This window comes from Pan paniscus, chromosome 21, assembly GCF_029289425.2.
Source record: "Pan paniscus chromosome 21, NHGRI_mPanPan1-v2.0_pri, whole genome shotgun sequence".
NCBI lineage: Eukaryota > Metazoa > Chordata > Mammalia > Primates > Hominidae > Pan > Pan paniscus.
The window spans coordinates 68,228,851-68,297,992 of NC_073270.2; the positions used below are offsets into that span (position 1 = coordinate 68,228,851).

Sequence of the window (69,142 nt, forward strand, 5' to 3'; positions counted from 1 at the left end):
GGGTGCATTCTCTAATTTTTGAATTTCACGCTATCATTTTTAAAGCTGCCTAAAGTCGCATGGGATCAATGAGCTGCTCTGGTTGGGCACTGGGCTGTTTTCCCTTTTATCTGGGGGTCTCATAAACAACCCGGAATGAACATCTTCGTATGGACATCTCTAGGCACATCTCATCCGAGGTTATGTCTTGGGAATGCTCCCCAGAAGTCGAACCTGTGGGGGCTATGCCACATCCATTTCTTTCTTCTTAAATGAGACCTTGACTCCCTGGTGATGCTGTGCCCATTTCTAAGGCTGTTTACACACCGACATTTGCCCTGCGGGAGTCCTCCCCTCGACCCCCGTAGCAGACCCGAGATGATCTATTTCTACACATTCTCACCAATGCGGGCATCACATCTTTTTCAACTTTGCCAATTGCTGGGTAAAACAGTATCTTATTTTAATTTGGGTTTCTTTTCTTTTTTGAGACAGGGTTTTGCTCTTGTTGCCCAGGCTGGAGTGCAGTGGCGCAGTCTCTGCTCACCACAACCTCCGCCTCCCAGGTTCAAGCGATTCTCCTGCCTCAGCCTCCCGAGTAGCTGGGATTACAGGCATGCACCACCACGCCCAGCTAATTTATATTATTAGTAGAGACAGGGTTTCTCCATGTTGGTCAGGCTGGTCACAAATTCCTGACCTCAGGTGATCCGCCCACCTCAGCCTCCCCAAAGTATTGGGATTACAGGTGTGAACCACGGCACCCGGCCCTTAATTTGGGTTTCTTAGATTACTTGTGAAGCCGACAACTTGTCATATTTATCAGTCACTTATATTTCTTTTTGGGTGAACTGCCTTCACATTGTCTGGTGTCTTTTTTCATGATGAGGCTTTCATCTTTTTCTTATTGATTTCTAAGAGCTCTTTATATTTTAAGGCTAATAATACTTTATCATATATGTTGCAAATGTTGTAGACCATTGATGTTTTCCTTCTCATTTGTTTGTAGTGTTGTGGACATGAGGGTAAACCTGGATGTAGACATGCCTGTCAATCTTCCCTTCCTCTGACCTCCAAACCGACCCTGGGACTCATGCTGGGGCAAGCTGGGAGTCCTTTGGGATTCCACATTGAGGCCAGTTCTTGAACAGTGCAGAGAAATCTGAGTGGGATATTGCTGGTCAACTCAAGGCAGGGCTGGGGCCCAGGGATGAACAGAGGTGGTGCCGGGTGTACAGCAGGTGTTTACACCATCCTTGTTGAATTAAAACACAGCTGGTAGGTGACCAGGAAGGGAGGCTAAAAAGGAAGAGCAATGAGGGAGGTGAGGAGCAATGGCCCATGACCACAGGGCTCAGGCTGGGGCGGCTGGGGGCTCAGCCCTGCCTGGGCATAGATCTCAATGTCCAATCTCACCATCTCGACTCAGCATTCTTTTTCCATCTGGTGAACTCCTACACATCCCTCAGAACCCTGAGTGCTCGCTTGTCCCTATTCTTGCAGTGCTTCACCTGTGCAGGCCCCTACTGGAGTGGCCCCACTCAGTGATGAAACCGTTGCTCATAGCTGGGTGGTCCTGGGATGCCTCATCTGTGCAGCGGGGAAGGGGATGAACCAGCCCCTTCATCTCAGGGTTGGGATGAGGATTCAGGAGCTAACCGTGCAAAGGGCTTGGTGCCTCAGGGGGATCGGAGAAGCCACTCCCATACCTGCCAGCCACCATTCCCCAGGCTGGGCCTCGTCCCCCATGCCTGGGGCAGGAGAAGGAGGGTGGGGGAAGGGAGCAGCCTGGCCAGCTTCTGGGGCTGTAGGGCTGGGGCTGATCAGTAGACCCGTCACTCAGAGTTTGATATTACTCATGGCTGTAAAAGTGATCCCCAGCATGGCTCGGGGGTTTCAGAGAGAATGTCCCACTAAGTGTAGCCCCTTCTCCAGCCTCTTGGCAACTGTGGCTGCTGGCACTGAGGAAGGAAGCTTGGGGTCATCCCGGGCCACATGTGCCCATCCTGCTGTCTACAGCTGTAGCTGCGGCCACACGTGCACACCACCGTGCCCAGATCATTCTTTTGTATTTTTTTGTAGAGATGGGGTTCTGCCACGTTGCCCAGGCTGCTCTTGAACGCCTGAGCTCAAGCAATCCGTCTGCCTCGGCCTCCCAAAGTGCTGTGGTTACAGGCATGAGCCACGGCGCCTGGGCTCCTAAACTGATTTTTAATGACACGAGTAATACAGGAACACATTCTCCTTCTAAATAGAATTCTAATAGCGGGGGCCCTCGAGCCGCGGCATCATCCCAGCACCCCCAGCCTCACCGCGAGGGCCCTCGAGCCGCGGCATCATCCCAGCACCCCCAGCCTCACCGCGAGGGCCCTCGAGCCGCGGCATCATCCCAGCACCCCCAGCGTCACCGCGAGGGCCCTCGAGCTGTGGCATCATCCCAGCGCCCGCAGCTTCACCGCGAGGTGGCTGAGGTTCCCAGCAGGACATCTGTCCTTCCGGCCTGAGAGTCCACTGTTGGGTGCCGGTCTCACCTGGCAGCAGGTTTCTCTATGGAGCAGTGAGACAGGGGGTTTCCTCAGCAGATCACCCAGAAACGGGGCTCTGCCATGGAGCACCCAGACTGATGGGCTTGGGGGGCTTTCATTCTCTGCAGTGACAGGCAGGGCCGCGGGATCCTGCTCCACGCCTCTTCTACTCACGCCTTACGCTGAGCTGCCCAGGACACTCCCAGGGCTGTTTTACCCACACGAGGCACAGAGAAGGTAGCGGCCTGCTCAAGGCCACACAGCAAGGCTGTTAGAGCTGCTGCTTGAGCCAGCGTGGCCTGGCCTGGGCTCCAAACGGCCTACACCTGCCCTTCCCTGAGGACGGTGTTAGATGTAGGCATGTGACTCACCCATCCAGGTCTCACCTCCTGGTGTTTGGAGGACCCTAGGTGGGGTGGGGCCCGGGGGCCTGTGTTCACACTGCCCAGCAGCAGGGGAGGCACACAGTGGGCTCTGGACTGTGGGCACTTGCCAGCTATACTTGGGGACAGAGTGGGTCCTTCTCGGCACCCTCCGTCATGTATTCACACACGGTTCATTCGCTCGTTCACACGCTGCCTCCTCTGCCCAGCATGTGCCATTTGCTCAGCTCAGTGTGGGCGGCAGAGGGGCACAGGTGGTGAGGGCAGGGCGGGGGCCGGGGCCACAGGTGTGAGGGCAGGGCGGCAGAGGGGCACAGGTGGTGAGGGCAGGGTGGCAGAGGGGCACAGGTGGTGAGGGCAGGGCGGCAGAGGGGCACAGGTGGTGAGGGCAGGGCGGGGGCCCGGGGCCACAGGTGGTGAGGACAGGGCGGGGGCGGCAGAGGGGCCACAAGTGGTGAGGGCAGGGCGGGGGCCCGGGGCCACAGGTGGTGAGGGCAGGGCAGGGGCCCGGGGCCTGCTCTCCAGAGCCGCACAAACCTGGCCAGACGGCTCCTGACTGGGGCCTCCCAGGGCACATCCTCCTGTCCCTCCTTCTCTGTGCTCGCTGCCAACCACCACCCAAAGCAGCAGCCCCAGGGCCCCCTCTTATCAGCAGCCTCCCCCAGGCCTGGCCGCAGCATTCTCCCTGGAAAACCTGAGTCTCCACTCCCTGCTGCTGGCTCCCACCAGGCCCCTTCCTCACCAGGGGCATCAGCATACGCCTCCGCCTGGCAGCAGACACTGGCACGACCCTCACCCCGCCTGGGTGGCCAAGCTGCTCTGGGGAGCTGGCTGGAAGACTACGTGGAAACCCCACCCCATCTATCACTGAGCCGGGGTCTGCCTGTGGGCCTGGGGGTTCTGACGGGGAAGGCTCAGCTTCTCTGCATGCTGACTCAGCCCTTCATCTGTGGGGCTGGAACGACAGCCACAGGGGGGTGGCTGGCCAGGGTTGAGATGGGGAGCAAAGCCCCTGTCCCCATTCCCTATCGGTTTCATGGAGGAGACTGAGGGTGTGGTGTCCCAGACCCTCCCCTCCCCTCCTCCTGTCCCCTGGGGAGGTCACCAGGGGCAGCGTCCTGCCCCTGCACCCAGCTCTCTGTTCCCACCCATACCTTGGAGCCATGTGCAGCCTCCTGCCCACCCATGAAGATGTAGCCGTGGCTTCAACCCAGCCCGGGTCACCGCACATTTGTCCGTGTGGTCGTTCATTCGTATAGCAACTACGAATAATCCTCTATAGCCTGGCGCGCCCTCGCCTGTGGGCGTGGAAATGGGGAATCAGGGTCCCGTGGAGCCATCTCCTCCGGCTCAGTGGCCCCAAGTCAGGCTGGCTGGTCCCTGCTGAGCTGTGGGGCCGGCGTAAAGCTCACGTGGACTGTGAAGACCTGGGACAAACGGAAGAACCACTCGCCACGTGTTATGCTGATAACGTGCTGAGCTGATGACATTTCCAACGCGCTGGGTTAGCGTACATCGTTAAAATAATCTGTTTCTGTTTCCTTTTCTTAGCACGGCCACTAGCACGTTTGAAGTCACATACAGGGTAGCGCCGGCCTGGACAGAGGTGGACATCTGACAAGCAGGGCAATGAGGATGACATCTCGGACGGTAGTCACGGCTACGACGAAAGTCAGTGCCCCACCTTGCCCAGCCGCAGGGTGGACCCTAAGCGGCTCGCCCCACCCAGCCCGTCCTGCCTGCTCTGTCCCTCCCAACCCTGCAATGGGCAGATTTCTGGGGGGTAGTCTCTGACCCACTGTGGCCCAGGTACAGAACCCCGCCTTCAAGTCTCTGGGCCTCAGTTTTCTCATCTGTGTGTTGGGGACAAAGACGCCGCCCGGCCATCTCACCAGGCTGCCGAGCAGCGCGGAAGAGCTCTGGCTGTGAGGTCAGAGGCCCTTTGTTTGAAAGGTCCAGGCCCATAGGGGTGCATGGGTTGTGGTCTTGGGTGATATTAGAAAAGCTAAGTCCTCTCTCCTGGGCAGATGACACCAGAGGGAGGGTGGGAAGGTGGTGGAGAGGCCGGTGGCCTGGTGTGGGCTGTCATAGCAAAGTGCCGCAGACCAGGTGGCCAAAACAGTGGAAATCCGTTGTCACTGGGCTGTGCGGGTGAAGGAGCCACGTGGAGGTGTGCAGGAGGTGGAACACTTAGGACCCTTTCCCATGGGCAGAGACCCAGTGCCCGGGGAGGCCTGGCTGGGTCGTACCCCCAGGCTCACCCTGGCTCAGGACACCGGCACCCAGAATCCTTGGGCCACTCCGAGCCCAGAGGCACCCAGGCCCTCCTTGAGCTACATGCAGCTTTAAAACACACATGTCCTTTGACCTCCTCCCACCCAGGGGGTTTCTCTGCTCTCTCCCCTTGAATCTGGCGGCCTCCACCCCGCCCCGACCCCACACAAATGAATGAGCGTCCCCAGCCTTCTCAGCCCTGAGCACCATCGCGGATGGCATTGCGGGCGCTTCTCCACTGTCTGCGTCAGCCCCTGACAGACGGTCCCAGTGGGACTGTGTCCCTATTACCTGTGTGTCCCCATCCCCTGAGTGGACCCGGCCGACTCAGTGCCATGTGTACGATGGGTGAAGGATGAATTTGAGAAACATTTCAGATACATTACACTTGACGCCATGTTAGCTCCACTTTCACCTTTTTTGGTTCTTAATATTCCAGAAGCCCCAGTAAGATAGAAAAGTCTTGGGCCCCGGGTCTGGGGAGGCACCCAGAGCCCTTCACGGTTTCTTGTCTGTCCTCGGAGAGGCGCTGAGCTCCGGGGGCGCATCCAGCTCCCAGTGAATTCTGGCGGCCACTGAGGAAGCTTCTGCTGAGAGAATTAGGGAAAGGACCCCCCCAGGAGGGTCTTTGCTGGAGCAGAGGCCCCGCATCACCACCTGCTGCCCATCCATCCTGGCCAGCGGCTCCCATACCCACTCCTGCCGCTGGGGGCTGACTGTGGCCCCAACCCTTTTTTCCATGGAAGCTGCCCTTTGGTTTATGGTTGCTTCTTGTTTCTGGAACCTTTGTACCAGGATCCCTGCCCCTGTGTGTGGCAGAAGTCTCCAAGGTCATTCACCCCGGCCATGCTGCCTGGGGCTCCGGGACCGGCCACTCTTTCCTGACCATGTGGCTGTTCTTCACCATCCTGCCTGGCGGCTTGTCCCGCGAGGGCTGGCAGGGTCTTCAGGATAAGGCTGTGGCCCCCTGGGGTAGTTCCTCAGGCCATGGGGCGGACGCTCAGCAGGAGAGAGCTGTGAGCTGGATGGTGTGGACCTGACTGTGAGCAGCCACTCTCTGGGTGGGCAGACATTCCAGGGTGCTGGGCTGTAGCTTCTCCCTCATCACTAGCGGAGGGCGGCCTGCGGCGGAGGGTCCGGCCTGTGTGGTCTGGGCCCTGCAGTCCCCATGGCTTCCCAGGCAGCCCCCAACCTCACTCTGGGTGAGACACTGGGGACTGTGCCGAGGGGGCAGGCGGCCTCTAAGTGCACAAGGTGATGTGCCCCTCCCACTTCCAATGTCCCAGGAGGGCGGAGTGTGCCCGCCTTGTGCTGGGCAGCAGTATGCAGGGGTGGCCGTGCAGGGCCAGGCAGGCACCAGGTGGACAGTCCTGCAGCGGAACAGGACGTCCCTGCCCATGAACATGTACTCCCTCTTCGTCCCAGGACCCCCTCCATCCTCCTCCCAGGAGCCCCTCTATTGCCCTTCCAGGTCCCCCCACCCCTCCCAGAACCCCCTCCCTTTCCCTCCCAGGATGCCCTTACCCCTCCCAGGCCCTCTTCCTTCCTCCCCCAGGTCCCCTCCCAGAACCCCTTCCCTCCCCACCAGGCCTCCCTCTACCTCCTAGCACACCCTCCCTCCCCTCCTCTCACCTCTGTCAGACCAACGTCCTGGAGATAGGAATAGCCACCATCCCCTGACTCTGAGGAGACGGCTCCCCATGACCATCGTGGTGGGGGGTCAAGGGGACAGAGTGCCTTGGCAAGGACCTGGAGACCCCTCGGGTCAGCCCTGAGCCCAGCTGACCTAGAGCAGCCACCAAGGGAGCTGAAGCCAATGCCTTCCCCCAGGTCAGACGGGGTCCCGCTCCGAGCCTCAGCTGTGGCTCTTCAGCACCCCAGGCCCACCTGCTCCCCACCCCAGCCCCTCCTCCACCTGGGGGAGGCCTGGTGGGGCCCAGGCCTGTGGGGTCCTATTTGGCCGGTGCCATCTTGGCATCATCCCCCAACACACGGTGGAATCAGGGGTCACCCCTGGGCCATGGGGGCCTGGGTGGTGACATTCTGATCAGAGCAGGTGGAGGGAGTGCAGGCTGTCCTAGGCCCCCCACCCCGCCCGGGCCTCACAGCCTCCTGAAGGATGAGCGCATGCATCTGGGGAGGGTGGGCCTTTGTGAGGGGAGAGAGAAGGAGAGAGGGAGAGAGGGAGAGAGAGGGAGAGAGGGAGGGAAACACAGAGGGAGGGAAAAGGAGGGCAAGAGAGACAGAGAGGCAGGGAGGGGGGAGGGAGAGAGGGAGGGAGGATGACAGGAAGGGAGAGAAGGAGGAGAGGGAAAGAGAGGGAAAGAGAGAGGGAGGGGGAAGAAGAGGGAAAGTGGGGAGGGAGAGAGAGGGAAGGGGAAGAAGAGGGAAAGTGGGGAGGGAGAGAGAGGGAGAGGAAGAGAGAGGGGGAGAGGAGGGAGAGAGAGAGGGAGGGATGGAGAAGAGAGAGGGAGAGGGAGAGAGAAGGAGGGAAAGGGGGAGGGAGAGAGAAAGAGAAAGAGGGAGAGGAGGGAGAAGTGGGGGAGAGAGATGGGGGAGGGAGAGAGAGGGAGAGAGGGGAGAGAGGGAGGGTGAGAGTGGGGAGAGGGAGGGGGAAGAAAGAGAGAGGGAGAGCGGGGAGAGAGAGGGAGAAGGGGGAGGAAGAGAGAAGGAGAAGGAGAGAGAGAAGGAGGGAGAGAGGGAGAGGGAGAGAAAGAGAAAGGGAAGGAGAGAGGGAGGGAAGGAAAGAGGGAGGGAGAGAAGGAAGCAGAGAGGGAAGGAGAGAGGGAAAGAGAGGGAGGGAGAGGGAGAGAGAAAGAGATGGAGAGAGAGAGAGACAGAGAAAGATACACGGAGAGACAAAGAGCGGAGGAGGGCAGAGGAGAGCGGCCTGCCTACCTTGAGGAGGGCAGAGGGTGGAGACTAATTTGCACCTTAGTCGTGCCCTCAGGCTGTCCCTGTGAGAATGCCAGGGTGGTCCTAGCACCCAACACCCCAGCATGGCAGGCCCAGGTGTCTCTCGGGCTCAGGTTTGCCTCAGGCCCCCCTGGCTCTAGGAAGCCCCCAGCCCTCCTCAGTCCTTCTCCTCAGCCTTCGCTGTGCCCAGGTTGTGTGCCTGGGAGGTGGGTGTCCGTGTTATTCTAGGGATGCTGCTGTCCTTTGGGGGTGACTTCTTACTGCCTCCACTTTTCAAAGCAGGAAACCGAGGTTCAGAGAGGTTCAGGGCCTGCCTGAGGCCACACAGCAATTACCAGCAGACTGGTGCAGGCTCTGGAGCCTCTTTGGATCTCCACCCAGATCACCCTCTGGGGCCTCGGGTGGGCGGGGCTCCTCCGCAGGTCCCTGTGATGCAAACCCCTGGGGAGGAAACCGGACCATTTTCCAGGCAGGGGTCAGGGTGCCGGGGAGGCAGGCTGGGCGGGATGTGCTGGGAGGTGGGAAGGCCCCGGGTCGGGTCGGAGTCAGGGCAGATCTGGGTGTGACTGGGGCTGCGGAGGAAGTCTAAGGGGGCAGGGAGCCCTTTATTGCACTGCCTCGGTGACATTTCACCTGCCCTGTGCTAAGTGGGGATAACTGGTCACCTGCCTGGCTGTGCTCACACCCTCAGGCCAGCCCACAGCAGCCCCATGTGGTCCCTGGCCCACGGACTGGCTGCTCTTCCCTGGGGCTTGGCCACTGAGGCCCTTGCAGGAGCCCTTGAACAGGACCCCCAGTGGGGACTGTGTGGTCCCAACTGCCCAATGGGGCTCTATGGAGCACCTGCTATATGCCAGGCCCCGTACAGGCCCCTTCGTGTGGTAACGAACATGGTCTGCACGGGACTCATCCTCCTGGGGCTGGGATTCAGTGACAACGGCAAACTGCCAGTGACACCAATAACTAAGGAGTTGTGAGGGTGGCTGAGCTCCGGGAGGGGCGCTGAGGGCCACGCGGACCCACGTTGGCCTGGAAGGATGATGGGACCCACGGGGTGGGGGACACAGCCAGGCAGAGGGCACCCAGGTGGGAGAAGTGTGGAGCCCTGGCCTGGGCATGTGAGGGTGGGGAGGTGGGGGGTGAGCTCGGGGGGTCTGTGTGAAGCAGGTGGGCAGAGCCTCGAGGGCCACTGGGGCAGGAGTCTTGGAGGCCCTGAGGAGCCCTGGGGACTTTGTGGGAAGGGAGTGGGCAGATGGCAGCGTGGAATTGGTGGGGAGAGAAGGACAACGCCAAGGTTGCCCAGACGGGTTTGCAGACCCCAGGGCGGGGGGAGGGGTGGGGTCAAGTGAAGGAACTGTCACCCTCTCTGGAGGCAGGTGCGGCTGACATTGGCTGCCTGGGGACACCAAGGACAGCCCCAAGGTTCTATGGGGTCACATAGAAGTCCTGCTGCCTGAGTGGGGAGCGAGGTGGGGGCTGATGGCAGGGACCTCCCGTGGGCCTGGGGGCCAGGACAGAGGCTGCCCTGTAATGATTCCTGACCTTCCCTGAGCACCAGCCATCAGTGGTTCCGGGGGAGACCCTGCTTTTTTTATTTTTCCTTTTTTTTGGGTCTGTAGCTGGATTTAACTGTAAAGAGCAATAAATTACAAATCTGGAAAAACATCCCTTGTCCCCACAAAGGACACAGCTGTCCCCAAATGACAAATGGCTCTGAATTAACATTATTTAGTATTTATAACTTCCGCCGGACAGAACTTACAGATGTTACTGGCAAATCCTGCCTGCCTTTGGGGTATTTTTAGAGCCTATTGTCCATCCTTACGAGGTTCCTCTAACCTTGTCTCTACCAAGGAGGCAGCGTGCACTGTCTGGGCCCAGAGGATGGGCCTGGGGTGCCCCCAGGTCCTCTGCAGAGCTGGAGCAGTCCTGGCATTTGTGGGCACATTCATCCATCTGCAAGGAGACAGAGTGCGGGGAGAGGGCAGGACCCCCAGTCTTGCTCTGGGGCAGGCTGAAGGAGGGCTGAGCAGAGCTGAGGCCAAGTGACAGCCCCACCTGTGGAAGGGGATTCAGGAGTAAAGGCAGCAAGGATGTCTCAGGGACTGGACGAGTGGCCAACACTGACCATCAGGCGGGCACATGGTTGGGAATCTTCGCTGGCTCTGCAGACATGGAGGCTGAGGCACAGAGAGCTTACCCTGGGCCCTCCACATTCAGCAGAAGCTGGGACTTGAACCCTGGCCCGAGCCATTTCCCAGCCGACTGCACTCTGCCAGACATCCGAGGTGCCGGGCCTGCCAGCGGACCTCCAGACTCTGTCCTGGACCTGGACTCAAGGGCCTCCGACCCGGCCCTGAGTTTTGGGCTTGGGGGCAAGGCTTGAGCTGTGACCAAACCTCCCTCACGGCCGCCCCTGGGGTTCAGCTGGGAATTCTTGTGGGCCCCCACAAGAGCTGGGGGGTCTAAGTGTCTCTTGGGCTTCCAGTGCGTGGATGTACAACTTTATTTGAGTATTTAATTTCCCCTCTCATCCACAAAATAAACAAGGGAGATTTATCTGAAAGTGACTGAACACTTCCAGGCTCTCTGCGGAGTCCGGGCCCACAGCGCCGTGCGCCGCTCACAACTCAACCCAAGTGTCTGCATGCAAGGGAGGCGCGGGCGGGAAGCGTCGGACCTGGTGTTTTCGTTAGGGAGGTTAACGGGCTGGAATGGAGGGCCTTAAATCTTTCACTAGAAAATCCCGGTGAAGCTTCGGAGGAGGCCTGGGGGAGAGCCGGGCCACGGAGCAGCCATCTGTCAGCAGAGGCACCCGCTCGAAAGTGCTGTTGATTTAAGGAGGCCAAGGTATTGAGGGTTTTCTGTGTTTACTTTAAAATCTTCAGAAAAACTCATTAGCGCTCTCCCTAACTGTTTCTGGAAGCGGTGATCTGGGCTCAGGCTGAGGGCTCAGAAAAGGCCGTTGGACATGGAGGCTCACGGAGGGACCAACCGTTCCCCCAGATCCTTCTGGAGCCTGGGCCAGGGTCACTGAGGGGACGGGCCCTCAGCGCCGTTCATCTCGGCTGATCCTATTTCAGCCGAGGCCGGGATGGGCTTTCGTGGCCCAGCCAAGGAAGTGACACCCTGTGTGACGGCGGATGAATTCCTGAAGCCGCCCCGCCTCCCAGGCCCCTTCTCTGCACCCTGTCAGCTCTCCCTGAGGCGGGGAGATGGGCCAGAGGGCACCACATTGAGGCTGACGACTGTCACCCATCCTCGGAGGGGATGCCACCCCCAAATCATCCAAGCTGAGGGCCCCAAAGTCTCTCAGCTAATTCACGCTGGTGCCCCATCTCAGGCTGGCAGGACCATCGCCCCGGCCTCATGCTGGCCAGTGCCTTCGGCTGACCTCTGAGCTTTGCTTGGGGGAGAGTGCCCAGTGGGAGGCACGGAGGCTCCTGGTGGTGGCCTCCAGCCCCTGTGGGGGCTCCTCCCCAGACTCCATCTGCCCCCAGCACCTCCCTTTGGAAAGGCCGTTAGGAGACGCCCATGGGAGGAATCTGACGGGGTCCTGGCGTGGGGCTGGGGGTCCTGACCACGCTGCTGGGAAGGGTTTTCTGTGTTTCCTTCAAAGCCCCCAGAAGAGCTGCTCTGCTGCCTTCCACACCCCTGGGATTGTTGCTTGAGAGCTGGCCGGGCGGCCTCCGCGGGGCGGCTCTGGCTGAGCAGCTGCCCAGCTCGGCCCAGGTCCTCCTCGCCCCTCCCTGACCCTCCAGGGCCGACAGGGACAGGCTTGTCAATGTTCCCCCTGGGACCTGCGGGGCCCTTGTGCAGCAGGAGGCTGGTTGGAGGGAATGCAATCCCCAGGAGGCCGTGGTTACCAGACCGGGGTCGGTGGGCCTGGTTCACTGGTCTCTCTCCCTTTTTGTCTCTCCGTCTTTGTCTCTGTCTCCATGTCTCTGCCTCGGGAGTCCTCCATCCTGGCCCCATTCCTTGCTCCCTGCAGAGGGGCAGCCTTGCCCTCCCTCCCGTGCACACGGCGTGCCATAGACTCAACTGGACCCATCCCTGTCACCAGGGCCTCTAGGAGGTCAAGATCAAGGGCCCTGCATGTCCCAGGATTCTGCAGATTACGAAATGAAGGGGTGCAGAACGAGGCCTCAAAGTGGCGGACCCTCCACAGTGTTTGCAGCGAATAATCTGGCATGTTTTATACACAAGCATTACAATTTAGAAATGATGAGTTCCGAGGTCAAAGGGGAAGCCCTCGAAGCCAGCAAAGGGCTGGGTCATTGGGGCCTCCTCCCCACAACCTCACATTGTTTCCACATTTCTGGGACCCAGAATCCAGCAGACCGGGCCGGGCCAGCGTCCACAGGCTTCTCAGAAGGGTGTGCGGCCTGTGCGGCGGCTCCCACCTGGGCTAGGGCCAGGGCTGCCGTTCCCCTGGACGGGCTTCTGGGAGCAGCCTCAGAGTGGCTGCCTGGGAAGGGCCTCTCCAGAGACCTTTCCCAGCCAGGCTTCCCTGGGCTCCTGGCAGCACGGCAGGCCCCTTACTCTCGAGCTCCTGCACAGTCCTGGGAGAGTCGGTGACTGGCAAGGATGGGTCCAGCTGAGCCTCCCCTGGCCCGGAGAGGCTGAGTGGGCTCAGAGCCTGCACCGCCTACTACACCCTGACTGCAGCCGTGGGGAGTGAGGATCCGGCTTCCCATGGGAGCAGGGCAGTCTGGAGACGACAGAGACCACTGCCCGGCACATTCTCTTCCTAGCCGTCTCCCACTTGGAGCAGTGCCCACCCTGAGGGGGCAGACAGCCCGGGACTGGCAGAGGACCCCCTGCGGGGTCCTGGAGCCCCTCCACAGTGTACCCAGGAGCACAGAGCGGCGGGTGCGAAGCAGCCTCCCCACCTGTGGCAGGACAGCACGAGCCGGCGCTTCTGGAATCCCTGCGGGCCAGGCAGGTGCTGGAAACATCACCCGGATGGAGCCCACACTGCAGCCTCCACATAGCCACCCAATCACTAACATCCCTCCTCTCAGCACCTGCTTCCGGGGAGCCTCCACACACAGGCCCCGGAGACCCTCCCCACACACAGGCCCCGGGGACCCTCCCCACACACAGGCCCCGGGGACCCCCCTCACACAGGCCTGGAGACCTTCCTCACCTGCCTCCCTCAGCTTCCCTGCTGTCCTCCTTGGAGTGTGTCCCAGGTGAGGGGACATGGCGCGGCTGCAGGGCTGGCCCAGGAGCCCATGAAGGCTGCCTTTGTCATTTTCCTCCTGGTTATCAATGCTGATTCACTGGAGAAGGTTCAGGAGAAAGAACTTAGAATAAGCTATAATTGTCGAGAGATAACCATCATTATCACGCACTCCCCTCCAGATCAAACATCATTACACACTAAGTATTTGTCCACACAGGGGATGGATGAGACCCCGTACATGGCTTGAGACCCCGTGTTTCCGTGGCGTGTCTGCATTCTTACATCTTTCCAGGGCGCTGATGGGTGAGGGCTCCTTGACACATGTGCCCTCGAGCCACCTGGGCAGCCCCTCTTGTTTGGAATTGGACCGTTGCCATTGTCCCAGGGCAGCCCAGGGGCCGGCGATGGCTCCATCTGTTGGAGACTGGGCAGCGGCATGCCCGAGGTGGGAGGTGGCCCCTGGGGCGGCACTGAAAGGAGGGCCCGACGCCGCTCATCGCAATGTCCCCACACCTGGTGCACACGCACATCCGGGTCTCAGGTGCACACACCGCCACGCAGGTTGTCCACACAGCCAGGGACCTCCTTGGAGGCCTGGGCTCCTGACCTCCAGGCAGGATGGCTCTGTGTGCCGTGACCCCTCCTGCTGCTGTGGAGGAGGGAGTGGTGGCGTCAGAGGGCCTCGACCCCTGAGGACCATGTCCCAGGCTGGACGTAGAGGAAGGAGGACCGTTGATCTGAGGAAACAGCACATGTGGAGACTCTGAGATGTGATGGGTCTTGTCCCCACACCTGAGTGGATGCAGGTGTCAGGACCGGGGTCCCGAGGCCATGGGGCAGCCAGGGCCGGGCCAGCTGTGCGGAGTTGCCACAGCAGAGCCTGGGCTGCGAGGGAGTGAGGGCTTGGATGCAAAGGAGAAATGGAACCAGATTCCCATCATGGAAATCCGAGTCGGGGCCAAGTGCAGGGGTGTGGGGGATGGGCTGTGGCTGGAGCTGGGTGCGCTGAGAGGAGGGACCTAGCTGGGGTTTTACTGGGATCAGGGAGAGCAGGTCTCGGGGGCCTCCCCACGCAGGGAGACCCCAGGCGGCTCATTCTAGGCCCACCAGCTTGCTGGGCCGTGGAGAAGGAAGGCCTGTGTGGAGGAGGGGGCGTGGGGATCCCTCAGTGCACCCGGCCCAGAGTGCAGCGTGCAGGCCCGGCTGGCTGAGGTGTGGCCACGGCTGGGCTCCTGGCTCCCCCACCCCGTCTTCCTCCTCCCCCAGGCCTGTGGCCCCAGTGTGGCCCGACGCCGTCCAGCAGTGGGGCCAAGAGCGCGTTATCAGATAATAAATAAGGCGGCTGGAGCCGTCCGTGTCAACATCTTGGCGGCCGCACAGGGCACTGTGGGGGAGGGGGCTGCCCACCAGGGCCACCCCCACCTGGGGGGAGGCTGTGGGCTTAGGCAGCCTCCGCTGCTGAGGCGCCTGTCGGTGGAGGGGTGAAGGCGCGGGCACCCTGGGGTCTATCCCCAGCCACAACCTCACAGCCTCGGGGGTGCCGGGCCCCTCAAGCATCACTTCTTCATCTCGGCCTCGTGTGGAGGCCCAGGCACGGCCCAGAGGCAGACGTGGAGGGGTTGGGCCTGGGTGCTTGTTCCCTGGGCCTCACCTTCCACCTGGTGGCTGAGCACCTGGGGGGCCACGTGGAGATGGGGCCCCAGCCTGCACAGGTGGGGTTGCTGCTGAGGGGATGCTGCGGCCGGCAGTGCTGGGCCGGGGACACTGGTGTGTCAAGAGCCCCACTCAGCCTCCCTCAGGGACCCCACCAAGTACACACCAGGCCCTTCCCCACTGTGGGCCCTCCGAGGAGGAGGCTGGGCCCCTGGGTGCCCGAGGGTCACAGTGCCAGCTGCTCCTGCCACGGGGAGCCTGGGCTGGGGTGGACACCGGGTACTGGCCAACTTCCGAAGGCAAGTCTGATGTCCCCAGAAACACGGACCCTGAGGCTGTGGACCCGGCCTCGCTCTCAGGTGAGAGCCTGGACTTGAAGGCCGTCCTGCCTCCCTCCCGCCTGGGCCCCTCCCCACCTCTCTCCTCTCTGCTCACTCGGCCGCCCTGCCCTCCCCACCTTCTCTCCTCTCTGCTCACTCAGCCGCCCTGCCCTCCCCACCTTCTCTCCTCTCTGCTCATTCAGCTGCCCTGCCCTCCCCACCTTCTCTCCTCTCTGCTCATTCAGCCGCCCTGCTCTCCCCACCTTCTCTCCTCTCTGCTCACTCGGCCGCCCTGCTCTCCCCACCTTCTCTCCTCTCTGCTCACTCGGCCGCCCTGCCCTCCCCACCTTCTCTCCTCTCTGCTCACTCAGCCGCCCTGCCCTCCCCACCGCACACCAGGCCCTGACTCAGCCCACGTCTGACTGGCTGTCCCCGAAGGCTGTCCACACACCCTGGAGGAGGCAGCCCGGAGCCCACAAACTGTGAGCCCAAGCCTGTGAGGCTGTGGCACCAGCATAGCTGGGTAAAGATGCCACCCGTGTTCCTGGTGGCAGAGTGACCTGTTTGACGATGGTGACAATAGGAACTGTTTTTTTCTGAGGGATGTCCCTATTTGGTCAAATAAGGAGGCACTTTTCGTGAACAGTGTTCCTTTTCTTTTCTTTTTTTTTCGAGACAGAGTCTTGTTCTATCACCCAGGCTAGAGTGCAGTGGCGCAGTCAGCCCTCACTGCAGCCTTGAACTCTTAGACTCACATGATCCTCCCACCTCAGACTCCTGAGCAGCTGGGACTACAGGCGGACGCCACCACACCTGGATTATTTATTTATTTACTTATTTATTTATTATTATTATTCTTTTTTGTAGAGACAGGCTCTCACTATGCTGCCCAGGCTGATCTCAAACTCCTGGGCTTGAGTGATCCTCCCACCTCAGACTCCTGAGCAGCTGGGACTACAGGCGGACGCCACCACACCTGGATTATTTATTTATTTATTTATACTTTTTTGTAGAGATGGGCTCTCATTATGCTGCCTGGGCTGGTCTCAAACTCCTGGGCTCGAGTGATCCTCCCATGTTCCCTCCTTAATGAGCACATTGCATGTTTCAGACAAACCTTAGAGGCATCATGCTCACTTAGCCATGAGCTGTCTTTTGCAACAGCAAAGGAGAGACTGACCCTCTCCCTGAGCCCACCCCTGGAAGCTGCAGTCCCAGCACAGTGGAGATGTGGTGTGTCCCCAGGACTCAGATGCCCGGTCGGGTTTATGCCTGTACAGGGCGGCTCTCGGGATCCAGTGTCCGTGTTTGGCCAAGACACACCTACGGGTGTCAAGGAGCACCCCGTTGGTTGGCCGCAGCCAGGTCCAGGAATGGTGGGAGAGTGAGGACGTGCCAGCCTCCGGGCCTGCTTTGAGGAGCGAGGGCCGCAGGCTCAGGGCCTGGGATGCTTTCAGCCTTGCTGCTCTGCTCTGAATGAAGCAATAAATTAAGGGCTTGAAGCGGGAGGGCTCTATAAATGGTTCTGGGTCAGGAAGCCCCAGCTGACGGGGCTCTGCGTCTCTCTTCTTTTTCTATGCTGCCCATGCTGTTTGGGGGCTTCACCAGGGCCTTCTCCCTCCCTCAGGGTGCCCAGGACGGAGCACCGAGGGGCTTGGTGGACACTTTCTGCAGGCTGGAGGGGCCACTGCAAGGTCTTTGGGGATTTCCAGGTGCGGCGCTCTCCTCCTGAAGGCTGCCTGGGCATCTGCTTTAGTTCAAAAGGTGATGGGAAGTCAGTATGCCCAGGTCCAGGCAGTGCAGGTAAAGTGACTTTCCTTTTAGTCCTGTCGCTCTGATAAGGGGCCGGGCCACTTTGCCTGCCAACCTCCGGCTCGTCTGGTTGTTTATGGCTGGCTAGGCAGAGCGCAGGGCGGGCTGGTGGGAAGGAGAGTGCAGGGCGCCTGGCGGCTATATTAAGGCTCTGGTCCTCATGGCTTCCGCCCTAAGAGGAGAAAGGCTTAAATTTAGCAGCAGTGACCATGCCCAGAGGTGGAGCTGTCAGCCTCCGTCATCCCGGACACATCCCTAAAAATGGAATAAAAACAGGGAAAGGGTTGCTTCCCCTTTTCCCATGGGCAAATCCCCCTGTTCCCTTTGGGGACCTCCCTTCATGGATGGGGTGTGTCCAGGGCCACAGTCGGGTCAGCACTTGGACTCCTTCCACTCTACCTATGGGGACCCTGCCTGTCCTGCACGCCCCCCACAAACACCTCCAGGAAGCCTCTCCAGGTAGGGATTGGTGCCTGGTGCCACCTCCCTATACTGGGGCCTCCTAGGGACCCGCCTTCTACACAAGTGCATGGATTACAGATATGGCCATGGATTTGTGACACCCCCTCCCCAGCAGAGGTGGGGAAACCGAGGCCGGAACGGAAGCAACGTGGCCAGCTCCATTGCACCCAGCACTGTGGTCTGGGGACGCCGTGCTGTGCCCTCTGACCCTGGCACCTTGAGTCACCTCTCTGAGCCATGGTTTTTCTCATCAGGGAAGAGGAAAACCAACGCCTGCTTCCTGGGAGTGGGGAGTGCGAGGATGAGGCTGCGCAGTGTCCACCCAGCAGCAGGCATAGGGAGGCGCTGATGTGAAAACCACGACGCAGACAGTCACCAGCTGCCTCCTGCTCCAGGTCCTCAGCCCAGGCAGCTCTGCAGCTTCCCGCTTTCTCCCCCAGGCCGTCCTCAGGCCTCCTTCCTTCTGGGTCTGTGGCCCCCTCACCCCCTCACCCAGGGTCTGGGGTGCTGACAACAGGCTGGGCTGGCCTTACCTTCCATAGAGACGTGGATTCCCAAGGTCAGCCCTTCAGGTGGTAGAGGCAGCAACCGTCCAACCTGCAGGGGGACAGACTGTCCTTCCCCAGCTGTGGCCTGGCCTGGAGAGGCCTGGGAGGTCACTGCCACTGGTGAGGCCTGGGAGGTCACTGTCACCCATTTTCCCATTCAGGGACCCAATGCCCAGCATGAGCCCTGAGGCAGATGTGCAGGAGCTGGGTTGAGGGGGCGACCCTCAGTCCCTTGTGCCTCAGTATCCTCATTGTGCATGGGCACCCGGGAAGGCAGCCTGAGGCTTCTGGGTTTGGAAACAGGACAGTAGCAAGTGATCCCCAATGGTGCCCAGTTGCCACGTGACCCTTATGGGGATACAGGTGCCACCTTGCCCCAGCCCATTTCCCCGTCCCCCATCCCCAGGCCAGATGAGCAGGGCAGGGCAGGAACTTGAACTGGATTCAGACCCTGAAGCCATCATAGTGCAGGGTTTCTCAAAGTGTGGGCCCCCAGGCACCCAGCAGGTTTGAGGGGTTCATGTTTAAAATGCTGACTCCCGTGCCCACCTCAGATCCCACGGAGCTGAAAATCTCCCAGCATGGCTCCCACTGCATGGGCTACAATGAGGGGCCTTGCCTGAGTTCTCTCTTGAGCCAGGTCCAGTGGGGGGCAGGTGGCTGAGGAAGTTACTAGAGCTACTCACAGCCCCCACCCCAGTGCCTAATAGGATGCAGGAGGTTGGGAGCAGACAGGGAAGGCTTCCAGGAGGAGGTGGGCTTGGCTAGGAGGAGGTTCTGAGCAGGGACCCAGCCTGTGGGAATGGAGGCGTTCACCAGCCCAGCCCCTCTGCTGCACCTCCGGGCCAGGCCCCAGGCCTGTTGAGCGCCACTGCCGAGCCTCACACCTGCCCTGCCCGGCACCCCTCTCCCAGCCGCTGGGGACCTGGGGGATGCTGGTGGTCCTGAGCACCATCAGGGCCTGGAGATGTCCTTGAGGGCACCTGGGGGGACGCGGGGGGACGCAGGGGACCGGGGATGTTTCAGAACGCAGAGGATAGCCGGAAATCGCTAGGAGGGTGGTGACCAGCAGGCAGGGCAGGACTTGGAGACCCCACGGGTGATGGGCAGGGGGAGATGGGAGACCCCACGGGTGATGGGCGGGGGGAGATGGGAGCACCCCCGGGTGATGGGTGGGGGGAGATGGGAGACCCCACGGGTGATGGGCGGGGGGAGATGGGAGCACCCCCGGGTGATGGGTGGGGGGAGATGGGAGACCCCTCCGGGTGATGGGCAGGGGGAGATGGGAGACCCCACGGGTGATGGGCAGGGGGAGATGGGAGCACCCCCGGGTGATGGGTAGGGGGAGATGGGAGACCCCCCCGGGTGATGGGCAGGGGGAGATGGGAGACCCCATGGGTGATGGGCGGGGGAAGGGAGAGTGAGTGAGGTTCAAGGCTTTATTTCACTTTCCCTGTGGCTTCATTTGTCTCTTTTAGAAAAGATGACATCGCATAGAAATGGGGCTGGAAGAACCTCTGGAGGGACAGTTTCAGGATGACCGGACCCGCTCCTGAAGCTGATGCCAGACAACTGTTTTTCAATATGGGGTGGTGCACTGGGGGTCTAGCTGGCTCACAATGTTAAAAATATTTTTGAATCAAATTGGAAGAGTTAAAATCCAGGTTTCTGGCATTGCTGGAAAAATCAGGGCTTGTTGTTGAAGGGCAGCAGCCGGACGGAGGCGAGGATGTGCTCCCCGCAGGGCACTGTGGCTGCCTGCCCCGCTCCTCCGCTCCCTGTGGCCTCCTGACATACATCACCGGCCATTCACAGCTGCGTCGGGTAGGGTGCCTCTCGCCAGCGTCACTCATTAAGGTATCATCCAACCCAGTGTGGAGGGGGCTTGCAAGAGAAAGAGGGGTCACTAACAATTCTCCTGGGACAAGAGACTAAACTGCGTGGCCCCAGATACGCCAGGACATGTGACCACGTCACCACCAGCCCCAACAGCGCTTGGATGGGTCAGGACAGGGCTACCAGACAATTCACTCTGCCTGTCAGAAATGGTCATGATACACAGATTCAGCTAGAACAAGGCCCTTTCCCATCCCCTCCGGAAAAACTGTCCAAACAAGTGCGTAAGTCTGTGATGACTGCAATGTGAGCGGCTTCCCCTCGGCGGAATCCTGGCACCATGCGCCGCCCGCACTCCGATCCCTGGCAGTCCTGCACCCGTTGCGGGAAAAGTTCTCTGCACCACAGCTCCGTCTATCCATGTGGGCAATGAAGGACAGCCCCGAGGCCTCAGGAGGCCCATGTCCAGCTGCTCCCCTCATTCCTCTCCCCTGCTTGGCCTCAGGTGCTTCACTGGGAATCTTGGTTTTACACTGGGAGGTTGACTGTTTTTCCCCAACTGCTACAACTTGTAAACATATTGACGGTGAGCGTTGATGACGGAATTCAAGTTGGTGGTGGTGGTGCCCTGCGTTGGCCTCCGCCGCAGGGGGCCAGTGTGGTCCGGAGCCTTGGGCCGCACCTGGGGAGTCCCTTGCTGTACATGGGGTGGGAAGCTGAGCCCTTCCCTCACCAGCCTTCTTGCTCTGGGGCCCGACTGCCGTCTGTCCAGAAGGCCTCCCCACCACTGTGTGGAGACTCCAGCAGACCCAGTCTCTGGGTTGGGGGGCCTGCTGGTCTCTGCTGTGCTGGAGCAAAGCAGGCACGCAGGTGACTCAGTGGGTGGTCTGTTCCGGGCTGCTCCCCTGACATGGGCTGGCCTGGGGACCTAGGCCAAGGCCAGCGCACACCAGGCCTCTTGGCGCAGAGCCCCCCTGAGGCCAGCCTGGGGGCTCGGGGCCGTGGAGGGGAAGGCAAAGTCCTCAGGCTCGAACTTGAACTCCAAGTGGCCGGGGGCAAGGGAGTCATCCTCCTGGCCAGAGGCCTGCAGGGACAGGAGAGCGTGAGAATGCGGGGTGGGGCGTGGGGCGTGGGGGGCTGGGGGAAGCTGCAGCCTCTTAGGAGCTCCCATGACCGGTATTTGCCCTTAGGGACCCCCTGATGCCCTGGAATGGCATGGGGGACCCCACGTGAGGCACTGGGGTTTCCCCCACATCTGGCACAGAGCCAGCTCTAGGGGACGGGCCACCATACTGATGGCCAAAGGCGGCCGGTGTGTCCTGCCCACCTGCTGGAAGAGGCTCCGAGGGGCTCTGATGGGATCTGACTTGGCCGAGGAAGCACAGGGGCCCCAGCTCTGGGCACCCCACCCCAGCCCACCCCCTTACCTGGGGGGCCATGCTGGGCCCAGGGCACACTGGGGACGCCAGGCTGGGCTTGGCTTTCGAAGTGGCTGCTGAGCTGTCAGTGTTGGCGACAGCAGATGGGGAGGCCGAGGCATTCCTTGTGGATCCTGGAAGCGAAGAGGGGGTGTTTACAGAGGGGTCAGGTGTGGCCTCACTTCCCCTTCCTGCCATGTAGCCAGGTCTCCTCTGGCCCCGGCCCAGAGAGGTTTGGAGACTCCTCACGGTCACACCGCAGGCGTGGGTGGTGGGGCCGGGCGTGGCTTCCTTGGCCCCACCTCTGCCCCTGCTGCCCACATGCTGTCGCCACCCTGGCACCCCACACCCCCCCCAGCAAGGTCACCACAGGGCAGAGCTGGGGGCATTTGGACTTCCAGAGGACTGTGCTTGAACCAAACACACAGGTCTCTCATGACGGAACTGGAGGCACCGAAGGCCACCCCGCAGGAGCGGGGCTGACTGCAGGGCCTGGCCACGCACCTGAGGAGCCCCTGGCCTTGGCGATGGTCTTTGGCTTCCGCTTCCGTGTCTGGATGCTTTCCTTCTTCATAGCCAGAGGCCGCGGCACCTGGCAGGAGTGGCGAGGGTGGAGGCTGGTCCCATCCCTGCTCACCCCGGGCCCCTTGCACAGCACCCCCTCATTCCAGCCCCCCAGAGCCAGTCACTCCTGGAGCTGGCTGTGTCCTCACAGCCCTGGTGGGTCAGCTGCCAGCTGGGCTGGGTGAGAGGGAGCCCATGGAGCTGGATTCCCATCCCCCCGTCCGACAGAGCTGCCAGGGGCCAGAAGGCACCAGGGGTGCCCAGAGGGCAGGAGCAGTGTCCTTGTCTGGCCCAGGCCGAATGGCTGTGGTGAGCCTCAGTCAGCGCGTCTGTGCCGTGAGTGTAACAGGAATAGCCCGGGCCCCCGGGGGTGGTGCTGCAGTCGGCCGGCCGGGACATGTGTGTACAACAGCCCAGGGGACAATAGCCATCCTGCCGGCTCCTCCCCAGCCTCTTGATCTGAGAGTGCGGACAGCGCTCGCTAGGAGGCTGGACAGAGGCCTCCCCGCCCTGCCCCGGGGACCACACTCACCCCATGCAGCTTCATGTAGAGGCCGCAGGCGTTGCACACGGGCTCCCCCTCCGAGTTCCGCCGCCACAGCGTGGTGTTGGTCGTGTGGCAGTTGGTGCAGCAGAGGCCGGCGCGGCGGGACGAGGACTGTGGGGGCGAGGGAGACTGGAGTGAGCCCCGGGCCGGGTGCGCGGCTGGAGCAGGGGGACGGAAGCGAGACTCAGGTCGGCCTTGCAGCCACGCAGGACCCGGTGAGAAGGTCGTGAGCTCTGCAATGGCCTCGCCTGGCAGCTCTGCCTGGACACGCTCTTGAGCCCTGGGAAAGGTAACTTTACCTTCCTGGGCCTCAGTTTCCCCCCAAGTAAAAAGGGGGTGATAACAGACCCACCACAGGCCAGTTGTGGGGTTCAGAGCCCGTGGGGGCCAGGCACCTAGACACGGCAATGGTTTTCCTATTGTCTCTTTTAGCACCAACGCTGCGCCTGGACCCCGTGGTTCTGCAGTGCAGCAGCACTCCAAGGCCACAGGGTCCCCCGGAGGCCAGGACACAACAAGCGTCAGGGCCTGTGGTCCCCCTGGACACCCGCCTCCCAGGCCGGGGGGCCCCACCGGACAGAGGCTGAGGGCTCCGGGTCCCACCTGCCTATGTCTCCCCATTGTTGTGCACTGCGCCTGGTGGTGGAGCAAGACTAGACCCATCTGGAAACTTCCAGAGGCTCCAACATTGCCTCCCTCCTTCCCGTGGCTCTCAGTAGAGACTGACCCCCAATCTGGCAGGCCCAGGTCCAATCAGAGGTCCCAAAGCTCCAGGGCCCCAGTCCGTGAGCTCAGTTGGGGCTCAGGAATCTGAACCGAGGGAGGCCTGGGAGGCTCTGAGCTGCCTGCCTGGGGAGTCCCTGTTGAAGGTGGACCAGGGGCCTCCCACCAGCTCAAGCCAGCCTTTCTCCCACTGGCCGCACAAGTTGGTGCTTGGAGGGAGGTGGTGTTTGGGAGCTCGGGAGCTCCAGCCCAGGGCCCCAGAGGCACCTCAGACTTGAAGCCCTTTCCCGAATCTCAGAGCACAGCTCTGCTGGTGGCACCACCCTTCCCAGCCACTTGTCCCCAGACCTGGTTCTCCTGGGGGGCTGCTGTTTCTACCCCCAGCCCCTACCCTGACCCCATCGGTCCCCTTCCCTCAGGTTGCACAGCCCCTGCCTGGTCCAGGTCCCCGGCCTCTCTTGCCAGGATCACAGTGGTGGCTCTGCAGGAGCTCTGTCCTGCCCTCCCGGCGGCAGCCAGGGCCAGACCATCAGTGTGCCTCAGGCACAGGACGCAGCCCATGAGAATGGGGCCCCCACACTCAAAGCCATGCCCCCAGATTCTCTAGCCAGGACAGAGCCAGAGAGCAGGCACAAGTGAGCCAGCCACACTAGGGGAAAGAATCCATCCTGGACGAGGGCTGAGTGGACCCAGCCAGCCTCAGCTTCCCCGCCTGTGTCTGTTACTTACGTGAGCAGACACAGCCAGCCTCAGTTTTCCTGTCTGTTACAGCCCACCTCGGTTTCCCCATCTGTTACAGCCCTCTATGAGCAGACACAGCCAGCCTCGGCTTCCCCGTCTGTTACAGCCTGCCTCGGTTTCCCCATCTGTTACTGCCATGAGCAGACACAGCCAGCCTCGGCTTCCCCGTCTGTTATAGCCTGCCTCGGTTTCCCTGTCTGTTACTGCCATGAGCAGACACAGCCAGCCTCGGCTTCCCCGTCTGTTATAGCCTGCCTCGGTTTCCCTGTCTGTTACTGCCATGAGCAGACACAGCCAGCCTCGGCTTCCCCGTCTGTTATAGCCTGCCTCGGTTTCCCTGTCTGTTACTGCCATGAGCAGAAACAGCCAGCCTCGGTTTTCCCATCTGTTATAGCCTGCTTCGGTTTCCCCATCTGTTACTGCCCTCTATGATCAGATGAGGGCCGGCCTTGCTGACCATCTCCTGCCTACCCTTCCCCCAGGCTGCTGCCAAGGGCACAGGCCGTCCTGTCGAAGGCCTGAGTGGGAGAGTGGGGGCCTCCCTGCAGCCCTGAGCACCAGCCAGCCCCCAGACTCAAGGCCTCCTCGACCCCCAGCCGCAGCTGCAGGCAGTTGCCAAAGGCTCTGGGAACGCTGCCCCTGCTTCATCTGGGGCCAGGCCTCCTGTCTCCAGGCAGGACCCTGCCCTGAGCTCCATGACAAAGAGGCAGAAAGGAAAGGAGGGGGCCAGGCCAATGAGGCCGGGGAGGCTTGAGAGGTGCCTCAGCTTGCAGCTCCTGGCCTGACTGCAGAGGACAATGTCTCCCACCCTGGGCCAACAGCATCCAGCCACTCAGGGTCTCCAGTGGTCTCTCTAGGGGGATGCTGGGGGTGAGATTTGTGCTCACGCTGGAGGGCCCAGCCCAGGCCCCAGCAGAGCTGGGAGGGAGATGGTGCCTGGTCCCGGCTGGATGGTGGGCACCCTTCGTGCAGGAGCAATTGGGGTCACCCAGGGCCCCCAGATGGTGTCTCTCCCCGGGATGCCCCCCGCCACACCCTGATGGGTCTAGAAGCAGCTACTGTTACTGGACAGGATTTGAGTTTGGTCCAGCCTCCCTCTCTTCTATCCTCGTCGGGTGCCAGGTGCTGTGGCTGCTTTCTTGGTGGCCTCAGGCCACTGTCCAGCATGAGGCATGGTCTCCTTCCCACCTCTCGGACACCCACCCATCCGTCTGTCTTCCTGAAGTGGAAAGAAATCTCCCCCAGGGCTGCCAGACGGATTGACCCAGCATGCCTAGGTAAATGTGAATTTCTGCCTAGGTAAATGTGAATTTCTGATACATGATGAATCCTTTGTCTCCTGCAGTATCTGGGACATGAATGCTAAAATATTTGTGTTTATCTGAAATCACATGGAACTGCGTGTGGCCTGGAGTTTATTTGCTGACTCCCTCCTTGTGCCCCAGCAGTCCCCGCCTTCAGACTGAGGGGCATCCATGGCCCAAGGCCCGTCCTCTTCCCTGAACCAGAGGGACCCTCGGGTCTGGGACCGGCCATCTCCCCTTAGCACACACAGATAGGGGTGCACACACATGAGCACACTCCACACGTCCCCCCACAGCTGCCAGCACGCCCCGACGGAGCCACGTCTGAGACACGGGTTGTGGAAAGAAACAAGGTGGGGCGCACAGGACGTGTGTGGGTTGGGACAGCCCCCAGCAGCGGGCACACCCCTCACCCCGCACCCCTGCGAGTGCCAGGGAAACACCTGGAACCCACCTTGAATGTTTTCACAGTGAGCATGTTTCATGTCTATCAAATTAAGACAATGGGAAAAACATGGACCTCACAACACTTTTCAAAGTGCGTCTCCACCTACCCTTTCCTAAATCTTCACCAGATCGCTATTGTACGAGTGGGAGACTGAGGCTCAGAGGAGCTGCGGGACCAGAGGAAACTGAGGAGGCCCGGGGTGGACAGAACCGCCCCCCTCGGCCAGGTACTTCGGGGACACGCTCCCAGCAGCTTGCCCGCACCGGGGCTCCCTGTGCCACCATACCGCGACGATGCCTTCATCTGTCCCCTCCTCACTGCCCAACAAGCAGCCCAGCCTGGCCACACTCAGCACCCTGCCCCCCAGGCCTCTCTCCCGGCTGCATTTCGTTTTTCTTTTTTATCGGTTCTTTTCAAAAGAAGTCAGACTTCAAAGCCTGCTTGCGCACAGCAGAGCCGCTCTAAGCACCAGGCTCTGTGCGCATCTGAGACATCCAAATAAATCAGGCTCTGGGCAGGGCAGGGCCCGGGCCGGTGCTGGCGGAAATTCAAGGAAGGCGGGAGAGGGAAGGAGGTTCGAGCCTGGCTTGGAGGGATGAAGCGCACATGCCGGGAAACACTTTGGAGTAAAGGTGCAGGTCACAGTGACCCGCAGTGCAGCAGCCTCCTCTGAGATGGAAGACTGGGCCGTGGACAACCAGAGGCTGCTGTGCCACAGAGTCTGAGTCTTGGGGACGGATGAGTGGCTGGAATGTCTCCAAATTCAAACAGGTCCCCTCCTGGAGGGGGGATGTAGTAAGCACTTGATACAGTGCCCATGCCCCTTGCTGGCCGAGGACAAACTGACTTGGGGACGTGGGTCTGTGAAGGGCTCGAAGGAAGGAAACCCTGGGGTTGGGTGGGTGTTAGGTGCCTGACTCCAGGTAAGGACCAGTCTTGCTCAGCGGGAAGGGATGCTTGGCTCCATGCAACACTGGGCTACTTCCTGGAGCTGGTGCCAGAGGTGGCTCAGGGCTAGGAGGTCTGCTGTCCGCACTGCCCTTGGCTGCCGGGCCCCAGGCTTCAGCCGAGGCTTCAGTGTTCTTGGGGGTGGGCTGCTTGGGGCCCAAGAGCTCCCAACCGTGTCCGAGCACAGAGCCAGACCATGGGGAGAGGGCACGGTGGTCCCTACACTCCGAGGCCTCTGGTCTTGGCAAGATGGACAGTAAACAGGGTCCTCCCCCAGGAGGCACCCCAAAGCCCACCCTGCCTACCCCAGACCAGGGAATGGAGGCCTCATCACGCCAAGGGCCCCCATCAGCCCGTCCTCAGAGCCAAGGCCCAAGCACACAACACCAGCTAATTTAATTTTTACAGCAAGGCGTGGACGGTTCCAAGTTCCTCTCCCCACTTCTCAGATGAGGAGACAAAGGCTCAAAGAGCTGGGGAACTGTCTACGAGATGCCCCAGCCCAGGAGTCTGGGATCCAACTGGACACAGGTATTGCCCGGCTGGAAGACCCAGGGCAGGGCAGGGCAGCAGGAGGGGCTCCCTCCTAGCAGCTCCTCCTGACACCAGAGTGTCCCGGTGCTCAGTTCAAGGCCTGGCAGGGGGGAGAGTGGATGCAGCCAGAGGAGGGGCAGCCCTTTGCATGGGTGAGGGTGAAGGGAGGTCTGGGCTGCAGTCTCACAGGAGCTGGGCTGAGCTCCCTGCCACTTCTCTTTTTTTAAAAAAAATTTAATTTAACTTAAAATGTAATTAAATATAAGAGAAGTTAATTTCAATTACAATTTTTTTTTTTTTTTTTTGTGAGGAGGTCTTGCTGTGTTGCCCAGGCTGGAGTGCAGTGGTGCCATCTCAGCTCATTGCAGCCTCAGTCTCTCAGCTCAAAAGATCCTCCTGCCTCAGCCTCTCAAGTAGCTGGGACCATGGGTGTGTGCCATCGTGACTGGCTAACTTTTAAATTTTTTGTAGAGACCTGGTCTCCCTATGTTGCCCAAGCTGGTTTCGAACTCCTGGGCTCAAGTGATCCTCCTGCCTTAGCCTCCCAAAGTGCTGGGATTACAGGCATGAGCCATTGCACAGGACCAATTTATTTATTTTTAGAGACAGAGTCTCCCTCTGTTGCCCAGGCTGGAGTGCATTGGTGTGATCATAGCTTACTATACCCTTGAACTCTTGGGCTCAAGTGATCATCCTGCCTCAGCCTCCTGAGTAGCTGGGACCACAGGTGTGTGCTACCATGTCTGACTAATCTCTTTTTTTTTTTTTTTTTAAATTTTTAGTGGAGATGGGTTCTTGCTATGTTGCCCAGGCTGGTCTCGAACTCCTGAGCTTAAGCAATCCTCCTGCCTCAGCCTTCCAAAATTCTGGGACTATAGGTATGAGCCACCGTGCCTGGCCCCTAACCCCTTCTTAACCTCAGTGGTTAACCCCTCAGTGAGGGCCACGTGGACGCCAGGCTGGAACAGCACACCTGGGAGCACAGGCAGAGTCACAGGAGCACACAAGCCAAGAGGGGGACGGACTCCCAGGAGCCTTCCCTCCGAGAGGCAGGCATGGGAGGAGGCTGGGCCTGCAGAGCCCCAGGCCCTAGGCCAGCTCCAAGGAAGAGAAGTGACGGCCGCCCCCGGCCTGTGGTCCTGCTTCCCACCACCTGCTCCACTGGGACCTCCCACGCTCAGGTCCTGGTCCCCCACAGCCCAGGGCCCCAGGATTTCCCCTCAGCCTGTAACTGAGGGATGTTCAGAGCTGCACCAGCACAGGGCGCGAATCCAGGCACCTAGAACAGCCACCCGGCAGGACAGCGGCAGGAGGGCTGGCCTCCACCCAGGGTGACGGCGGGAGCTGGCTGATCGACCCCGCACGGAGTCCACATCACCAGCGGAGGAGGGCTTGGTGCCCAGGAACATACCCTTGCTCAGCCTTCTGACCCAGGGGCCACTGTGGCCTCCTCAATTTTAGATAACTTGCAAACGACATCAACACCCCAAATCCTTATTTGTAAAATTACTTGAAAGTAAAGGTTTGCCTGGGGAAACGTATAGAACAAAGTAACTTTCAGCCTCTTCCAGCCTCTGGGGACTGTGCCCTGCCTGGGGCAAAAGTCCAGGCTCCGGAGTCCCCCACTCCCTGCTCAGCCACAAGCCAGGAAGAACCAAAAGTGAAAACAAGTTTAGCCCATGAGGCAGAGGACAGGCATAAACCTGGTGTCCCTGCGGTCCCTGAAATATGGGTAGAAAGTGCTCCCTGAGGGGACTACAGACCCAAAGACTCTCCAATTTCAGATTTCAAGGCCCTTTAATCAAGTATCCAGCAGCCACCTTCCCTCAAGCCTCATCCCAGGTAGGGTCACCTTGAGGCCTCCGAGACAGGGCCAGGCCACAGCCAGCCACCACCGACTTGTAGCGCTGAGCTCCTGGCTCCTGGCAGCAGCCCTTCTTGGACCCAGCACTCAGCTGAGCCTGGCTGACACCGTTGCTCCAGAGCCTGGGCTCCTGGCCCCCAGAGCGCTCCCAGGGCTGGGCGCTATGAGCTGGTGGCCCCTGGCATCCCCACTGGGATCCCCTGCCCTGCCCTGAGCGCTCTCAAAGAAGACCTGAGCCGGCCTGACCTGACCCACCGGGGCGGGCATCCAGGCTGTTTTTGGGACACTCCCTACCCCCTACCCCAGGGGCTCTGGTGTCACCTGGGTGGATTGCAAGAGGTCCCCTCGGGGGAGCACTGCGCCCAGGCGCCCCTCTGCCCAGCCCGAACTCACCAGGCGCTTCTGAGGCCGAACGAGCGGCCGGTTGACGCCGTTCATCTTGTGGTAGAGGCCGCAGGCATTGCACAGGTAGTGGCCGGTGCCGTCTCGGCGCCACAGCGGTGTGGACAGGGCCCCGCAGTTGACACACTCACGACCCTCACCCGGGAACTCCTCCAAGAAGTCGGACACTGAGGGGACAGGCAGCTGGTGGGCCCAGGCCCTCCCCTCCCCAGGATCCTCCCCAGCTCATGGGCCGGCACCCTCCCCTCCCCAGGAGCCTGGCGGCTTTCGTTAGACGAATAAATTAAAGGCACAAATTTTGTGCCTTAAATGTATTTTATTTTAAAATTTATTTGCTTACTTAATCTTATTTTTAAATTTTTAATTCACATACGATAAAATTCGCTAGGGTTGGTTTTTCAAGGATGGGGTGTTAATAAACAGAACCTGAAGACAGACACCTGGGACTCCCGGCTCCGGGACCAGGGGCCAGCACTGGCCTCTGCCTGTTTGACCTGCTGAGAAAGCAGGGTGTCTACACTGGCGGGGGAGGTGGATGAAGTGGTGTCTACACTGGCAGGGGAGGGATGAAGGGGCTTTATCTGGCAGACACTCTTGGGCGCCCCTGGGCTCTCCTGGGAACGCTAACCCCGCTGTCCTCCTGTTCTGCAAAGCGGGTCCATGACAGGGGTGGGGGGTTGGGAGGGTGGAGGAGGTGCCTTCTGTCAGCTTGGCTGTGGTCGCAACCAGTGTCCTTCCTTTAGAAGGCCAGCCCCGCCTCACAGCCCCCTGGGGCCGGGCTTCGCACACTGTGCGGCTGGGGGTGGAGGTCTTCCTGGTCCCCTCCAGGCCCGGCCCGGCGCCGGCGCGAGGGAGGCCCGGGCGCCGAGTGGGGGTGGGGCAGGGATCAATCATCGCCCCGCCGGGGGTGGGCGCCAGCAGCGGGGCTGTCCAGGGAGGCGGGGGCCAGGGGTCCTGCGGACGCCGCTGCGCCCGCTTCCTGCGCCAAAGGGCCGGCGGGGTCCCAAAGGCAGCTCCGGAGCTGGGTGTCGAGGCCTCCAAGGTCCCGGAGGGACGGGATGGGCCCCTGCGGAGCTCAGAGGCGCCGCCTTCGCCAGAAAGTGACTACGCTGCAACCGGGAAGAGCCGCTCCCCTCACAGGCCGAGAATCCGATTCTCCAAACTGATACTCGGGAAGCGACTGAAACCAGGTCTCAAATTAAAATCAGTAAACATCCTAGAACCGAGACGAATGTGGCCACTTAAATAAACCGATGTTTTGGGCTTTATAAAAATCGTTTCCAAAACTTTTCAAAAACAAAAACAAAAACGATTAAGACTTTTGAGGCTCCACATTGGCACAATCCGGAATGCTGTTTGGAAATAGATGTTCCTTCTCATTAACAGGTTAAAACAGAATTCTGGATGGGTGTTTCCCGTGCGGGGTGTTACCCAGGTTTACTCGTCTCGCCCCGGGGCTGCTGGTGTCGCTCCTGGCAGGGAGGCTCGGACCGTGGGGGAGGATGAAGGGAGCGTTTCTCAGGGTGCGGGTTTGCACCCGGATTCGGCCGCTCCTGGGCCCCGAGACTGTGGAGCCCCCGCACTCACCGAAGGTGGGCCTGCGGCCTGGGAGGCCGTGCAGGACGCTGCCATCGAAGGGCCCGGCAGTCCAGGACTGGGCCACGTCGGGGCTCACGTAGGCCGGGTAGGTGGCGGAGTACGAGGTCCCCACCGGCCGCCCAAGCGGGGCCGCGAACTGTTCTCGAGGCAACAGCGCGCCCTGGTAGGCACTGCCGTCTCGGCCCCCCGCGCTGCCGCCGCTGCCGGGCCCCGAGGGGCTGTGCGCGAAAGGGAAGGCGGTGGCCCCGGGCGGGTGCGCGGCTGGCGGGTGCGGGCTGCCCGGGCCGAAGGCCGACGAATCCGCGGTGGCTGTCTGCGCCCAGCCGGGGCGCGCAGCGAGCTCGGGGGGCTGCGGGCTCGGCTCACACCCGGACAGGTAGGACAGCATCGAGGGGACGCGCGCCGGCGGCACAAACATCGGAGAGCCGGCGCCCGGAGCGTGCAGGAAGGAGCCCGAGTCGGCGTAGGCGGCCTGGCGAGGGCTCGCGGCCAGCGCCAGGCTCTGGTACATCCTCCCAGGCGTGGTCTTGACCTGCAGGGAAGAGGGACAGGTGTGGAGGTCACGGGAGCTCTGCGCCCTCCGCCAGCGCCCGAGCTTATGCCGGGCAGGTGCCGCCGCTTCGGGCAGCGCTTCCCAGTCCCCAGCCCGGGACGTTCGCGGGGCGGGTCCCCGAACCCGAGGGAGAGGAACCGCGGGGATGGGAGAGGCCAGCGCGTCATCCCCGGGGCAGTCACAACGCCGAGCCCACCTCCTCCCCGACCGGGCTTCGGAGGTCCCCGGGGTGAGCTCGGTGGGGGCCTGGGAAGGACGGGCCTGGCGCGGCCGCAGGACGCAGGGCCTGGAGAGCGGGGCCCCGCCGCGCTGGGAGGGGCCGGGTGGGGAGGGGCGCGCGGCTGCAGCCCGGGCTGGAGCACTCACCAGCGGGCAGGGAGGGCGGCAGGGCACGGCGGTGGCGGTGGGTCGGCGACCGGCGGGCCGAAGACTGGAAGCCCGGGCCGCTGAGGCTCCGCAGCCCCCTCCGCGCCGCCCCGGCCCGCCCCCGCCGCGCCGCCCCTTCCCTCCCCGCGCCCGCCCCTTCTTCCCCGCAGGGTCAGCGCTGGGGCTCCGGCCGTAGAGCCACGTGACCCTGGCAGGCCCTGCTCGCGGGGCTTGGCGACAAGGACGCACGACACGGGGCGGCCAGCGCGGAGCCCGGACCAGTGCATCTAGACAGGCGGGCCGAGGGCTTCGTGGGCCCCGGGGAGTCGGGCGCAGAGACTTCTCTCCAAGTTGGTGCGAGTCCCGAGCCCTCTGCCTCCCTGCCCCGGCCCCCGCCGAAGGCTGGCCTAAAGACGGGCTCCGTGTCTGGTGGCTGAGTCGGTGATCCCGGCCCCGCTCACCGATGGACACGCGGCGGTGGAACCCCGTGGGCCCCCTCATTGCGTGGCCGCACCCGGGGCTCGGTGCAGGGAACCGGCTTCCATAGGGACGGCCGGCTCGGGTCGCTGGACTGGGACGGGGTGCACTGGCGGGAGCCCAGAGATTTCCTCGGTTTCTGAGCAAGCGGGGCCACAAGGCTCGGGGTCCCAGTGGGAGGTGGGCAGGGTCCAGCCTCTAAGGCCCGATCTGGGTGCCAGGCTCGAAGGCCCCAACCCCGGTGGGGCTCTCAGCCGGCTCTCGGGGACTCGGGAAGAGTTTCCTCCAGGCGCCAGAAATGCGGGTGGGTAGGAAGCGACCCAGGTCGGGGAACCGCGTCCCGCTCGCACTCCCGGTGAGGGCTGCATGGAGGCGTCGCTGCAGCGGAGCAGCTCCGCAGGTTGCGGGAAACGGAACGGCGGGCTCGGAGCACACCGGGTGGACCCAGGCTTGGCGGCCATGAAAGTTCGTTCTTTCTTTCTTTCTTTCTTTCTTTCTTTCTTTCTTTCTTTCTTCCTTCCTTTCTTTCTTTCTTTCTTTCTTTCTTTCTTTCTTTCTTTCTTCCTTCCTTCCTTCCTTCCTTCCTTCCTTCCTTCCTTTCTTCCCTCCCTCCCTCCCTCCCTCCCTCCCTCCCTTCCTTCCTTCCTTCCTTCCTTTCTTTCTTCCCTCCCTCCCTCCCTCCCTCCCTTCCTTCCTTCCTTCCTTTCCCTCCCTCCTTCCTTTCTTCCTTCCTTTTGCGGAGTCTCGCTCTGTCTCCCAGGCCGGAGTGCAGCGGCGTGATCTCAGCTCACTGCCTCCCGGGTTGAAGCGATTCTCCTGCCTCAGCTTCCTGAGTAGCTAGGACTACAGGCACCTGCCACCACACCTGGCTAATTTTTGTATTTTTAGTAGAGACGGGGTTTCACCATGTTGGTCAGGCTGGTCTCATCGAGCTCCTGACCTCAGATGATCCGCCCGCCTCAGCCTCCCAAAGTGCTGGGATTAGAGGCGGGAGCCACCGCATGAAAGTTTTTCCTTGCAGAAACGGGCCCTCAACTCCTGTCAGTCAGGGCTGGGAGAGGACGCTGGTGAAGGGTGAAGACCCGGGAAGGCAGGAAGGCGGCGATGTGGGGCCGTCGGGGTGGGTGTCACTGGATCCCCCCACGGGGGTCTGGACAGCCCGCGCTGTCCATCTGGGAAGAGCTGGGGTGCCCCACATGCGCCCTTATTCCTGGCCTTTCCTCTTCGCCCACAGCAGATAAGGATTCAGGGTGCTTGTGGAGGCGCCCAGGGTCCCTGCGTCTGGGAAGGCAGCAGGCTGAAGCCCCTGGTCTGTGGTGGACTTGGGACCCCACAGACGGTTCCGCAGCAGGCTCAGGCCTGTGCAGGAGAGGGTGCAGCGCGGCAGGCTGGGGTGGGGGTCGGCTGCCATTGGGGTAGGGAGCTAGGCGACCTTCCGTTACCCCTTTACCAGCTCCCAGCCCCTTCCTCGCTAGCTTCCCACCAGATGCTCCCTCCTTTCCTGTCCTTAGAAGCCTGGTTGCTGCCTGCCCTATGTGGACTCCCCTGCCTTCTGCTCTCCCGGCACTCTGGGTCTCCGCGAGGGTCTCTCTTTGACCCCACACGTGCAGACTTTGTCTGTGGATGGCAGTGCACTCCATGAAGGGGGGGAGAGGTGCCGGGGCCTCGGTGTGGGCGAGAGGGCGCAGTGCAGTCCAAGCGGTTGCAGAGGGCTCTAGCGCAGCAAAGCTGGTTGGACCCAAGCTCTGACCCCTCTGCCCTCAAAGCCCGGGTTACCGAGCCCTCATGAGCACCAAGAACGAAGAGAAGTAAAAAGGGACACTTGTGATCTGCTGGGGGCTGAGCCACCGCTAACCCCAAGAAAAGTCTAGAGAACAAGAAAAGAACCACAGCAAACCTGGGACCCTGCAGGACGAATCGGGGAGGGATTCGTGCTTTTTACTTGCAATAAAATCTGTAGAGTTCTTGAATAGGAAACACCAACATTGCCCGGGTGCTGTGCTTTGTCCTGACATTTCCATTTAGTCCTCACATCAGTCTTATGCAACAGATCACATTATCATTCCTATATACAGATGGAGAAACGGAGCGCAGAGAGGTGAGCTAACCTGCCCCAGGCCACACAGCTAGCAATTAAACAAGCCAATTAAAACAAAGAAGGGAGTCTCTGAGTGATAGTGGTTTGTTGCTTTCTTGAGTTAATAAATATCTACAATGGACATTTGTATTAAACCCTGGGCCTCCATGAAGGGTGGGGAAGGGAAAATTTACCCTTCGAAGGCTCCTCCGAGGCGGCGCCCCACACAAGGCAGGACAGAGCTGGGGGTCCGGGGCTGCTCTGGTCACTTGGTGCCCTGCTAGGCGAGTCACAAGCTCACCTGCTCTGCAGCAGCAGCAGAAGCCACTGGTGGCATGTTTTCCACGTGGATCCAGCTGCCTCCACAGTGACCGGTGGGGGTGGGCACCCATCCGTGGGGGTTGTCTGTGACAGTATCTGGACCCCCTCTCAGACCTGTTTCTACTTGAGCCAAAAAGTGAGGAGTCTCAGCTCAAACCTCAAAACCCAGGTGCCCCCGACCTCCTCCATCCCCACGAACCATGCTTCTGTGCAGCTCTCCACTCCCGGTGCTCTGGGCCCCTCAGGAAGGAGGTGGCCCCTGAGCCAGGTGACCCAGTCCACCAGGCTACCCCACCCAGCAGCAAGCCCTCTTCTCCCCTGGACCCTGCCCATGCTGCTTCCTGAATGGGCCCTTTGCCCTCTTCTCTTCTTGCCAAACTCCTACACATCCTTCAAGGCCCGTCTTGCAGGTCCCTTCCTGTCCCTTCCCCTACGTTGCTCTCCCCTTCCTGGTGCTCATTGTGCGGTGCGGTCAGATGGCTGTGTGCCTCCGTCTTGTCACCTTAGCAGAAGCTGAGTCAGGAGAACAGCTTCAGGAACAGCGGGTCAGGGCATCGAGCGGGCACAGTCAGAACTTTGGGACTCAGCGTTGGCATCTCCGGGCTGTGTGGCCTTGGGTGAGCTGCTTCTTCTGTAAGGTGGGGGTGATGACAGTGCCTGCCTCTCACAGTGGCTTTGGGGAGGCATTAGTGGGACTGGGTACTAAGGGCGTCTGACCTGGGATGGGCACGCAGCAGGCATTGGGCTAATGCTGTCTGAGATAAAACCCAGTGCAGGGATGGAGGCTCTGAGCTGTGTGCCCAGGGCCCCGATGCAGGGATGGAGGCTCTGAGCTGTGTGCCCAGGGCCCTGAGAGCGGGGGAGCCAGGGGAAGTGACAAAGACCAGGAAGGAATTTCTGGCCCTGCCATGGGTGACCCCTCTCTCCTGAAGGCTTCCCTGGTTCACCGGGACCCAGGGACCTGCCACGGCTGGCCTGGGAAGACACACCTCTAAGGCGGGGACCCCACCCCCAGTGAGATAAGAGGGTGGGCATGTTAACCCTCTGGTGACCATACAGAGTTAAGTTCCATGAGTCCTGGGCTGTGAGGGGCTTCTGGGGGCCTGAGTGGCCTGGGGTGCGGCTGGGGTGAGAGGGGGCAGGTGTTGGGGGATGGCTGGGGTGAGGGGGGCAGGTGTTGGGGGGTGGCTGGGGTGAGAGGGGGCAGGTGTTTGGGTGAGGCTGGGGTGACAGGGGGCAGGTGTTGGGGGGGGCTGGCATTGGGGTTGGGGGAGGAAGGCTCAAACCATCAGGCTCTGGGTTTCGTTTCCTGCTGTCACTTTCCTAGCAGTGCCCACATACCCCCCCATCCTGCCCGCCCCCAGCTTGGGAACCCTTAACTCAGACATACTTATCAAGGGAAAGAAAACAGTGTCATTGTTCAGGAGGATAAGGACCAGCTCCCAGGAGACGCCTCAGACACGGCCCCTGTGGGTGGAGTCCTGGGTACATGGCCTCCCCCAGGGGCCTTGTTCTCTGCCCAGGAACGGCCCCAGGGAGGGCCCTTCCCAGAAGCAGTCCTGGGCAGGGCCCCCTTGAGGAGCAGCCCTGGCAGGTCGGTCCCCGCCTTGTACGCTGCCTGCAGGTGCTGGATGCTCCACATGTGGGCACCGGGGATGGTCCCATTTGAGGCTTTGAGCTCCGGCGAGGCCACCCTCTGTCCAGCCAGGGGGAGGGTGCCCCTGAGAAGGGGGCTGTCAGGGTTGCCTGAGGAGGGGGCTGGGATGACCCCTATCAATCCCAGTCCTGGGGTTCCTTGGCTCTTGTCCCTCCCTGCAAGTGGGGAGGCCATGAGAAGTTGTGGGGAAAGGCCCCAGAGACCCCAGGGCAGGGAAGGAGGCCTGGGGGCTGTGCTGGGGCCTGGAAGGGGGAGGCCTTGTGCTGCTCCCTGTGGCCTGACGGGCAGGAGGTTAGAGGGAGGGGCAGGCCTGCTTCCAGCAGGGCGGTCAGTGCAGGGCAGTCAGTGCAGGGCAGTCAGCGCAGGGCGGAGGTCTGTGTTCTCCTTGGTTATTTCAGGTAAACCGCATGCCCCTGGGCCCCCAGAGTGGGAGAAAAGCCAGTTCATGGCCCTCTCCCCACCTTCAGCACTGCCCCTCCCCCTAGTCTCCACCCTGGCAGGGCTGTGGGGCATCAGCTGAGCCCACTGGGCCCACAGCACCCTCAGGACCTCGCCACCCCATGGGACCCACAGGGCAGCATTCCAGGGCTTCTCCTACACAGGGGGCTCCATTCGCCCGAAGGCCAAGGACTGCAGAGCTCATCAACGGTGAGGGGGGCCCGGGAGGTGGGTGCCTTGGGGGTGGTCCCAACTGGGTGGGGTTGGGGAGCCTGGGGGCACCATACGGGTATAAGAATTCATTTTGGACACAGTGTGTGTCCCCTTCTGCGGAACCTTTGAGCTCAATAGCCCAAGGGCAGGCTGGGCTCACCGCCCCTTTGGCTGTTGCCACTCTGGGTCAGTCTCCAGGGGCAAGGACAGGTTGGCAGTGTCCCCTCTCTGCCTGACTCCAGTCTGGGCATTTCTGGAGCATCCCGTGTGCCTGGCTCAGCCCAGCAAGCTGACATTTGAAAGCTCACAGCTGTCCTGTAAGGTGGGTGATTCCCGTGTCGTTTCATGGTGAAGAAGCCAAGGCCAGGACAGAAGTGACCTGTCCCCGGGCCACAGCTGGGCAGGGGCGGAGTTGGCATTTGAACCCAGCTGCGTGCCTCTTGAGTGCTGCTCTGTGGGCCCCGCAGCCTCCTGTCAGCTCCTTCTGGCGCCTGCTCTGTGGGTGTTCCTTCGTCTAAGGCGCCTGCAGCCCTCAGAGGGTCTGTGGGGTGGGGACAGAGCTCAGCACCCCGCATCCACCAGCACCATCTCCGACCCCTGTGCAGGCTTCATGTTAGAGGTGGCAGCCAGGTCCTGCCAATGGAAGATGCTGGGCCTTGGAAACAGCCTGCACTGTAGGTGACCCGGCCGGCCGGGCCCAAACTGGCTGCCAAGAAAAGGGAGCGGGAAAGGAAAACAGCTCTCGGCCACATCGCCTGTGTAACCGAATCTGTTTTCAAAGCCCCTCGCAATGCGGGCTCCGCATTCGGCAGGGCAGGCACTCGCCGCCAGATCCCCGAGGACTGCTCAGGGGGTCTTCTGGGAGGAGCTCAAAGCGAGTTTGTTTTCGGGGAGGAGGTCATGGCACTCAAGGTCCCCGTGACTGCAGTGTTCTCAAACGTCCTGCCATGTGCTGGGATAAACCCACCCACCGCAGGTGTGCCCTCCGCGGGGCAGAGAGGGGAAGCAGGTTTGGGCTGTTAGGGCTGCAAGCCAAGGGGCCTGCAGGGCATCTTAGTGAGCTGCTTTGGTGTCCCTGCAGTTGGCAACACCCATTGTCACACCCCCTCGGCACCCTCGGTCTCCCACATGACAGACTTACCTGGGGATGCAAACAGGGCTGGTGATGACCTTGGCCCTGTGCGGTGGGGTGGCCGTTTATGATGGGGCCTGCACTCGACTCACTTTCAGGTCTAGATGCGGGGACCGGGGGAGGTGTCAGCTGGGCTGGGCTGGGCACGACTAGACTGTGGCCCCGTCTGCGGGAGCCCGGCCACCACCTCAGCAACGCCACCTCCTTAGGATGTGGGGGCGGGATTTACTCTCGAGACTCTTAGAGCCAGAGGGTGGCTGGAGGCTCATAGCCTGGCCCAGGCAGCTGGGGGAGGGCTTTGCTGGTGCCTGGGACCCCCCACCCCCTGCATTCTCGCCTTTGCTTTCTCTTTTGCTCTCGTCTTTAACATCTCTCCACTCCTCCCGTCCCTCCCTCCTCTGGCCTGCCCGCTCCTTCATTCCTTCTCTGCTCCTAACCCCCGCATAGAGGAGCCTGGGGAGCCCGCAGCCTCCTGACCCCATGTTCCTCTTTCTCCCCTGTCTTCCTGGAGACGTCTGCCACTGACAGGCTTGGAGCCCTGTCAAGGGGACCTGTCCTGCGCTGGGCTGTCCACGGAGGAGCAGCGTGGAGGAGCTGGGAGTGCCCAGCCTGCCTGTGGGCTGCATTGCCGCTTCCTGCCCAGGAGCCCTGCAGCCGTCTGTCCGCCTCTGAGTAGGACAGTGGGGTTTCCTGGCCAGGAGCAGAGTTTGTCACATTCCAGTTATGTCTGCCCAATGTTCAGCTTTTGGTGAGTGTCAAAGAGTCAGCCCCACTCTGCGGGCGGGAGGGGACCTGAGATGTGAATCCAGGGGAGTTAAAAGGCTTTGGAAAGCATCCAAAAGTATAGAGAAAAAAAGGATAGTTGAGGGGCTGGGACGATGCAAGCCTTTTATTTTCATCCTTTAACTTTTTTTGCATTTCTGTATTTTCCACCATGAACAAAGTTCATTGATAATAGAGACTGAAATATTTCATGGATGATTCAAAGAGATAATCTGAAAAGGGAAATAACGTTTTTCTAGGGTCTGGCTGAAGCTGCCCTGGGGATTATGTAAAAACCTGTCTGAGGGAGTGAGAACGCAGAGGCACCTTAGAGCCAGCCATGGCTTCAAGCTCTGAGGATCTGCAACAGACACACATTGGCTGGGCCTGAGCAAAGAGGGAAAGCCACTCTCCTTCAGCAACGAAGGAGTGGGGATAGCAAGGGCTGAGCTTGTACATGCACACCTGTGTGCAGCCACACACATACACCTGTGCACACACATGCATATACTCATATATGTGCACACATGCAGGCCCGTGCTCACATGCATGCACACCTGTGTGCCCCCACACTTAATGCACATACATGTGCACATGCACACCTACACACATTCCTATGCACCCACCCAGTGCTCATGACAAACCTGTGTGTACTTAACGTGTATACATCCAGATGCACCCACACACTCGCACACATGCCTCTACATGTACGCCCATGGGCACGTGTGCTCACAGAGGCCTGGAAGGTGCTGTTTTTCCATACGATGATGGCTGCCGTGCTCGGTGGGAGCAGCCGCGTTGCTGCCTGTTCCCCTGCCCCAGTCTGGCCGTCACTCCTCACCCTCGTCAGGCTCAGGGTGGGAGGGTGAGTAGCCTGGAGTGGCCTGGTCACGTAGGTGGGCAGCCAGCTGGGGCACTGACCTCCAGATGGGCCACGAGGGCCCTTCCTGCATCTGCTGAGTCCCTGACTCAGTGCCCAGCGAGGGTCCCGGGGGTGCAAAAGAATGTCTAATGTTCCACATGTAGGTGGGTCTGGCCTTATGGAAACTTCTCCATGGCAGGTGGAGGCCTGGTTGAGTGGAGCAAAGGGCAGGCATTCCCAGTGATCAGGAGCTGGGGCCAGGCCTACTGACACCTTGATGCTGAGGGGCCAGAGCGGTCCTGAGCAATGTCCCGAAGGCCCAGGGTCTGGGCAGGTGGAGGCAGATGGACCAAGCAGGGCCTTTGTGTTCCAGGGCACTTTGCAGGCAGCAGGACCCCCAGGTCCTCTGGAGAGGGTGGCTGGAGACCCAGCCTGGAGCTGCTGCCCCCCACACCACAGGATACCTGCCTGCAGGTGCCATCCATTGCTTGGGGGCTGCACAGAGCAGTTTTGAGCAGGGAGTGGGGTGTCACCTTGGAGTGGCTGTGAGATGTGTGGGACCCTTGGGGGCCACCTGGGGTCAAGCCCAGCCCTGCCTCTTGGGCTCTGGGACCCTGGGGGAGCCACTCGCGTGCTCTGTGCCTCGGTCTGTGACCCTGGAGGAGGGCGGTGCTGTCCATCTCCGGGGACGATGGTTGCATCTCAAGGGTAAGGGCCCCAGGCCTGCCAGGTGCTTCGGGTACAGTCCAGGGGCGGCCTCTCGGGGCTGCTCTGGTGGGCGGCCAGACCCTGCTGGAATGTGACTCTGTTCCTGGGATCAGGACCTGCCCTGTTGCTTGTGGGCAGGGTTGCCTTTGTCAGGTCCTGCCATTTCTGAGCCTCAGTTTCCCAATCTGTGGTGGGGTTGACGTGAGGAAATGAGAAACGCACCCAGGGAGCACTGGCTGGCGCTGCAGGGCAGCAAGGGGGAGCCACCATGGTCACTCTTGGAAAAGTCCCCAGCCCTGCACCAGCAGGGCAGTAAGAAAGTCCACGGCTGCCGCTGTCCTGGAGAGACGCAGCAGCCCGGGAGAGGCAGCAGCCCTGGCCACACCCCTGCCAAGAGCCAGCTCAGGGGCCCAGGGCCGCTGAGATCACTGGGCAGTTCCCAGGCTGGCTGGGCTGTCCCCTCGTCAGGAGGGCAGGGCTGGCAGGTTTGTGGACGCCTTCCCAGGCTGACCCCCACAATAGCCGCCCTGCTCCACCCTGAATCTACCCGTCCCAGGCTGCGCCTGCCTCCAAGTGCCTGACTGGAGATGGCCAAGCCCATTCCTCATGTACAAAGAATTTCCCGAGCAGCCACAGCCGCTGCAGCTGGAACTTGTCTCCAGATGGGTCGTTCCGAGGGAAACCAGCGTCTCCTGTCTCCTCCTGCAGACATGGGCTGGCGTCCGAGCCCTGGATCCCCTGCCCTGGCTTGGCTTCCTCTGGAGGGGAGATAAGGGGCTCCTGGCATCTTGTAGGCTGAAGAACCCGCCCAGCACGCTGACAGGGAGGCGCCAGAGGCAGCCGCAGACCGGCCTCAGCCCCTGCAGCCCCTCCCCTCTTGCTGCAGAAAGAAGCCCTCAGGGCCCAAGGTCGACCCACCCAGCCAGGGGGCTGCTCTGTAGCTGTGGCCCACTCCAGCCAACCCGGGAGTGACGGGCTCCGAAGCGTGCCCAGCACATAGGGAGGGCTCATTCCGGGGGGCACTGTCTCCCAGTCAGAGCAGGCTGGAGCTGGGCACAGCCAAGGAAGAGCAAACGTGTTCTGTCCTTGACTCCTTCTCCAAGTTTGTGATGGCATCTGCCATGGGCCAGACAGGGGGACACGAGAGTGAGCGAGTGGACGTGGCTGCCCTCTGGAGCCTTCCAGGGCAGGATGGCAGGTGTGGAGAGGCACACAGGGAAACCCTGGAGTCTCGCCGAGGTACAAGGCGATGCAGAAAGGGCCAGGGAGTTCCCAGAGACTGTCAGGGGCTCCCCGGGTGGAGGCAGAGACCCCCACCCGGCCCCTGGCACCTCCAGCACCATGGGCGCCCTGGCTAGGGATCCCTTCCTGTCTGAGGTCAGAGCTGCAAACCTGTGGCTGCGGTTACCCCACCATGTTTTTTAAAATTGGAACAATTCATGTAAAAGCCCAGATTCATTTTTTCTTGAAAAAGATTGACAGCCAACTGTGACCACAGTGGGCTTCTTTCTACGCGTTGGGGGCTCTTCCCTCGGAACAGGCAGTGCTCTCGGTTGCCGTAGACGCCCCCCACTCCCTGTCATCTCACCCGGTCCCTGCTGGGCCTCTTTGTGGCCCATCCCCTGGTTCAGATATTTCATTCAAAGACCCACCCCCCCAGGGGGAGGCCATCCTTCTCAGGAAGGTCACTTGGCCTGGAACTGGACACTCATTACTGGTCACCCTGTGACTGGAGCAGGACTTTGCCTTTCTGCACCTCGGTTTCTCCATCCTAAGAGGGGCTAACGCCTGTGTCGTGGGACTGTCCCGAGGCGCTCAGAAGCAGTAGACTTGCTCATGCTTAAGCACAGAGCTCACAGCTGGGGGTGGCCCCTGTGCCACAGGTCCCTGTGTGTGCCCAACTCCCGCTGCAGAGGGCAACGCTGTGTGTGCCCATGTCTGTGCTGTGGATGCAATGTGTAAACTGCACAGCCTTTGACGGTGGCTGCCTGGGTTGGAACGCTGGCCTCTATGTGTGCTCTCCAATGGCCTATGGCGGAAGGGCAGCCCCTCCCTTGGTGGGGGAAGTTCTCCACAGCTTTGGTGCTTGGGAGGTTTGGAGATGGCTTAGAGAGCCATCGGGTTGTGAGGGGATACATTTATCTCTGTCTTCTTGGGGACAGACCTCGGAGGTCCCTCTTTCAGCCTTAAAGGCCTGGATGAATGGAATCCGCGGGGCAGGATTCTCAAAGCAAGACTGGTGGGGCCTCACAGGCATTCCTGGAAAAGGGCTGTGGAGTTAAAAACCCAAGGGGGAAATAAACAGAACTAGGCTTAGGAAGGGTCTCTCTGGGAGGCCTGTCTGCCCTCCATCTTTCGTGGGCTCAGGAGCACTGCCTGGGGCTGGGAGCGAGAGCTCGGATACTTTACGTTCTCTGAGGCGCTGACCGTGGCTCTGCAAGGAGGAGTGTTCCCCCGGACAGACATCTTTCAGCGGCGCTGGACTAAGCCATGGGCAGGTCTGACTGTGGCTCTGCGCTCCCCGCCGCCCCATCTGTTGCCCCCTCCCCACTGAGAGCTGGGGGAGGGACGGGATCTTTGTGAGCTGACTTCGGCTTGGCTCGTGGAGTCCTGGGGTCTCAGAGCCGCGGGGTGGGAGGAGTGGGGCTCTCCCTGCGCGGGTTCCTTTTCTGGGTGAGGCGGAGCCTGTTCACCAGGCAGACCGGGGGCTCCCCGGCCTCCACAGATCTCCTGGTGTCTCCCCCCAGGCTGTTCACACTTTCTTTACTTGGGGGCTGATAAGTCACGCAGCTGGCAGCATTTGCACCTGATTCAAGGAGGTGAACATTTTCCCTGGAGATTAGCCTTGAAGTCAGGGCTGGTCCCCACCCGGGACGAGGAGAGGACAGAAGGCTACAGAGGGCTGCACCGGGGGAGGGTAGATGGGGCGTTCACCCACCCCTGCTGCCGCATTTTCCTTTGTTGGTTTTGCCCGAGGTCTGATAAGCACCCTGCTCTAGCCAGAGGCCTTATCTGGCCGCATAATCCCCTGGCCTTGGCTGGAGAACACCAGGGCTTTGCCCAGTCCGCCCTCCCTACCCCCTCCCTGGCCCCTGCAGGCCGTTGGGGCTGGGGGTGGAGGGAGAGGGGGGTGGAGTGAATACCCCCTTCCTCTTGCTCTTTCTCTTCCAACAGGGCAAGGGGTGCCGGTGGTTGAAGAGGCCCCTCTGGGCAGGCACCTCTCACCTGGGGCACGGGTGAGTGGGAGCCATCCTCCACTGCCCACCTCCCAGCTGTGGCCCTGAGCTGCACTGGCCCTGTGGCCACAGACCAGTTGACCAGGAAGCCCTGGGAATCAGTAGGAAATGAGTTTGAGACCCGGTCCTTCACCTTAGGAAATGAGTTTGAGACCAGGTCCTCCACACAGGTTTCTGGGCACATAGACTCAGGCTTGGCAGGAGGCCCTCCGGGTGCAAGTTCCAGCCCTTCCTTCATTTTGTGTCTGGAGCAAGTGAGCACCCCATGTGCCCAGAGTTCTCATCCAGGAAGTGGGATGATGAGCCCAGCCTTGCAGGGAGCTGGGAGGTGGGAAGAGCTCACCCTGGTCTGGCTTGTGGTCCTTACAATGATGGCATCATTGTCATTATCATCATCATCATCCTCCTTGTCAACCACTTAGAGCTCATGAAGACAGCTCCCTCCATCATGCCCTGTTTTATAGCTGAAACCAAAGAATTCAGGCTCCATAAGGAAGAACCTAGAGGCCCCCCACATCAGTCTGCCCCAGCCTGGAGCTTACCCACCATGGAAATGTGTCTGTTGGCCTTACAGAGGAGAAGGCATTTGGGCAGGGCTTTGAGGTATGAGTAGGAGTTTGCTGAATGAAATGAGAGGAAAGGGTTTTCAGGGCAGAGGGAACAGGTTGGGGTGGTAAGAAGGGTCCTGAGGCCCATAGAGAGTGACTGCTATGAGTGAGTGGTTGGAACTGGCGTGACTGAAGATGGGGAAGGACATCTGGGGGTCGGGGGTGCCCGAGGAGTTGGGGATTTATCTGGAAGATGGTGGGTGCTAAGGCAAGAAGAACCAATTTCTTTTTCTTTTTGCCAAAGCAAAGCCCTCCATAGGATTTCCTTTTGGACTTTCTTTTTGAAAGAGTAATGCACACTGACAGTAACCATTTAGATAATACAGTTTCTAAAAGAAAAGCAATGATCCTTTGCCTCTCCCACACCCCACCTTTTCCCCACAAGCCCCCAGAAGGCTGGGGGTCTGCTCTCCCTCCCTTGACAGCTGCAGGATGTTTTGTGGTGGGATGTGTGAGGGGCTTTGGACAGTCCCTGGAGCTGGACGTGCTGGTGTGTCCAGTTTCCCCAGCCCACTTAAATGGGTGCAGTGAGTGGCCTTTATAAGTTCCCCGAAGGGGGCGTGTGGGGGACAGTTACAGACATGTCGTTTAACAAATGCTGCAGATCCCCTTCCAGAAATGAAGAACATCTCAGTCGTGCGCTGGCAGGCCTGGCTCCTCCCCCTCCATACCTGAAGTTTCTGTTTAAAATGTTTGGCCACTGGAGGGGTGAAGACACTCACCTGTGCCTGAGGCACTTTATTATCCTGACTGAGTGCGCCCTGCACCTCTCACTGTCCTGAAGTGGCTCGGCCCTCGGGCTTCATCTGGGCCTTCTGCCCCTGAGCCTGGGCTTGGCCCAGCATGGCCAGTGGGCTCCGGGCCCCTCCTGCCAGCCTAGCACTTCTGAGATAGAAGCGTGGCGCAGCAGGCAGGCACCTCTGGACTTTGAGCCTGGGCCCTTGACAGCCAGGGAGAGGGCGACCCCCAGCACACACTACCCTAACCTTTAGCAACGTCCCCACTGCAGATGGGGGTGCTAGCCTTGAAAGTTGGGTGCCCCAAGGGTTGGGGCAGGAGGGCAAGGGGCCGCCCCAGGGAGGTGGTGCATGACACAGCCTATAACAGGCAGTGACTCACTGCTCATCCAGCCATAAAGTCAGGGTGATAGGCTCAGTGTCCCAGCCGTGCTCCCTGGAGTCCCTGCCCCAACGTCATTCCCCTCTCTGCAGCCTGCGCTGGGCAGAGCTCCCTCCCCAGGGGGGCCGCCTGGGCCACTCTGGGACCATCCACCCATTCCAGACCCACGCATTCCAACTCACTTGCTACTGCTGGGGAGACTGAGTGCCAGGGAGGAGGAGCAAGGGTAGATGGAGAACTAACAGTGTCAGAGTCCACAGGTCATCTGTCCCCCACTTTACAGTGTGGACTGCGGGAGGGGATCCCAGTGTGGGCTGCAGAGCTCAGGGCCAGGATGCTCGGCCTGTCCAGGCTGTAATCTGGAGGAAGCGGGTACTCTCTGCTTAGCCCAGGGCCTTCCACGCTCCTGGGGGCTGCGGGGACAGATCCAAGAACATGGGCCCTGGGGCCACGGTGTCCGATTCAAACCACGCTTCCTCCCTGTTGACACCGGGCAACTTGCTGAGCCGCTCCGTGCCTCAGTTTCCTCGTCTGTAAAGTGGGATTCATAGTAGCTCCTTCCCGACTGGGCTGTGTGGGGATTGGTGAGTGATGCCGTGGGGCAGGATCATGATTTACGGGGTGCCTGTATGTTCTCCCAGAGACGGGAAGGGCCCTGGGGGGTGACTCCCCACCAGATAGCGGGGTCTCCCAGGGACTAAGCAGGTGGGAGGGATGGGCGCTGCCCTACTGTGCAGAGCCTTGGCGGGATCCCTTGACGCTGTCCCCAGGCTCTGCAGGGCCAGGAATAGGGCCACTGGGCCTGGGGTCCTTGTAGTTCAAGGGTCACCCTGAACTGCGGGGCTCTAACTATAGAGACCCTGGGGCAGTGACGCCTGTGCAACCTGCCCGCCTGTCACTCCCTCCCCCAACCCCTCACACTTGCCCTGCCTCCTTGACCTGCCCTGCCCGCCCCTCACCCTCACCCTCGCGCTGCCCCCTTATCCCACCCCTGGCACCTGCCCTGCCCTTCCCCTCCTGTGATGGTTAATACTGAGTGTCAACTTGATTGGACTGAAGGATGCAAAGTATCGATCCTGGGTGTGTCTGTGAGGGTGTTGCCAAAGAAGATTCACATTTGAGTCAGTGGGCTGGGAAAGGCGGACCCATCCTTAATCTGGGTGGGCACCATCTAATCAGCTGCCAGCTCTGCTAGAATATAAAGCAGGCAGAAAAACATGAAAAGGCTAGACTGGCCTAGCCTCCCAGCCTACAGCTTTCTCTGTGCTGGATGCTTCCTGCCCTCGAACATTGGACTCCAAGTTCTTCAGCTTTGGGGCTCAGACTGGCTCTTCTTGCTCCTCAGCCTGCAGACGGCCTATTATGAGACCTTGTGATCACATGAGTTAATACTCCTTAATAAAGCCCCCTTTATATATACATCTGTCCTGTGAGTTCTGTCCCTCTAGAGAACCCTGACAAATACAATGCCCCTCACCCTCACACTGGCCCTGTCCCCCTTGCACCTGCTGTGCCCAGCGCCCCTGCCTGTTCCTTCCCATGCCACATGGAGCTCTGGACACAGAGCAATCACAGAAACTGGCCCATTCCAACCTTTTTGTCACCTCTGGGGAAACTGAGTCCTGAGGTGGGGGGAGCAGCGTAGCCTGGAGAGCTGTGTGACTCTGAACCCCCACCCCAGAGGAAGGCTGGGAGGAATGCCTGCATGCAGGTGCAGTGCCCAGGACAGTGGCCCCAGAGAGCTCTGGAGGAGGGGATGCCCTGCCAGTGAGAAGACGTGTGTCTTGAAACTCCCAATGGGTTTTAGGGCCTGTGGCTGCTAAGCAACCTCCTGTCTGTGCCTGCTCCCCACTTCAGCTGTGAGCCCGACTCCCACCCTCACACTACTCTGCTCTTCTGAAGGGTATGACCTGGGGACCCACCGCCTGCACTTACGCTCCTGTCTCCCTCCCTCTCTCCTTCCTCACTGCCTACCTGGAGCCAACATTGAGCCTCTAATCTGTGCCAGGCGTCCTCACTGCCCCCTTTTCTATTTGCAGGCCCTTCTCTTGCAGGAAGCCCCCCTGAACCCTCACTCCCACCCCAGAGTGCCCTCTCTGCTCTCCCAGCTCCACCCACCCCACCCCCACCAGGCTCCCAGGGGAGCCTCTCCCTGGCCCTGCCAGGTGCCCACTGTGCACCTGCTGTGGTGTCGATGGGGATTCTTTCCCAGTGTGACATGGAGGGGGGGGATCTAGAGGAGCTTCCCAAGGGAAATGGGCTTCTGTGCTGTGCTTCAGAGGCTGAGTAGGAGTTTTCCTGGAAAAGGCACAGCAGTAGCGGAGGCCTGGAGGCCTGCAGGGAGAGTGGCCACTGTGCGGGGCGGGCCTCCACCCTGATGGCCTCACTGCTCCAGCCTCTGTTCTTTCTTCCCCAAAGTGCCAAGTTTCTTTCTCTCGTGGCACAGGGGTTCCTGCAGCCCTGGAATCTATCTGTTATTTCTGCAGATGGAGGAGACGGCCCCTCTCCCAAGCCCCTCCTGCTGTAGGTGGAGGCCTGAGTCTTCTGAGGTTCCCTGCAGCTCCCCGGGACCCAGGGCTTGAGTGGTGGGGTTAGCAGGATGCGTCCACAGTCGTGGTGGTGACAGGGAGGCCCTCCAGGTATGGACCTCGTGGTGGGCTGGGTGCTGCAGACGGATGGGGCAGAGACCTGCAGAGAAGCCCCTGTCCCCGGGCTTATGGGGGGGGCGGAAAGAATAAACATGGAAACAAGGATAGATGGCTAGGAGGGCACGGCAGAAACAGCAGAGCCTCAGGGCTGACATTTGAGAGGTGATCAGGGAGGTCTCCCAGAGAAGGTGACACGGGTGCTGAGGATAGATGATGAGGGCCCAGAGCTCCAGCACAGCCCAAGCCCAGCTGCTGTACAGTAGCCACTCACGCCTGAGGCCGGGATGGAGGCGGTGGGGAGGAGGGAGCTGCTGATCACAGGGCCACGGGGCTTCCTGGGCCAGGCCAGCTGTGGGTGAGGGTCTCTTCTCCCAGCGCAGCAGGCCCCCTGAGCAGGGGAACTGGTGAGACATGAGACCTCTAGGGGCTGCAGCTGCAAGAGAGGCCTGGAGCACGGGGGCCATGCAACACTGGGGGGTGCTGAGCCCCTCCTGTTTGGGCAGGACAGTTGTGGGGGGCCTGGCATGGGGCTCCCGCCCAGTGGAGCATCTGGCTCCTGGGGCGAGGCTGCCTCGCAGGGCCTGATGTGACTCCCAAACCCCACAGCCCCTGGGGCCTGCAGAGTGGGATGGCGGACAGCTCTTGCCAGCCTCGCTGGAACCCCCAGAGCCCCCCACTTTCTCTAGGCACAGCCAAGCTTCCGAAGGCCCAGCCAGCCCTGCCTCCCGCCGGCTCCCTGGAGCTGCTCCTCCTGTTCCCTTCTCGGTGGGGTTTCCTGTGCCATTGCCAAGGGGGTCCTGGGCAGCCCCCTCACACCTGCAGCAGCTGTGCCAGGCCCGCTCAGCACCCCCTCCAGGCAGTCTCTCTGCCTGCCCTGGAACCTCAGTGGAGACCCAGCTCCCAGGGCCCTGGAGACCACCTCCCCAAGGCCCGGGCAGTGCCTTCTTGTGTCCATACACAGCAGGTGCCCAGTGGCTGTGGCATCAGATAGGGATCTCTGCCCCGGGCACACACGCCAGGACCCTGGGAGGGAAATCAGAGGCATCCAGAGCTCTGGAAACAAAGCCAGGAGCGGGTGGGGAGATAGAACATGCCAGGGAAGGTCGGGGACCAGAGAGCTGGCTGCCAGGGACTCCCATGCCACGTGGGTGCGTGGGGCGAGGCTGGCATAGGCTCAGCTCAAGGACTGACTCTGGAGCTTCCCAGGCAGGGCTGGCCTTGGGGGCCCGTGACCTTGACCCCAGGTGACCCCATGCTGGTGTCATGCTCTGCTTTCTGGGCAGGCTGCTTTAGGTGGTGAGGCCCCCAGCCCTGGAGGGGTCCCAGCAGTGCTGTGCAGGGAAGAGGGCAGGGAGGTGTGGGGGGGGCGTCTTGCTTGGACCCAGCAGGGTGAGGGTGGACCAGATTCCCCGGGTGGCCTCGGCAGGTGGAAGGCAGGGACCTCCATGCATGGACCGAGTGCCTCTGCGCAGGGCCTCTGTGAAACCTTCCAGAAGCCCCGGCTGTATTAGTCACCAGGCTCCTTTGACAAATCACCGCACACTCAGGGCCCTCAAGCACACCAGTTCCTCAGGGTACACTTCTGGGGGTCAGAAGTTCTAAGTGAACCTTAAGGGACTAAAGTCAAAGCTGCTCTCTCTGGAGGCCCTGGGGGAGGATTCTTCCTGCTCCTGCAGCCGCTGGGGCCTCCGGCCGCTCCCGGGCTTGAGGCTGCGTCGCTCCAGTCCCTGCCCGCGTCTCCATGGGGCCTCTTCTTCCTCTGTCTGTGTCAAATCTCCCTCTGCCTGTCTCTTATAAGGACTCCTGTGGTCTCATGTAGGCCCCCCTGGATAATTTGGGGTCATCTCTCCATCTCAAAGTCCTTAACCATCTCTGCAAAGTCCTTTTTGCCACCTCAGGGGACATACTGAAAGGTCCTAGGATTAGGATGTGGACGCCTTGGGGAGCTGTTATTCTGTCTCCCACGGAGGCGATATTATCATCACCACCCACTTTACAGATGAGAACCAGGAGGCCACAGACAGGCCACGGTACTTGCTCAGGCGTCCCCCAGCGGGTAGTGATGGGTTTGGGATCTGAGCCCAGGACATCCTGAAACCAAAGCTCCTCAACCCCATCAGACCAGGGCAGAGTTGACGAGGCCACGAGACCTCTGCTGGGGACCCAAAGAGGGGAAACTGAGACTCAGGGAAGGCAGGTAACCTAAGGTTGTGAGCTTGCCGGGGTCAGTGCAAGGGTGGGAGCCCAGGCCTTGAGCTCACCCCCCCAAGTGTGTGAAATGGTCGCTCCTGTCTTCCCCCACTGTGCCTTCTCAAGGTGAAATCCTGCCTCACACAGTCCCCGCCCCCATCCCAAGACTATTTTTAGGGCCGGGCTACAGATACAGGAAGGTGGCAGGGGTCGTTTGCGACAGGAGTTTACTGAGGGCTCCTGTCCCCTGTGAGTGCTGTTCAGATGGAGATTTAAAATGGTTAGACCTCGACCTGGGCCCTGGGACAGGACACACAGCACCCCTGACAGAGGCCCTGGGAAGTCTGCAGAGCCTCAGATACCGGCCTCCTGGGTGCAGGAATGCTGGGGGCGCTGGTGGGTTGCAGTTGGAACCAACAGGTTGACATGAGCATCACAGACAGGAAAACCGAGTACACACCAGGTCTCTAGCAGGAGGGCCCTGCCCCGGGACGCTGGCGCTGGCCTTGGGTGCAGATCGAGCGCCAGGATGGGGCCTGGCACTCAATTCTTCTCCTTTGAGGCTCAGGGAGATGTCAGTTGGCTTGAAAAACCGCCAGACTAAATATAGCTGTGAAACTTCTCGGAACACATTATTCCAAGTGTCCAATAATTAATGCTCAACAACACACAGTGTCTTCCAGAAAGCCGAATCCACTCTGAATGTCTTGTGGGGTGGGCAGGGGGTCGTCACCGGGAGGAGGCATGTGGGGTCCCTGATGTACGCGCAGGGCAGACAGATGGACGCGGGCGAGCACGTCCTCAGCCCCCTGCAGTGCCAAGACTGGCTGAGGTTGGCACCCTCCTGTTGGATCAGGCCGTCCTCAGGAGGCTGTGGGCGGACGGGAGCTCAGGCCGCAGGGAAGCCGTGGCCTCTTTCTGCTGTGGGGCAATCACTGCCTCCTGCAGGAAGCTCTCCTTGCCTGCCCTGACCCCGAGGGGCCCTCACCCCAGCCAGTCTGTCTGGTGAAGGCCCCTTCCCATCTTCCCAAGCAGATTAGCCCACCAAGGCCAGGCCTCGTCCACCTCCCTCACCACCTGCCACAGAGGGAGGTTTGCTGAGCACGTGTGGGTGACAGTCGGAGGCTTCTGGAGGGAGGGGTACAGACAGAGGTTCCCTCGGCTCTGGCCCCTGTGGCCTCCCTGCTCCTCCCAGCCCCGGCCCAGGCTCCCGGCACCTCCTGTGGAGCTGGTGGCCCCTGGACTCAGGAACCTGGCACCTGGCACCCAGGAAGGTGATTACTCCAAAGGCTCCCAGAAGGCCATTTACCTTCCCCAGGCTGTTTTCTCACAGGTGGAGGTGAGGCTGCCCACAGCTCAGCTCAGTTTGCAGAGGAGAAAGAAACAGCCCCAGCCCCTGGCTGCTGGCATCTCCCGGCTGCTCCTGAGTCTGGCCCTTCAGGCCTTGTGCCCCTTCCTCCTCCCACCCACTCCCCCTTGTAGGGAGGGCTGGGTGACCCGTGTGTCTCCACCTGGCCCCGTCCCATGGGTCAGCAGTGGCGATTTCCATGCAGAGGGCTGGGTATGTGGACACAGGTGGGGTCCAGCGCAGGGCCAGTGGCCTCTGCACATCCACAGGGCTTTCCCGGCTTTCTGGGAGCTGGCCTGCCTCTGTCATCTGGGCTCTCAAACGGTGCCTGGATGGTGGTCTCGCAGAGGTGCAGGGGGGTCAGGGAGGCTGCCTGGGGAGTGGAGGACTGGGCTTGTGGGGCCTCGGCTGAGTGGCGTATTTCCATCCCCGCAGGGCCAGAACCAGGGAGATCCTGGTCCGCCCTCCCTGTCTGAGCAGCCACACGCATGGCCTGTGCGTCCTCCACCTGAGCCCCCTTCCCGAGCCCCGGACCCTGCTGGGTGAGTTGGGAGGGATGGGCGGTTGCGGGGTGGGGGTGGCGGTTCCGGCAGGCGACACCCGACCCTCCTGGATGGGTTGGAGGGTTGCAGGGTGGGGGTGGGGGACCTGGGTCTGCGAGGGTCTCCAGGAGGTGCCGGGCGTTCGGGACCCAGACAGCGCCAGGGCTTTAGGAGCCCCCCTCCCCAACCCAATATGACTCCAGCTTGTTGCAAACAGACTGAATCTCCTCTCCCAGGGCCACCAGCACCTGAGCGTGTACAGAGCATGGATGGGCCCCGAAACTCTCATTTCTTGTTGCCAAATTAAATCCAGGCAAATGCCAGCATGCTTAGACACAAACGACCATTTATTTCACACGAAACGAGGAGAAATTGTTGATGCAGCCACCTCGGGGGTGTGCGGGGGAGGGTCAGAGGACGGCCTCGGGGAGGCTGGCGGAGGGCGAGGCCCCAGTGGGCAGGGCTGCACCGTCTGCCACCCTTGGCTGCGGGAGGCGCAGCTGCGGGCTCGGGTCCTGGTCGTCCGTGTGACTTGTCCCCACCTGGCACGAGTGCTGCCTTTGGTGCCTTGGGATCTGCTGTGGGGCCAGGGGCTCAGTGCTGTGTCCTCCAAAGCTGCTGCTGAGTCTCTGCAACCTCTGAGGTGGCTGCAATGTCAGGCCCCCAGGGACCCGGGCCTCAGGGGAGGGCCAGGAGGAAGGTCTTGAAGGATTTGATACTTGGGGACGGGTCTCCTAAGCATAACTTCCCGCAGAGCCACAGCCACCAAATCACTCTGGAGAAAAGCACCAGGGGGAGGGGCCACGGGAGTGGAGCACAGACCCCTGGTGCCCTCGCATACCCAGAGGAGCGTGTTCGTCTCCACAGCAGCTCCAAGGATGCGCTGGCTGGAGACAGTTCAGAAAGTCAGAAACGTCAAAGGGGGCGATGCCACAGTGTCATTCTGTCTGTGGAGCCCTAAAGTGTCAGCCCAGGGGGTGGTTCTGGGGTCTCTGGAGGAACATCCTGTGTAGCAGGGGAAGGGGGGGTGGGTGTGGGGGATGGGTGGGTGTTGGGATGGCTGGGTGTTGGGGATGGGAGAGTGTTGGGGTGGGTGGGTGTTGGGGTGGGTCCGTGTTGGGGTGTGTGGGTGTTGGGATGGCTGGGTGTTGGGGATGGGAGAGTGTTGGGGTGGGTGGTTGTTGGGGATGGGTGGGTGTTGGGGTGGGTGGGTGTTGGGATGGGTGGCTGTTGGGATGGGTCCGTGTTGGGGTGGGTGGGTGTTGGGGTGGGTGGGTGTTGGGATGGGTGGGTGTTGGGGATGGGAGAGTGTTGGGGTGGGTGGGTGTTGGGGTGGGTGTTGGGGTGGGTGGGTGTTGGGATGGGTGGGTGTTGGGGATGGGAGGGTGTTGGGGTGGGTGGGTGTTGGGATGGGTATGTGTTGGGATGGGTGGGTGTGGGGTGGGTGGGTGTTGGGGTGGGTAAGTGTTGGGGATGGGTGGTTGTTGGGGTTGGTCCGTGTTGGCAATGGGTGGGTGAGTTTTGGGGATGGGTGGGTGTTGGGGTGGGTGGGTGTTGGGGTGGGTATGTGTTGGGATGGGTGGGTGTTGGGGATGGGTGGGTGTGGGGTGGGTGGGTGTTGGGGAGGGTCTGTGTTGGGATGGGTGGGTGTTGGGGTGGGTCTGTGTTGGGATGGGTGGGTGTTGGGATGTGTCCGTGTTGGGGATGGGTGCATGTTGGGGTGGGTGGGTGTTGGGGTGGGTGGGTGTGGGGTGGGTGGGTGTTGGGGATGGGTGGGTCTGTGTTGGGATGGGTGGGTGTTGGGGATGGGTGGGTGTTGGGGTGCATGGGTGTTGGGGTGGGTGGGTGTTGGGATGGGTGAGTGTTGCATGGAGTGGGTGTTGGGATGGGTCTATGTTGGGGTGGGTGGGTGTTGGGGTGGGTCAGTGTTGGGATGGGTGGGTGTTGGGGTGGGTGGGTGTTGGGGTGGGTCAGTGTTGGGATGGGTGGGTGTTGGGGTGGGTGGGTGTTGGGATGGGTTGGTGTTGGGGTGGGTGTTGGGGATGGGTGGGTGTTGGGGTGGGTGGGTGTTGGGGTGGGTCGGTGTTGGGATGGGTGGGTGTTGGGGTGGGTGGGTGTTGGGATGGGTGGGTGTTGGGGATGGGTGGGTGTTGGGGTGGGTGGGTGTTGGGGTGGGTGGGTGTTGGGGTGGGTAAGTGTTGGGGATGGGTGGTTGTTGGGGTTGGTCCGTGTTGGCAATGGGTGGGTGAGTTTTGGGGATGGGTGGGTGTTGGGGTGGGTCCGTGTTGGGGTGGGTGTTGGGATGGGTGGGTGTTGGGATGGGTGGGTGTTGGGGTGGGTCAGTGTTGGGGTGGGTGGGTGTTGGGGTGGGTAAGTGTTGGGGATGGGTGGTTCTTGGGGTTGGTCCGTGTTGGCAATGGGTGGGTGAGTTTTGGGGATGGGTGGGTGTTGGGGTGGGTCGGTGTTGGGATGGGTCAGTATTGGGATGGCTGCTGGAGGGTGGGGGCAGCTGGGACCTGCCTTGGCTGACCCCTCCCCAGACCCTGACAGTCTGAGAGAGGTGGGCTTGGCATGCAGCGGGCAGCAGAGGAGAGCAGTTAGGGAAGTGAGGCTGGGGAGACAGGGAGGGAGAGAGACAGCTGCGATGTCATTACAAGTCAGTCACCAACAGTTTCCAGGTAGGGAAGACATCTCTTTATGGCAGCAAAGGTGCCAGGAAGGTGGGCTGGGGTCTTCCAGCAGCTTCCAGAGCTGAGAGCAGCTGCTCAGGGGTCTCAAGTGAGTGTGGTGGGCTAGGCCACCCACGGTTATGCTGCCCATTCCATCCCCCTGCCTGGGGAAGGGCAGGGCAGGAACGAAGGGGGGTCCTTGGTCTCGGCATGGGGCAGGGACCCCCGATGTGGGAGCAATGGACACATCCCAGTCCTCTCTCCGTCTCTGCCTTGTCAAGCAGGAAGCCTTCTTGGGGCCATGGGTCCCTAATGCCTTTCTACGCCCAGCTCAGGTCCTGGGGATCAAGGAGCCGCAGGCTGGGATGGGCGAGCCTCTGCAGGAAGGTCCTGGTTTATTTTTACGGTCGCTGTGCAGGTCAAGAGTGATGCTGCTTTGCCTCTTGTGGCCACCATGGTGGGTTCCTTTAGAAAGAGATTTATTTAAGGACGTCAAAGAAACTGAGCAGCAGCTGCCTCTGAGAACCTGGCGTAGGGAGGTCTCATCTTCCTGGGGTTATACCCGTTCAAACGCAGAGACAGAGAAGAAACAGGAAGAACTGATCGTGCACAATAGATTCCCCCAACTTAAAGGTGCGGGGATCTAGAGAGGAGCGTTCAGTAAGCCCTGCACGGGCGTGCTCAGCTCTGTCCCGCATCAGGGAGCCAGGCCAGGAACCGAAATCAGGATGTGGGCCGACGCTTAACCTGGACAGTTGTCCCCTTGGCGTAGAAGACACCAGCACACCCCCTCCACTTTGGACAGATGCCGTGACCAGCCCGGAGCCCCAGCAGCTCCATTCACAAGATGCTTGGGAAAATAAACTTAGGCGTCTCCATTCGTAACTCAGCAATGTGATTGAGTGTCTGTGGGAGAAGCCTTATTCCTGCAACGGCTGTGTGTGTGTGATGGGCCGGAGCCCGGGGGAGTCGGGAGCTCAGACTCAAGTGAAGCTCAGAGTGAGCAGGGAGGGTCACAGCCGCACCGTCCCCCAACCCCCAGGCGGTCAGAATCCAGAGCGTGGGCCCAGGGCTGCCCCTGCCCGTCGGTCCCCGGAGAAAATGCCCGGTGTGTGTGGAGCTTCACCACCAGGGGGAGCCCGAGGCCGTGTCCAACGTGGGTGTGCGGGAGGGCGGGGGGAGGGTGTGAGCCAGCGTGTCTGTGTGTCCATGCGTGTGAGGGTGTGTGCAGGCGTGTCTTGCTGTGTATGTGTGGGTGTGAGGGTGTCTGTGAGCCTGTGTGCGTGTGCGGGTGTGTGCAGGCATGTCGTACTGTATACGTGTAGGTGTGAGGGTGTCTCTGTGAGCGTGTCTGTGCATGTGAGGGTGTGTCCATGCGTGTGAGGGCGTGTGCAGGGGTGTATATGTGTGAGTGTGAGGGTGTATTTGTGTGTCTTACTGTATATGTGTGTGAGGGTGTGAGCCAGCATGTCTGTGTGTCCACACGTGTGAAGGTGTGTGCAGGCGTGTCTTACTGTGTATGTGTGGGTGTGAGGGTGTCTGTGAACTTGTGTCATACGTATGTCCATACGTGTGAGGGTGTGTGCAGGCCTGGCCACCTGCACTAGTGTGGGTGTTTGTGTGTGCAGGTGAGAGGGTGTCTGCCTGTGCTGTCGTGGGTTGGGATTCGTGTGTGCAGGTGAGTGGGTGTCTGCGTGTACTGCTAGTGTGGGTGTTCATGTGTGTGGGTGAGCCTGTGTCTGCGTGTACTGTCGTAGGTTGGGATTTGTGTGTGCGGGTGAGTGTGTATCTGCGTGTACTGCTAGTGTGGGTTGGGATTTGTGTGTGCGAATGAGCGTGTGTCTGCGTGTACTGTCGTGGGTTGGGATTTGTGTGTGCGGGTGTGTGTCTACATGTACTGCTAGTGTGGGTGTTCGTGTGTGCGAGTGAGAGAGTGTCTGCGTGTACTGCTAGTGTGGGTGTTCGTGTGTGCAGGTGAGTGTGTGTCTGCGTGTACTGCTAGTGTGGGTGTTCGTGTGTGCGGGTGAGCATGTGTCTGCGTGTACTGCTAGTGTGGGTTGGGATTTGTGTGTGCAGGTGAGCGTGTGTCTGTGTGTACTGTCGTGGGTTGGGATTTGTGTGTGCGGGTGAGTGTGTGTCTGCGTGTACTGCTAGTGTGGGTGTTCGTGTGTGTGAGTGAGAGAGTGCGTGTACTGCTAGTGTGGGTGTTTGTGTGTGCAGGTGAGTGTGTGTCTGAGTGTACTGCTAGTGTGGGTGTTCATGTGTGCGGGTGAGTGTGTGTCTGCTTGTACTGCTAGTGTGGGTATTCATGTGTGCGGGTGAGCGTGTGTCTGCGTGTACTGTCATGGGTTGGGATTTGTGTGTGCGGGTGTGTGCGTGTACTGCTAGTGTGGGTGTTCGTGTGAGTGAGAGAGTGCGTGTACTGCTAGTGTGGGTGTTTGTGTGTGCAGGTGAGTGTGTGTCTGAGTGTACTGCTAGTGTGGGTATTCATGTGTGCGGGTGAGCGTGTGTCTGCGTGTACTGTCGTGGGTTGGGAGCCGTGGATGCCACGCAAGCCCCGAAGCCCCAGCTTTCTGAGCAGCTGGCCTGTGACGGCGGCATCTCAGGCGGCTTGGCTGTGTAGTGGGGATCCCCCAGCAGGCTCCAGGACCAGGGTCTTCTCTTTGGCTCCAGGTGACCCCAGCAGACTGGCCCTGCACCTGGCCCTGTGTTGACATCTCCAGAGGGTTTGTGAGCAGAGATGAGGGCACCTGTGAGGTCAAGGATGGTCTCTGTGTGGCAGCGGGACCTCGGGCCCAGGGGCAGCCTGTGGCTCTGAGGATGGCTGTGAGTACTTGGCAATGACCCTGTTAGTTGAGCCTGTGCCCGGCAGGGCTGAGATCTCCCAGCATGTGGCATGGGCCCCTCACCACCCCGAGTATGGACCCTGATATGGTCTGGCTCTGTGTCCTCACCCAGATCTCATCCTGAGTTGTAACTGAATTGTAATCCCCACGTGTTGGTTGGCAGAGGGACTTCGTGGAGGTGATGAGATCATGGGGGCGGTTCCCCCATTGCTGTTCTCATGACAGTGAATGAGTCTCACGTGATCTGATGGTCTCATAAGGGCTTTTCCCCCTTTTGCTCTGTGCTCTTTCTTTCTCCTGTCACCCTGTGAGGAGGTGCCTTCCGCCATGATTGTAAGTTTCCTGGGGCTTTCCCAACCAGGCGGAACGGTGAGTCAATCAAACCTCTTTTCTTTATAAATTACCCAGTTGAGTATTTCTTCATAGCAGTATGAGAGAGGCCTCATAAAGACCCACTTCGTAGATGCACCGAGACTCAGACCCTGAGGTGGGGCTGGGTGGCCGCAGGCTGCTCAGGGGTCTCAAGTGAGTGTGGTGGGCTAGGCCACCCGCGGTTATGCTGCCCATTCCATCCCCCTGCCTGGGTGTGGGTCTTGGCGTGTGGGGTGGGATTACAGGAAGGAGCAGTGCCCTGGGCCGGCCTGCTAGGGGTGGCCCAGCCAGGAGGCTCCCAGCAGGGTCGGCTCTCGGGAGCTGGGTCATGGAGGGTGGGTCAGGGAGAGGGCCCAGCTCCCTGACAGCTCCTGGGGCTCTGTGGCAGGGAGAGCAGGTCTGCTGGGGCCAGCTCATGCTTCTGGAGCGCAGCCTTGCCCTGACCCATGGGCTCAGCCGAGGGCCGGGTGGGGCTCCCGCAGAGCAGTGGGCCTTGGGCCTCAGCTCTTCCCAGATGGAAGCTCTCGAGCAGATGAGAGGGGCTGCGAGCTCCTATGCGCTGGCTCTCCACGTCCCTGCTCCTCCTCTTCCTGGTCACCCCTGCCAGCCCCCTCCTCTGGTGCTTGACCTCGCCCTACTCCCCACCTCCCGGCCTGTGAGCAGCCTTGGCCTGGAGCTGCCCTTCCTGATCATGGTCGGGACCCCAGGCATCTGCCCCTATGTTGGCCTTTGCCAACAGCTGCTCAACCTGCGAGGAGGTGCAGGGAGCCGCCGGCCCCGCTCCTTGGACCTGATCATGGGCAGGTGGAAGCAAACTGCCTCTGAGAAGGGCTGCTCCACAGACACTGCAGGAGTGCCTGGGTCCCAGGACAGACCCTCTGTTGGGTGCAAGGGACGAGGATGGCTGTCCCCACATGTCTCCTAGAGAACCTTCAGGTGGGAATCCTTTTAAGTGAAAATATTCAAAACAACCAAGCTCTCCAAGCTGTGGAGGGCGATTCTCAGACTTCTCGCCCGGCGCTGCCAAAATCCTGTAGCCGGGGTGGATGGGGTGCCCTGGCTGCCTCCCCCAGCCCCTGACAAACCGGCCATCTGGCCTTGGCAGGTGACCCCTCCTCAGCAGCATCCTTGACACCGCCAAGGTGAATTTGCACCTAGAGGTCCCGGCAGGACTTCGTTAATGAGCGTGCTCCTGCCTCAGGACTCTGCATATTCTCCTCCTCCCTGCCATGCCCAGACCCTGATGTCCCAGTTCTCCCCCTCTTCTCCCTCAGCTCTGTGCTCCAACACCACCTTATCAGAGACCCTCACAAGCTGTGGATGGGGGCTGTGACCTTAGAGCCCCGAGTGGGGAGCACACCCTTATCAGCAGACCCCTGGCTTCCCCAGCCTCTGACCCCTCTGATACCAAAGGCGTCAGATGTCAGGCGGGAGACACAGACAGCAGGAGCCAGGACAGAGTGGGGAGGGGAAGGGGAGGCTGGTGGGGGCTGCGTCTCGTCTGCTCGCTCCTGGCCCAGGCTTACCAGTGGTGGCCTGATTGTGACAGGCTGGATCTGGCAGCTGGAGGGGCTCAGCATCCTCTCTGGGGAGGCAGGGAGGCCCTGAGGGAACGGGTGAGTGGAATGTGAGGTGCTGTGGTCACCTCCCCCACTCTTGGGCAGACAAAGCAGGCACCGGCCACGCGGGCACCAGAGCAAGCTCCTGGATGCCAGGATGGGGCTGGCAGCGCCAAGGTGGGCACAGGCACCAGGGGCTGCTTGCCTCTGAGAGTCCAGGGAAGGCTCCTTGTCTCCCAGGCAGGTTTGTGTCATGGGGACGCTCCCCACGTGACACTCACTGCTGGCATCGTGTGAAAGGGAGGGGGCACCTGCACTTTGCTTTGTCAGTCTCTGTCTTATTCCTGTCCTTAAGGCATCCTGACCTGCTCATTTGTCCACCTGCCCCGCAGCCAGCCCACTCGCCTGCCTGGAGGGTTTGAGGTATTCTCTAGGCTCAGGGGGAGAGCTCCTTCTGGCTAGTCTTAGATCACGGGAGCTGATAGAACGCCAGAATGATCCAGCCCAGCCCCCTCATATAGCAGATGGGGAAACAGGTAGGAGAAAAAGCATCTGTCTCTGGTCCCTCACAGCCTTTTCCTAACATCGCGGTTATCACCACCACCACCATCATCATCATCCCCATCATCACCAACACCATCATCACCCCATCCCCATCATCTCCATCACCACCATCATTTCCATCATCACCATCACCATCACCCTCACGACCACCATCATCATTACTACCATCATCAGCATAATCACCACCATCATCTGCATCACCATCACCACCACCGTCATCCCCATCATCACCATCACCACCACCACCATCATCCCCATCATCACCATCACCACCACCACCATCACCACCACTATCTCCATCACCACCATCAACACTATCATCACCGCCACCACCATCACCAATGCTGTTACCGTCATCTCTATCACCAACACTATCATCACCATCATCACCACCACCATCACTATCATCACCATTACCATCATCACCATTGTCACCATCATTACTATCATCACCACCACCATCACCATCAACACCATTATTATCACCATCACCATCATCACCAACACCATCACCATCAACACCATTATTATTATCACCATCACCATCATCACCATCACCACCATCATCACCATCACCATTTTCACTATCATCATCACCATCTTCACCATCACCATCACCACCATCATTACCATCACCATCACCACCACCATCACCATCCCCACCATCATCACCATCACCATTTTCACTATCATCATCATCATCACCATCTTCGCCATCATCACCACCATCACCATTTTCACCGTCATCATCATCACCATCACCATCTTCATCATCCCCATCACCGCCATCATCACAACCATCATCATCATTATCTTAGCACCCACTCCCACCATGGGAAAGTGCTGTGGCCCCTTTTCTGTCCTGTCCCTTTGCCTTTTGAATAGCAGAAGGTCAGAACCTGAGGATTAATTCCAGAAAAAAACCCTCCTCTTTACCCTTTAGTTTCTGGTTGTCTTCGAAACCTCCTGCCTGTGCCTTTAGAGCAGACCTCCCATTCTTCATCTTCCTGAGGTATGTTTGAACTCCATGAGACACCCTCCTACAACTTCAGTTCACCTTCTGGATGATGGCTCTGTGGGCTGGGGGCTTTCTCACGGAGCAGTCACTGCCATTTACTGTTCCTTGGTGCCAGGTGGGGGCTTGGGCCCCTCCTCTCTGCATCCTCCACCATCACCCTCCAAGGGCCATGAGGGATCTTGGGCTTGGGCCTGGCCCCATCTTGGGTGGGACTTGGTAGGCGCCCTACTCTAAGCCAGCCGCAGGTGCACCTACTCTGGTCAGTCACTGGCCAAGGGCTAAGGAGACAGTTCCCACCCTCGTGGGCTCATGGTCCAGTGGGGTCATGGCATTGGCCCAATGACCCCAAAGGTGGTGAAGTTGGGGAAGCTGGGACTCCCTCCAGAGCTCAAGAACCACAGCAGGTGCCCAGGGATTTGAGGCAGGCCCTTGTGGTTTCAAGCTCAGCAGTCTTCTTGTGTGGGGGACGTCACAGACCTGCTCAGCGCCCCCAGAGGGGAGGGCTAGGAACTTGCTGGAGAGTAGTGGGAGGTTGAGGTTGACTGTATGCCAGGGAGGGGGTGAGCCCTACCCCCTAGAGTAGGCAAGTAACAACTGAAAGACTGCCTCAGGCAGGCGGGCACTTGGCCTGAGTGTACCCTGCTCCTCTTCAAGGTGCGTGTGGGGACCCCAGAGCACAGGGTGAGCTCAGGCCCCTGCTGTGCCCCGGGGACGCTCGGCCACAGAGCACACTGGCTGCAGCTCCGCATGGGCCCTGCCAGGCTGCTCGAGAACCTCTTGACGCAGCGATTCCCAGGCCAAACCCAGCCACGTTTGTGTTGCGGCTCCACACAGACGGGCCACGACTCCTGTTGTCAGCAAACTCTCTGAGGGTAAGGAGCTGCCACCCGAGGTTCACCTCCATAGCTGTGCTTCTCCTTCTGCCACACCCAGGAGAGTGGATTTGCTGTGAGCAGGGGCTGGCCGCTCATGCTGTTAGGCAGAACAGCTGTGGACTGGTCCCTGTGTCCCCGCCACATTCCCTGGACATGAGGTTTGGCTCATCTCAAGGGTGGACCTACGTCACAGGGCCCGGCTGGCCGACATGAGGCTGAGTGCCAGCTCCTACTTGCCCCTCCACGTTGACCTGCCCAGTGGGGCCCCTGGGCAGGGAGACCCCGGCCCCAGGCTGACTCTGACACTCCCCACAATGTTGGAGCCGCTGGGCAGGCAGACCCCGTCCCCAGGCTGACTCTGACAGCTCCCTGCAATGTGCCCGTGTCATGCGGATTTGGCCTCAGGTAGGTCTTGTCAGGGACACTCTATCTTCAGAAAACGCAGCCCACACAGTGGCTGATTCCAAGGGTCTCAGAGACTCTCCAGATAGTGCTGAATGAGGGGGCCAGGGCCCCAGGGTGGCCCAGGGTCCTGTGGGGAGACTCCCTGACCCCAAGAGACTCCCAGTGTGTGGCGTTGTCTGCCCAGCCAGCCTCCCCTACTGCCCAGGTATAGAGCTGGGCTCCAGCCTGGCCAGTAGGTGCGCTCTAGGGCCCCAGAGGCCACTGGGCCTTGTGCCTGCCCGGGCTCAGACCCTGTGGTTCAGCCAGGAGGAGCAGCCACCTGGGAGCCTTGGGCCCAGAAATAGGTGGGACAGGCCAGGATGGCAGGTGGACTTGAAATTCCACGGCAAGCATGACCGGAAGGAATACATCGGGGGCGATTACACGGTCCTTCTTCCTCCTACCCCATCAATACATTTTTTTTTCTTTTAAAAAAAGAAATGTAGTTTCTCTGAAAATTTATCCATGCTGATTTTTAAAAGTTGGCAGAGGCGTCGTTCTGGCTGTGGATCGGGGCTTCTGGAACAAGCAGGCCCATGAGTCTCTGAGGCTTCCCCAGCAGATTCCCTCCCAAGGTGGAGGTAGGGGGTGGCGGGGTCAGCGGGGGACACAGTGCCCTTTGTGATGGCCAGGGAGATGGGGGGCCCTGAGATACCCTCATGTTCCTTCCCTCTGTCTTCTCTCCCACCCCCTCCTGTCCTGGCTTGGTCACCTGCCTGCTGGGTGACTTCAGGGAGTCCTCACCCCTCCCCAGGCCTCAGTTTCCCCATCTGTTTAGTGAGGGCTGGGTTAGTGCAGAGGCCACCAACCCAGGACAGGCCCACATGTCCCAGAGGTGACTGGCCAGGAGTGTCGGATGGCGAGGATGGCGGCCGTGGGGGCTCCGCTGGGGAAAGTGCAGCCACCCAGAGCGGCGGATCCTCATCCTGGCTCCATGTGGCTGGTCTTTCAGCCTTCCAAGGGGAGGCGGATCCAGGTCTTTATGCTCAGTCTCCTGATTTTAAAGTTGGCAACGAATTAAAATAATTTTAAAACCCTGTGCACGCTACACAAAGCATTGGAGAGGATGGGATTCGGCAGGTCCTTATTTTAACTAACATCTTCCATTAGTGTGGTGCGTTTGTTACGATGAAAGAATCGCTTTTGACACATTTTGATTTTAAAAGCCCATGGAGCTGCCCCCTCCTCCCTCTGGGGTTGGACGAAGAGCTGGGCCTTTGCTGCTGGCTGAATGAGTCCCTGGGCCAGGGAGGTCCCAGTGATGGGGCTGCCCGGAGTTGCTTGCCCCTTTGCCCCTTTGGCCCATTGGACTGTGGGCACAGCCCCATCGGCCTGTGGGCACAGCCCCATCATGGCCTCCCCCAGCATGGCCTCCTGGGTGGCCTTAGCCTGATGGCGGCAGCAGGAAGGAGAGGGGCGGAGCTTCTGCTGAGAGCTGGAGCTGTCACCACGCCCGGGGATTGGGGGCATCTAGGGGTCATGGTGTCCAGCTCTTGCATGATGGGACCAGCTGGCCTCCGGGGCCATGCCACAAACAGCCAGGGGACAGTACTGAGTAGGGGTGGGAGGCTTCCGGGACCCCTGCCTTGCTTTCAGACTGTGGGGCATGGGGGCTGCTGAGTGGGGCCCTACCTGAGTGAGTGGTTTCTGGGGACAGGCTGGGCACACATCCTGGCAGGGCCAGTCTTTGGGTGGCAGCCCTGGCCACTGTCCCTGCGATGAATGATGGGGACGCTCAGCAACCCCCTGCCTGTGATGCGGTGTGGCCAGAGGGCCTTCGGCTCCCTAGCCTTGTCCCTGCCTTCAATTAGCTCAGAAGTGGGGCGAGAGCGGCCAGACAACAGCTTTGCAGCAGGGCCCCGACTCAACACCGCCTGTGTTCCCACACCGCAAAGGTGTTCCTGGACCGACCCACGATGGAAGTGTGTTTGGTTCCAGGAGTCGTCCAGGGAGCTGGTCACAGAGCTGCTCCCTGCCCCAGGGGCCCTGGCAGAGCCCAGTGAGGTGGGGGCACTTTCCAGCCGCCGCTCCCTGCCACAGGGTCAGTCGCTGGCAGACGCTGGAGGAGCCCGTCCGACCGTGTGCTGGCCCTGCCTGGAGTACCCCAGCCCTGCAGGAGGAGGAGGGAGTCGAGGGCCAGCATCTGCTCCTGAAGGCAGGGGAACCCCTGGAGCAGGTCCGCCCCACCAGAGGGGGTGGGTGGGGTTGGACCTGCAGGAGGGGGAAGAACGGGCCCCAGCAGGGGAGAGGGCTCTGTGTGCATCTGCTGGCCTGGGGGCAGCACCCACTGGACATTTCATGATGGGTTGCTGGTGTGACGGGGTGCGAGCTTGTCATCCAGCTGTCACCTGGCAGGATTCCTGCCCCTGCACCAGGAGGCAGACCCCCCTGGAGCTGAGGGCCTCAGGCCAACCACGTACCTGGAGTCCAGTACGCTCAGGACATGCAGGGACCCAGCCAGACCAGCTGGTGGCCCTAAGGCAGGGCGCGGGGTGGGGGACGAGGCAGCAAGCTCACGTAGAGCCGAGGTGGGGGAGAAAGCACCCCAGGATTCTCAAAGTAGGTTCCTCCCAGCACTACTGTCCAGAGCTGATCCAAGACAGGGGTGAGGGGTGGCGCTAACCAGCTTGGGGCTGGCAAGGTGCACGGCATAGGCAAAGCTTGCCTGAGCTGAGAGCCACCTGCCTGTGTCCTGTGCCAGCACTTCGGGAGTCCTATCACTGCCCCGGACCATGGCCAACACTGCACACCACCTTGTGGAAAGGCAGCTCCATCCATCTGCTCAGCACCCCGGAGCCTGTGGGGTGACCCATGGGTGACACTTTGTTTCATCCAAGGTGGTTCTGCTCTACACCTTGTGTTTACAGCCTTGCTGGCTGTGATTGACAGCTTGATTTTGTCCTCAAAAACCCATCCTCTCTACCCCTCCACCCCTTCACCCTCCACCCTCCACTCCTCACCTCTCCACCCCTCCACCCTCACCCTTTCACCCCTCCATCCCTCCATCCCTCCACCCCTCCACCCTCCACCCTCCACCCCACCACTCCTCCACCCTCACCCCTTTACCCCTCCACCTTTCACCCTCCACCCCTCCACCCTCCACTCCTCACCTCTCCACCCCTCTACCCTCACCCCTTCACCTCTCCATCCTCTACCCCTCTACCTCCCACCCCTCAACCCTCCACCCCACCACTCCTCCACCCTCACCCCTTTACCCCTCCACCTTTCACCCTCCACCCCTCCACCGTCCACCCTCCACTCCTTACCTCTCCACCCCTCCACCCTCACCCCTTCACCCCTCCACCCTCACCCCTTCACCCCTCCACCCTCACCCCTTCACCCCTCCATCCTCACCCCTTCACCCCTCAACCCTCCACCCCTCCACTCCTCCACCATCACCTCTTCCACCTTCCACCCTCTACTCCTTCCACCTCCACCTTCCACCCTCCACCCCTCCATCCCTCCACTCTTCCACCTTCCACCCTCCACCCTCCACTACTCACCTCTCCACCCCTCCACTCCTCCACCCTCACCCCTTTACCCCTCCACCCTCCACCCACCAACCCTCCATTCCTCCACCCCTTCATGCCTCCATCCTCCACCCCTCTAATCTCCACCCCTCCACTCCTCCACCCCTCCATCCTCCACACCTCCACCTCTCCACCATCCACCCCTCCATCCTCCACCCTCCACTCCTCACCTCTCCACCCCTCCACCCTCACCCCTCACTCCTCCATCCTCCACCCCTCAACCTTCCATCCCTCCACCCCTTCACACCTCCACCCTCCACCCCTCTAATATCCACCCCTCCACTCCTCCACCCTCACCTCTCCACCCCTCCACTCCTCCACCCCTCAACTCCTCCACCCCTCCACCCCTCCACCCCTCCATCCTCCACACCTCCACCGCTCCACCCTCCACCCCTCCACCCTCCATCCTCCACCCCTCCACCCCTCCACTCCTCCATCCTCCACCCCCCATCCTCCACCCCTCCATCCTCCACCCCTCCACCCCTCCATCCTCCACCCCTCCACCCCTCCATCCTCCACCCCTCCGTCCTCCACCCCTCCATCCTCCACTCCTCCATCCTCCACCCCTCCACCCCACATCCTCCACCCCTCCACCCTCCACCTCTCCACCTTCCATCCCTCCACCCCTCCATCCTCCACCCCTCCAGCCACCATCCCTCCACCCTCCACCCCTCCAGCCACCATCCCTCCACCCCTCCATCCTCCACCCCTCCACCCCTCTACCGTCCATCCTCCACCCCTCCACCCCTCCATCCCTCCACCCCTCCACCCCTCCACCCCTCCATCCTCCACACCTCCACCCGTCCACCCCTCCATTCCTTCACCCTTCCATCCTCCACCCCTCCACTCCTCCACCCCTCCATCTCCACCCTCCATCCCTCCACCCTCCCCCCTCCATCCTACAACCCTCCACCCCTTCATCCTCCACCCCTCCGCCCTGCACCCCTCCACCCCTCCACAATCCACCTGTCCACCCCTCCACCCCTCCATCCTCCACTGCTCCACCCCCCACCCTTCCATCCTCCATCCCTTCACCCTCCACCCCCACCCTCCACCCTTCCATCCTCCATTCTCTCCACCCCTCCATCCTCCACTCCTTCACCCCTCCATCCTCCACCCCTCCACCCCTCCGTCATCCACCCCTCCACCCCTCCATCCTTCACCCCTCCACCCCTCCCTCCTCCATCCCTCCACCCGTCCCTCTTCCATCTTGCATCCCTTCACCCTCCACCCTTCACCCTTCCATCCTCCATCCCCTCCACCCGTCCATCCTCTGCCCCTCCACCCTCCACCCCTCCAGCCTCCATACCTTCACCCCTCCATCCCACCACCCTTCACCCCTCCATCCTCCACCTCTCCATCCCTCCATCCTCCACACCTCCCATCCTCCACCCCTTCACCCTCCACCCCTCCAGTCTCCATCCCTTCACCCCTCCATCCCACCACCCTCCACCCCTCCATCCTCCACCTCTCCAACCCTCCATCCTCCACCCCTCCATTCTCCACCCCTCCACCCTCCATCCCTGTACCCCTCCATCCCACCACCCTCCACCCTTCCATCCTCCACCCCTCCACCCTCCACCCCTCTACCCTCCACCCCTCCACCCTCCACCTCTCCACCCCTCCACCCTCCATCCTCCACCTCTCCACCCCTCCACCTTCCACACCTCCACCCCCACCTCTCCACCCCTCCACCCCTCCATCCCTCCATCCTCCACCTCTCTACCCCTCCACCTTCCACACCTCCACCCCTCACCCCTCCATCCCTCCACCTCTCCATCCCTCCACCCTCCACCCCTCCACCCTCCACCCCTCCACCCTCCACCCCTCCACCTGTCCATCCCTCCACCCTTCCATCCCTCCACCCTCCACCCCTCCATCCTCCACCCGTCCACCCCTCCACCCTTCCATCCCTCCACCCTCCACCCCTCCATCCCTCCACCCCTCCATCCTCCACCTCTCCATCCCTCCACCCTTCCATCCTCTACCCCTCCATCCTTCCCTCCCTCCACCCTTCCATCCTCTACCCCTCCACTCCTCCATCCTTCTGCTGATTAACTACTCCCAGAACTCAGCACTTTCTCTAGGAATATCCCCTCTTGTGGGTCCTCTCATCTGCCCTGATGGTGAGGAAGGTCAGGCCCAGGTGGGAGTCCGGGCTGGGTGTGCCAGAGGGGCAAGGCAGAACCCTTAGCTCCTCCTGCTGCCCCAGGGCCTGAGTTGGGGCAGGAAGGCAGGGAAGAGGCCCACGGTGCCCGAGCAAAGCTGTCCCCCGTAAGCCTCTCTGTTCGCTCTTCCTGACGCCCTCTCGCCCTCCTGCCCTCTGCCCCTCCTGGGGGAGATACAGCCTCTGTTCACACTTGTGTGCCAGCATGCCTGTCTGTCCAGGGCCCTTTGATGCCACCAACACCTGACGAAGGCAGGCTGGGTGCTGCCGTGCCCCCATTTTAAAGATGAGGAAACTGAGGCTGAGATGGGTGAAGTAACCACAACCTGACCCAGGAAGGGCCAGGCCCACCTCTGGCAGTGGCCCTGATGCTGATGAAGATGTCTTGGAAAGGTACAGCATGAAAGGCTTGGCCTCGCAGATGGAATTTCCCATGTCAGGGAGCAAGTGTTTTCTGGCCTTTTCAGGGACCCTGTAAATGGCCTCTGGGCCCCCAGGCCAGCCCAGGCCAGCAGGCTGCAGTCTGACTCAGCTTTCTGTGAGGGTCAGGCTGTCCTGGCTCTGCCACGCCCCAGCCCATCCCCCACTTAGCCAGGCACCTCCCCACTGCCTGGCGCTGAGGCTTCACCCTCCCACTGCAGCATGCGGTGGGACCACCCTGGCCCCAGTGCAGGGGTGTCCGGGATCCTCTGGGGTGCCTTCTGCCCCAGGCTGTAAAGCCTCCCATGGCAGCCCCTCCTCCAGCCTGGCTCAGATCCCCACCCCACGCCTTGAACCTGTCCATTCCTGGCTTTAAATAGCCATGACGAGCTATCCAGCTCCTCCCTGTGCTGATGGGGCCAGCACAGACTTC

General features: G+C 60.8%; 1 protein-coding gene across 1 annotated transcript; it reads right to left on the reverse strand.

Moving 5' to 3' along the window:
• Positions 1–19,485: 19,485 nt before the first annotated feature.
• Positions 19,486–31,975, reverse strand: GATA5 (GATA binding protein 5). The gene is made up of 7 exons (XM_055104741.2): positions 31,908–31,975; positions 30,977–31,520; positions 29,381–29,556; positions 22,411–22,536; positions 21,819–21,906; positions 21,324–21,448; positions 19,486–20,980 (listed from the first exon to the last, which is right to left on the reverse strand). Exons 2-7 carry the CDS (start codon positions 31,497–31,499, stop codon positions 20,825–20,827), a joined length of 1,194 nt encoding a protein of 397 aa, XP_054960716.1. The 5' UTR covers positions 31,500–31,520; positions 31,908–31,975; the 3' UTR covers positions 19,486–20,824.
• Positions 31,976–69,142: the final 37,167 nt, after the last annotated feature.

Bases quoted from the DNA above. Each gene is read 5' to 3' on its own strand.
- GATA5 (XM_055104741.2), bottom strand. From the start codon at position 31,499: ATGTACCAGAGCCTGGCGCTGGCCGCGAGCCCTCGCCAGGCCGCCTAC. The intron at 22,537-29,380 runs GTGAGTTCGGGC...TCGCCCCCACAG, and splicing joins TTCGGCCTCAGAAGCGCCTG to TCCTCGTCCCGCCGCGCCGG. The intron at 21,449-21,818 runs GTGCGTGGCCAG...CTTCGCTTCCAG, and splicing joins CAAGGCCAGGGGCTCCTCAG to GATCCACAAGGAATGCCTCG.